This window comes from Leptonychotes weddellii, chromosome 1 (assembly GCF_054177405.1).
Source record: "Leptonychotes weddellii isolate Sample4059 chromosome 1, ASM5417740v2, whole genome shotgun sequence".
Lineage (NCBI taxonomy): Eukaryota > Metazoa > Chordata > Mammalia > Carnivora > Phocidae > Leptonychotes > Leptonychotes weddellii.
The window spans coordinates 1,789,083-1,857,822 of record NC_138369.1 but is presented as its reverse complement, the minus strand read 5'-3'; the positions used below and the strand labels follow the sequence as shown (position 1 = coordinate 1,857,822).

Genomic DNA, 68,740 nt, shown 5'->3' with positions numbered 1-68,740 from the left:
GGGGAGCCAGCGCTGAAGGTTCCGGGGGCACTGGACACCGAGGGCTGGGGGCGTCGCAGGGGTGCAGGAGTGCAGGCACGCAGGCCCTGACTCGTCTGGGGCTGCCTACGGGTCTGGGGGGCTCAGCGGGGTCTGGGCGCGGGGCTGCAGCGGGACGGGCCGGCGCGGCGGGTCCCGGGGCTCGGGGGAGGCCGGGGTGCACGCACCGTAGGGCTGCCCCTGCAGGTCGTACTGCTGCATGCGGTAGACGGTGAACTCGTGCGCCGCGTCGGCGGCGGGCAGCGGCGGCGCCACGAGCAGCAGCACCGCGGGCAGGAAGACGATGAAGCCGAGCGGCAGGCACGACGCCTTCAGCATGTTCTCCAGCACCTCGCCCGCTTCTTCCAGCATCCTGGCCGGCGGCGGGGCCGCGCGGGGCGGCGGCGGGGACGGGACAGCGGCGGCGGCTGCGGCTCCAGCGGACTCACCTCAGCATGGGTAGCTGCCGGGGTCCTGCGGGCGCCGCGCCGGGCAGCCCGCGCCTGCTCCGGGGTCCTACGGGCACCGCCACGGGCCGCCCCGCCCGCCGCGCTGCCTCCGGGGAGTTGTAGTCCTCCTGGCGCGCGCGGGGCCTCCTGGGAGTGGTAGGCCCGCTCTGTTACTTCCCAGTGGAGGACGCCGTGATGGACTGTGATGCTAGACCTAAGGATGAAGTTTCACGTAATATGCGAGTCAGAAAAATACGGAGACTTTAAAGCAACTATTTGCAGTGGAACTTTCTCAAACGCTGTCTTTGTGGCGGGGGGGGCGGGGGGAGGTGAGAGGCGGGGGCAGGACGTGACCTTGCCACCCGGAAGGAAGTTGGAATGAGAGCCGAGAGGGGCCCGCCTAGGGCGCGCAATCTCCTGGGAATTGTAGTCCTGTTACACAGGCACAAGGGCTCACGGGAGCTGTAGTCTTCCTGGTCGAAGTCAGAAAATCACTTAAAACTCCCAAGGAACGTGGATGCTAAACTCCATGAAGGCAAAGACTTGTCGGCTTCCTGCGTTGATGTATCCCCAGAACCCAGTGCCAGGCCTGGCACACAGTGGGTGGGTTATACCGTTTTGGGATGAATGAATGAAAGAAGAATAAAGAAATCATGATAGAAGTTTCCTAAAGGGATGGCGCAGTGGGTTATGGGACTTGTAGTCTGGCGTCTGGAGTCTGTGAAGGGGTTGGTGATAGGCTTATTTATACTTAAGGCTTATTCGTATTTGGAGCATACTCATAGTAAAAAATAAATTTCGTTGTTCATCGGAAATACAGATTTAACTGGGTGTCCCAAATTTGTATTTTCGAATCTGGCAACCCTGAGAACCCAGTGTGTCCCAGCCAGGGGTCCTAAGGAGCATCAGTAACGCAAACCCCCTCCTCCAGATGGGAAGACTGAGGCCATGGGGTGCAGAACACGAGAGCCCCAGTGAGCTGACGTCCAGGCTCCGATACGGCTGCCCCCCTTCTGTCCCAGGTGCAAGGTGGCGCTGACTCACAGCATTCGGGATTCAAGTCCCAGCGCCTCCCCTTTCCCGGCTGTGTGACCTTGGGCAGATTGCTCCACCTCTCAGAGCCTCAGTTTCCCCAGCTGCCCGACATGATGATAAATAATCTCATGACCTTTGCCCACCCCCCAGGGGTAAGAATTCAATAAGATGATCCCCGTGAACTGACTCAGAGAGAGCCAGGCACACATTCTGTGCTCCGAACGTGTTGGTATAATGAGAACGCACTTGGCTGCATCTGCTATCCCAGCTCCCCCGCCTCTCCGCAGGGCTAACATCTTACCGAAATGACCTCTGGCTGTCTGTCACCCCCACCAGAGTGGACCTTTATGGGGGCAGGAGGCAGGCTGTTTACGGGTGCAACCCCTGTACCCAGAAGAGAGCCTGACACACAGTGGTTAAGTGAATGAATGAGTGAGATGAATGACAAGTGAGCGCCCCAGCACCAGCCCACCCCTCCTAGTCCTGTCTCCTGCTTCCAGGGAGCTCCTGGGCCTGAGGAGTCAGGGATGGCCTGGCAGGGCAGGGAAAAAGGACCAGAACTCACTCTGGCCCCTGTGGTCTTCGCACCTGTTCCTTCCATCTGCCCCACCCCCACCCCGTTCTTCCAGGTCGGGCTATGAACGCACAAGATACACACACACACTCACCCAGAGACAGCCCAAGAAAGGGGCCTGAAACTGACTCAGATAACAAGGCTTGGACCCTAGAGCTGCTCATGCTGCCTCCTCCTCGGAGTCAGGGTTTTCCTGCCTGGAAAGTGGAGAGATTCAACGAATCCCTAACAAGCAGGGATCAATAAGCCACCTGCCTGCCACCGCCACTTTGAATCCCAGCTCTGCCCCTTCCTAGCTGTGTGACCTTGGGTCAGTTACCTAACCTCTCTGGTCCTCAGTTTCTCCATCTGTAAAACGGAGCTGACGGTGGTATCTTCCTCCTAGCGGATTTCGGAGGAATAAATGAGTTAATACAAAAGTGAAGAGAGCAGGGCCAGGCACAGAGTAATACATAAGGCTTTGTTGCTGTTGTTATCCATTTAAAAACGTACACATCATAGTTCCAGAGCCTCTAAGGGCCTCACCTTATCAACATGCCAGGAGGGCAGGGGCTATCGATATCCTCCTTTTACAGATGAGGAAGCCGAGGCCCGTGGTGTGAGGCAGAGCTGGGAAACGGTGGCAGGTTACAGACGCCCGAGCCATCCCACCAGCACAAGTCCAGATTCTTGGGGATAGTTGTGCCTCTGTCAGGGAGGAGGGCTGGGGTGGGGAAGAAGGAGAGGAAGAGGTTTCTGAGGCTCAGAGGAAGGCACGCTGTTGGGTCCAGTTCTCCCAGAGCTCTGGCCACAGTCGTGACCCAGACACTGCCGCAGTCTCTACCCTCACGGAGCTCCCAGTCCAGGGGCAGAGATGGAGGAGTGGCCAGAAGTGATGACAGCTGCAATCCATGCGGGATGCGCAGGCAGCTGTGGGAGCCGAGAAGAAGTCAGGGGAGACTTCCTGGAGGAGGTGATGCTAAAGCTGAGACCCGAAGGGAGGGCAGGCGGCAGGCAAGCGAGAACTGAGGGTAGGCACATGCCAGGCAGGCTGCTGTGGTGGGGACAACAAGGGAAGTGCAAAGGTCCCCAGCTGGGAGGGCAGCAAATAGTTCAGCTGACTCCAAACGGAGCGTGTGATGCCCCGCAGAGCAGAGGGGGCAGCCAGGCCAGCTCACACAGGCCCAGGGCACTGGCCGAGAGCTTCAGGGTAGCCCAGGCTCCGCTCACCCCAGATTCCACCAAGACCCTACCCTGCCTGCAGCTGTCACAGATGAACATGATGGCAGGAATCGGGAAAATATAAAAATATCCCAATTTATTGTGCACCTGGACACGTGTTTGGAACTCTATTCAAAGTTCTCGGATGATGGAACTGCCCTGCGTCTACACTATCCAAAACAGTAGTCACAGGCCCCATGTGCCTCTGGAGTATTTGAAATGAGGTTGGCATGACTGGACGTTATGGGCTGAATCGTGTCCCCTCAAAGTTCACATGTTGAAGTCCTCGGAAAGGGACCGGATTTGGAGACAGGGTCTTTACAGAGGTGATCAAGCTAAAAAGGAGGTAGTTAGGGTGGGCCTGACATCCTTCTAGAAAGGGGTCATTTGGGCACAGACGCCCAGGGAGAGCACCACGTGAAGGCGTGAAGAGATCAGGATGACTTCCAGGGGCCAAGGGGCGCCGATGATGCCGGCAGACGCCCAAATCCGGGAGAGAGCATGGAACAGGCTCATCCTCGGAGCCTCAGCGCACCAGCCCCGCGGGCACCTCGGCTTCAGACTTCTAGCCTCCAGAGCCACGGGAGGACACATTTCTGTAAGGCCACCCAGTCTGTGGCACTGAGACATGGCACCTCCAGCCGACCAACGCACCAGGAAGGCGAATGTTTAATATTTCATTTCATTTTCATTCATCGTAAATAGCCCACACGTGGCTGGTGGCTGGGGACCGGCCAGCACGGTGAACAGCTTCGGGTCGCCGCGCCCCTCATCGTGCAGGGAAGCCGAGGCTCAGAGCCGGGTGGTCCTGTGCCCAAGCAGCGGGCAGGGCGCTGCCCCCCAGCCCTGGGCAAGGCGGCGGCAGGAAGACTTGCAGGCACTGGCTTGCCTGGAAGGAGGGAGAGAGAGAGAACTTTCCCCCGGGAGAGGCGGCCGCGCGTTGAAGGTGCACCCCTGCGCTGTCCAGTACGGTCGCCACGGGGGCCACGGACTATCTGAACGCGAACGCACTCAAAGTTCACTTCGACAGTCGCGCTGGCCACTTGTCAAGGGCTCCACGGCCACTGGGGCTCCCGAAACGGACAGCACGCTCCTACCATCGCCAGAAGTTTGGTCGGACACGCCGGACGCCACGTGCCACAGCGAGCGCTGAGTGTGTGCCGACAGCCTCGTGCCACGGGTTCCGTCCCTGATCAGCCCATTTCACAGGAGGGAAGGACGAGGCAGTTAGTGCTAAATGGAACAGGAGAGGAGCGGTCAAGCTTCCCTGAGGCGGGGGAGGGCCAGGCGGCTGCGCCTCTGCGGGCCCCCCGATGGGGCCCCCGATAGGTGCAGAGGCCAGAGACGAGGAAGAGGCTGCTGGGGCCCAAGACGAGAGAAGGGGTAGGGAAAGGGGAAGTGAGGGAGAGGGGCGGGGGCCGACCCGGCAGCCCCCACCGGCTCTCACACGTGCATGCACGCACACACACACACACACACACACACGGGGCTGTCTGTGCACGCAGACACACCAGCACACGCTCTCGCACACCCTGCTCTGTGCCCACCTCCCTCTCTCCCTCTCTCTCCCTCTCTCTCTCTCTCTGTCTCTCTTGCATACACACTCGTGCACACTCTGCCGCTCCCCCTCACAGCCGTATCCCCAGTCCGCACAGACCCACGGCCCTCCCTGCTCGCACAGCCCCATGCCATCACGCCGGTGCCCACAGGTGAATAAGAGGGAGGCTGGGACAAATCATCATTGAACTTCCGTGTTGCCAGGCCATCAACCCCACTGCCGCTGGCCCCTCACAGCCTGGGAGCCCCCCCGAGGCCCGGGAGGGGCTGGGACTCCCCAGAATCACACGGGAGCTGGGGGCGTACATAGCAAACCCACTCACCCCCACTCCAGGACCCTCCCCGTTCCGGTGAGCAGCCGCCTCCTCCGAGGAGACCATGGGACACCTGCTTGGCGTCAGCGGGCCCAGGCGCTGTGAGGGGGACCGTGGGGCCTCGGGACACACTGCCCAGCTGGCTGCCCTGTTCCTGCCTCTCCGTCAGAGCCCCCACACTCCCGGCGTGCTCCCGGCCCCCCCGGACGTGGGCCCCTGCCGTGGCTCAGACGCTCCGCACGCTGGAGATGCTGGTCAGGGGCTCTCGCATCCGAAAGCTGAGCGACCGGGAGCCCCGAAAGCTGTCCCTGGGCCTCAGCGAGCTGTCCGTGGTGGAGGCTCCGGAGCGGGCCTCGCCGACCTGGGCCAGGCAGTCCCTGGGCCCCTGCAGGCCCAGCCTGAGACACGCGCAGCAGAGGAAGGTCAGCACAGCCTGGCACACCTCCCGGCTGCGGAAGGAGTAGATGAGGGGGTTCACGGCGGAGTTGAGCACGGCCAGCGCCAGGATCCAGTCCATGCCCCGCAGGTACTCCTGCGCCCAGTCCGTGGAGCTGAAGACGTCGGCCAGCAGCAGGCCGAAGAGCGGGCCCCAGCACACCACGAAGGCCACCAGGATCATGAGCACCGTCTTGAGCAGCCGGCGGGCCTTGCGGCGGGCGGGGGGCCGGGGGGCCTTCTGCCCGTTGGCCCGCACCACCCGGAAGATGGCCCCGTAGAGCGCCATGATGGCTGCCAGGATGCAGGCGAAGACCCCCACGCAGAAGAGGATGTAGGCCTTGGAGTAGAGCGGGAGCAGGCTGGAGCAGCGCTGGAAGGCGCACACGCAGTTCCAGCCGAGCAGGGGCAGCAGGCCCAGCAGGGCAGCCAGCAGCCAGCACAGCCCGATGAAGCCGTACACCCGGCCCCGCTTGCTGGCCCCGCTCTCGGCCACCGGCCGCACCATGGTGGCGAAGCGCTCGCCGGCGGTGAAGAGCAGGCTGAAGGTGGAGGCGGCCAGCGCCATGAAGAGCAGACCCTCGCGCAGGAACCAGTGGGCAGGCGCCAGGTGGAAGGTGCGGGCGCCCGACAGCAGGACGTTGGCCAGGTAGGCCACGCCGGTGAGCAGGTCGCTGAGCGTGATGTTGACCAGGCAGTAGTAGACCCAGCGCCGGGACCGCATGTGGGTCACGATGGCCACCAGCACCAGAAGGTTCTCCAGCACCACCAGGCAGCTCACGGCCACGAAGATGCCCCGCAGGACCCCCAGGCTCCCCTCCTCGGGCCCGCCCCGCCCGGCCAGCCGGCCCGAGTGGTTGTAGTGCAGGACGATGAGCCGACTGTGCCCACTGGCCACCAGCTGCTGGCAGGACTCGGGGGCCTCTGCCGGGGGCCCCGTGGTGTTCATGGCGGTCCCCTGGGGCAGACTGAGGCCCGGGGTGGCTCGCCCTGGGCAGGGTGGGGCCGCCGCCTGCCCGGCCTTGGTTTCCTGTTGTTTCAAATTTCCTGTTATGTTCAAGGTACCCCCAAGCTGGGGGTGAGGCCAGGGACAGGGAGGGGCACCCCAACGGTCGGCTCCCACCCAGGCTCCAGGAGGGTGCTGCGGTTGCTCCCGCCGCGAGACTCTGTCTCTGCCCCCCCTGTGGTCCTCAAAAGCCCAGGGAGGGGTGGGGGCCCCAGTGGGGAGGGGAAATGCCCCACCCCCCTCCCCTGGGCACGCGCCACCCTTCCCTGGGCTGGGCAACTCCCCTGCCCCCACAAGCTACCCTCTCCAGGACCCGGCTATTCTCCTGAACTGCTCCAAGCCTGCCCGGCACACAGTAGGTGCTTAATAAGTGTGTTAAGGCACATAGGTGAGCGCCCCCAGATACCTCATTGGGGGCAGAGATGCATCCCATTTTATTCCCAGGATGGACCTGCTGCATGCCCGTGCACAGAAGGGGAGACTGAGGCCTGGAGAGGCGGGACCAGCTGTCTCCAGCGGGAGGTAAACCCCCGCACACGGACCCATGTAGGTCTCGGCCAGGACCCTCCTTACTGGGGTTGCCTGGCCCACCCCTGAGCTGGCCCTGCTAGGAGCAGATCTGCTGGGGACGCACCCCCCCCAAGACAGCCCCTCACCTCTGGAGGGGGAAGGGCTCATAGGAAAAGTGGGAACTCACCCCCCCCATGCCTATCCTGAGATGCTGAGGACTGGGGCTTGGGTGCCGGGGCGGGAAGGGGGGAGAGTAGAGCCCGTCCTGGAGAGTCTGCTGGGGGAGGCACAGGGCTCCCATCAGGGGCTCTCATATCTCTGTCAGGGGCAGGGCAGTCAGGACACTGGGGCTGGGGGCAGCCCAGCTGCCTGTGGCCACCGAGCAGCACCCCTCCCTTTGTTCACTGGTCGGCCCTGGGGACAGTGCAGTTACAGGGAAGCCACAGATAGAGGTGCTGCCTGGGGAGGTGGTAGCTTCTTGTCCCTGGAGGTGACCAAGCGGAAGCAGGGGCCTGAAGAGGAGGCTGTGGGAACAAGGGCTGCCCAGGCAGTGGGGCTGTGAGGCTGGGGCAGGCAGACAAGCAGCCAAGTCTTGCTCAGGTACCACCATGCATAGCTGAGAACTGAACCTTGGTCTCAACTTCACAAGGAGCCACCCAACTCAGGCACATTCACAGAGAGACACACTGTGTGTTCTGAGGCTGAGCCTGGATCCTGAAATGGTAGTGATGCCAGGCTGAGCCCTGATCCCGGACTGAGGCTGAGCCCTGATCCCAGACTGAACCCTGATCCTGGACTGAGCCCTGGTCCCAGACTGAGCCCTGATTACTGGCTGAGCCCTGATCCCAGACTAAAGCCTAATCCCCGACTGAGCCCTGAGCCTAGACTGAGCCCTGAGCCTAGACTGAGCCCTGAGCCTGGACTGAACCCTGATCCTGGACTGAGCCCTGATCCTAGACTGAGCCCTGATTCGTGGCTAAACCCTGATCTAGGCTGAGTGTGTGACTATAGGCTGGCCACAACTCTGACTCCTTACCCTGACTGAGACCTGTCCCCGGACTGAACCCTGATCCCAAACTAAGCCCCAATTCTAATTGAGCCCCAACCCCCACTCCAGCTGCATCCCTGACTCTAGGCTCAGAGCAAATTCAGGACTAAAGTAAATGTAATGAGAGAACAGAGTGTGACTAGTAAGGCAAGCCATCCAACAACGACTTTCTGCCATGAATCACCTGCTGCCTGGTGGAAGGCCCTTTGTGCATGGTGCCTTATTTAATCTCGTGATTATCCCCATGCCACAAAAGAGCAATCCCCCCCTCTAGAAACCTGCCCAAAGACACAGCTCTGACCACACGCTAGTATGCATGCAAAAGATTATTCACTGTTGTTTGTGAATGCAAAATATCAGAAGCAGCCCAAATGTCTGCACACAGGGGAGAGGCTGACCAGCCACACCGCATCATAGAGTGGAGTACCACACAGCCGTGAACAAGAGTGGATTGGAGCCAGCTCCAGGTCATATTGTTAAGTAGGGGAAAAAATACGAAAAGGTATATGTAGTAGCCTACCTTCTGTGAAACAAAGAAGGGGGAATGAAACATATATATAGCTGCTTGTTTTTGCAAAAGAAACAGAGGAAAGATAAGCCAGGAACCAATGAGGTTGGTTCCCTATGGGGGGGCGGGTAGAGTTGGAATGGAAGGAGGAAGGCATGACGACCTCTGTTTGTGTAATTTTCAAACTCTGTTTATGCTTTCTATATTCTACAATAAAATTAAATCAACAAGGGTGCGGGGAAGTAAGCTTGAGAATGGATTATAAACCGAAAACAGAGGAACAGAACTATGTTTCAGATGAAAACAAGAACCACACAGAAACAGAGGAGAGAGCCCATGCAACTTACGGACACGCACTTATTCTAAAGACAAAAGGAACTACAAAAAAAAAAAATGAACTTTGTGTTGTAGATCTGTTTTCAGGAGTGGTAGAGGTATAGTGATTCTGAAACTCTCATGTGTATTATGGGACTGAGCAAAGTAGCAAGTGTACTGATGTTCTTAAGAACCAGGTCTCCAGGGGCGCCTGGGTGGCTCAGACGGTTAAGCGTCTGCCTTCGGCTCAGGTCATGATCCCAGGGTCCTGGAATTGAGTCCCGCATCGGGTTCCCTGCTAGGCGGGGAGCCTGCTTCTCCCTCTGCCTCTGCCTCTCTCTCTCTCTCTCTGACTTTCATGAATAAATAAATAAAACATTAAAAAAAAAACAAAACCGGGTCTCCACTGGGGAGGAAATACAATGTAAATACGGGATGGGAGGACACACTGCTCAACCCCACAGGGATGGAATAGGATCGAAAGTATCAGCGTGGACCCGTGATTTAAAGAAAAATCGATTTTGTCACTCTGTCCGCTGAGACAAGCCAGGAACAACAGACACATCTATCCAGCACCCAGATCTCGGCTTCTAAATACCACCTTCAGGGCTTCTGCGAGAGAAACGGTTGATTCCAGGGGTGGGGCAGGGGGAGTGCCTGGTGGGCCTGGAACATCCTGGTGTACCAGAAAGTCAGGAAGTGCCCCAAGAAGGATGGGGGGGCAGTCAGTGTTTGATGGGGACAGAGGTCAGGTTTACGAGATGGAAAGGGTCCTGGACGTGGGTGGTGGGGATGGTGCACGGCATTATGAATGTGTTTAACGCCCACCAAACTGGGCACTGAAAATACTGAAGATGGTGCATTTTATGTCAAGTGCATTTTACCACAATAAAACAAATTAGGAAAAAAAAATAATATTCTTTCTATATGACCCAGCAGTTCCACTCCGAGGCATCCCTCCAATAACATAACAGTCACCATTTTGTGGCTGGCACAGCAGTAACTGGCCCAGGCAAGAATCAGCATGGGGTGTTAAATTATCGGGCAGACGTTGGTCGGGGAGCAGGGTCTCTGCATAATCTCAAAGTGTCTTCCTACGGATTCCTTTATTTTTTATTTTTTATTTTTTTTAAGTAAGCTCCATGCCCAGCGTGGAGCCCAGCACAAGGCTTGAACTCACGAACCTGAGATCAAGACCTGAGCTGAGATCAAGAGTCAGTGGCTTAACCGACTGAGCCCCCCCGGCGCCCCCTACAGATGACTTTTTAGTTACAAAGAGGAAACTGTCTTACTGGACAAGTGTCGTGAAGATGGTGTTTACATCACCAGGGGAGTATGATAAATGGGCATCGTGCCTTCCTGATAGGATGCAGCTGTGGGGAGCTGGTCGCTGCTGGGACGTTCCCACCAGAAGTGTGTACCCTGCATCTGACTGAGGAATCAGCCCACAGATCCACCTTGAGGCACATCCCACAAGATAATTCCAAAGAGTCAAGGTCATGAAAGGTCATGAAAGACAAAGGAGCAAGCCCACGCTGTCTTGTCTGGGATGGAAGGAGACCCACAAGGCATGGAGTTAAGTGCGGGGGCTGATCCTGGATGGGACACGAGCGTGGAGGGAAAGGTGCTATAACGGACGGAATCAGGACGACTGATGGGATTTTCGCTTGGGCTGTACATGATATAATATTATTCTACCAATGTGAGATTTCCTGAATTTGACCATCGTCCTTTGCTTACATAACAGAAGGTGTTTGTTCATAGGAAATGTTCATAGGAGTGCTTTAGAGTCAAGGTTCATGATGCCTCCAACTCACTCTCAAATTATTTAGAAAAACGGAGGAAAAGGAGGAGAATCTTTTCTATAGACTATCTTATATACTTTTAGATTATGTTTATAGGCAGATACAAAGCAAAAAGATTAACCACAGGCGGATCTAGCTCTGGGATCTAGATTTTTTTTCTGCAAAGGGCCAAATAGGAAATATTTTGAGCTTTGCAGGCCAGACTGTCTCTGTCACAATTACTCAACTCTGCTGTTGTAGCCAAAGCTGCCAGGGACAGTATGTAAATGAGTTGGCGGCATGCCAATAAAACTTTATTTGCAAAAAACAGGCTTGGCACAGGTAGTTTGCTGGTCCTTGACCTAGATGAAGGGTATATGGGAGTTTGTTGTAATAGTTTTGCAACTTCTTTCCTAACTTTGTGGTCAGATTGTGGTCCTTAAATGTCACCTCCCATTAAAAAGAAGCAGGGCTACTTGGAGAAATGGCAAGGTCCAGGGCAAGTGCAGCGTGAGCCCAAAGCATCCCTCTGTGCCAGAACATGAACTCTTAAGGCCAGTGGGGGCGTGTCAGAAGGACTGAGGAGCCCACGTGCAGCGGTCTCCCCTGGCCGGAGACCCAGCCATGTGGGTACAACAAAAGAGTAACGCCCGCTCTCATAAAGCATACAATTCACCATCATAACCATTTTTAAATGCACAGCTCAGCGGTATGAAGCACACTCACACCGTCCTGCGACCACCCCCACTCTCTGTCTCCAGAACGTTCCATCTCCCCACACGGAGACTCTGTCCCCACGAAGCATGGACTCCCCACCCCCTGCCCCAGCCCCGGCTCCCACCCTCTCCTCTCTGTCTCTGTGGACGGGACTCCTCTGGGGACCTCCTGGGAGTGAGGTCCTGCGGGATGTGTCCTTCTGGGTCTGGCTCCTCTCACTGAGCCCAGTGTCCTTGGGGTCCTTCCACGTCGTGGCAGATGTCAGGGTCCCTTCCTTTCTAAGGCTGGATCGTATTCCAGTATGTGGATGGACTGCACTGGGTTTCTCCTTTATCCATGGATGGACACTTGGGTTGCTTCGACCTCTTGGCTATTGTGAATAATGCTGTTGTGAACATAGGTGTGCAAGTATCTCTTCAAGACCCTGCTTTCAATTCTTTTGAGTGTTTTTTTTTTTAATAGAATAATTCCAGGCAAAAAATGCAGAGAAAATGGAAGTATTAGGATATCACCATTTTTGCCGTCCCAAATGATGTATCTAAGGAACGCTCTGCAGTGGCCGCTAAGACCATCAGGAGAAAGGCTCATGGGCAAATTCATGATGGATGAATCAGACTGATACCCCCTAAATCCAGGGATCAATTTTAACATGGAAGAGAGAGTGAATGAACTTGATGTTCCATTATGTGTCTCCTGGAGAGGGTCAGAGATGCAGGGACAGGCGCAGAGAGAACCAAGCAGAGGTTCAGTGTCTTCCGGTCGAGGCTCACAGCACCCCCTAGGAGTCCACTCTCATTTCCAGATAGATGAGCTTGCAGGGGTTACAAGAAACAAGGCACATGGTCTTTGACACCAGGGATACCACTTGCCCTGTCTGGAGGCTAGGGTACTCTACAGGACAAATGACCTGGGTTCTTAGACAGATAAATGACCAAGAAAAAAAGGTTGGGGGATGCTTCCAGATGAAGAGAGTTACAGCAGCCAAATGCCACATGTGGCCTTGGTTTGTGAGCAAACATTTGTGACTTATGCCCATCAGTGATGAGACACGCTGTCCTCATGGACCCAGGGAGGGGTCAGTACTAACTGAGGAGGGCTGGGGTCTCTGTCCTGGCTTCAGGGCAGCTTCCCCTTTAGGCCCAGGGCCCACAACACTTTGTGGGGCCTGTGCAAATGTTTTTAATTTCTTTTTGAGATTAGAAGAATAAAATGAATACAGCAATCATGAATATGTAATGAGCCCAGCCTGGATTTCATTAGTCTTTCTACCAACACTGTTGTAAGAAAATAATCATTAAAGGTTGCTTACGCAGGACGAGGCCCACGAAGGCAGCATACGTTGAGCCCACAAACGTCCAGGTGTAGCCCTGACTCGCCTCCCTGTTTTTGTAGGTTTGATATTTTCCACAATAAAAAAAAAGCTTTCAAAAGAGTTGGGTGACTCCTCGGCCAGGTGACCAAGGTGCACAGTGGTGGCGGGCTGACGCACGTGCTCTTGATATGACGCGGCGGAAATGGTCCTTTGCCTCTGTGGTCCTCCGCCCTAAAGCCCGTAACCCGAGCCCAGTCATGAGGAAAATACCAGGCAAGCCCCCGCCAAGGGACTGTCCAGGAGATACGGTCAAGTCCTAACCCACTGGGACATGGGAATGTGATCTTCTTTGAAAACAGGGTACAGGGAATGTGATCTTCTTTGAAAACAGATGTAATCAACTTAAGACGAGGTCATTAGGGTGGGCCCCCATTCACTATGACCGGTGCCCCTATAAGGAAGGAGAATGTAGACACAGACACAGACACACACAAGAGAAAGGGCCATGTGAAGACGGAGGCAGAGACGGAGGGGCGCGGCCACAAGCCAAAGGGCGCCTGGAGCCCCTGGAGGCTGGGAGAGGCTGGAAGGATCCTGCCCTGGAGCCTCCAGAGGGAGCACCCTGCCACACCTTGACTCCTGCCCTCCAGAATGGGCAGAGGACATTTCTGCTATGTAAGTCACCCACTTTGTGGTACTTTGTTTTAGCAGCTGGAGGAAATGAATGCAATCCCTGACCAGCGGGCTTCAAAACTACCCAGGTCATCAAAAACAGGGGAAGTTGGCAGGTTCTGTCTATCTGCTAGATTGGATGCTCCCTGATTCGTGAATCTCTGGAAAAAAGCCAGTAAGTTCTTTAAAAATCACAAACGAGGAAAGTCTGAGAAACTGTCACAGCCCAGCGGCGTCTCAGGAGACATGACAGACTCAGGTCGCGAGGTGTCCTGGCTGGGGTCCCAGGACAGGAAAAGGACACTAGGGAAAAACAGGCAATCTGAATAAAGGGTGGACTTCAGTTCATAACGAGTCAATGTTGGTTCATTAATTATCAAAAAAAAGGTACCACATTAATGTAGGATGTTTACAATAGGGAAACTGGCTATGGTTTCATAAGACAGCTCTCTGTAGTATCTTCACAATTTTTCTGTAAATAGGACTATTCTGAAAAATAAAGTGTATCTTTTTAAAAGTTTAAAAAAAAAATAGAAAAGGGTTGACTGAATCAGTATCTTGGCTCTGCCATCCCGCAGGCTGGAGCCTCAGTCAAACGAGAGCATTTCTCTGTGTCAGTTTCCCCATCTGAAAACAGGGGTGGGCCGGCTTGTGACACGGCCCTGAGGACAGTGGGGGACAGCCCTCCCGGGTAAGTGGAGCCGTCCCCATCCGCATCTCCCCCTTCATCCGAGGTGGTGGTGGCTCCTGGAGTTTGGGGTGAGTAGCAACACAGGCTGGGCTCAAATGCCGCCCCCCTCCCCCAGGCCGGGGAGAGACGCGGACTCCACCGCTCGGCTCCAAGCGCATCAGCCCCACACAGCTCCCAGGACGTGCCCTGCCCGGGTGCACGCACAACACCAACTCCCCCCTCCTTCCCCCCGTGGCTACCCCACCTGGGACAGGCGCCCTGAGAAGGGGCCGCGCAGTGAGGCACAGGACGCCCCTAAGAAATCATAGGTCTCCAGACATGTCTTTAATGTCTTGCAAGGGGCCCCACAGAAGGGGAGGGAATAAATACAGAGAAGTTGTAAGATGCAGTGCGCCCGAGCCCCCAGACTGGGAAGTGGGGGGAACGCCTGTGGCCTCAGTTTCCCTCGTCTGTAAACAGGGCAGGACACACTTTGAGGCGCAGACTCTGGAAGGGACAGCGTTCTCCGGGTCTCTCTTCCCGCCCAGAACGGGAAGTCCCCGCGCCACGCAGACCTCAGGCTGGTGGATGCCGCCTCCTGTGAGGAGGGGAGCTCGGAGTGACGTGTCTATAAGTCAAGGAACCCCGCTAGGGGGCGCCAGAGTCCGGTCCCTCGGACTGAAGGCCCGCTCCCCCCCGACCAGGCTAGCGCATCACCTCCGTGGGGGTCCGCGGCCTCTTCCCTGGAGAGGACCTACCCAGGGGTGGGTCAAGTCCCCGATCCCCTGCTCCCCTCACTTTTTCCTCCACCCTGCCATCCCAAGTGGCCGTTGTGCTCCCTTTCCGAGGAGGTAAACGGAGTCAAAGGAGGGCAAACGCGGGGGCTGTCCTGGCGAGGGTCGGAGAAAGGAGGGGGCGGCGACCGCCTTCAACCCCTGACTCACTCGCGGCCCTTCCGCCACCTGGACCTGGGGCTGCGCGACAGGGGGCATCGGGCTCACTGAGCACCGGTCCGCCCGCAGGTCCCGCCTGCCACGCGCGGGTCTGAGCCCGGGGGCAGCAGCGCCTGGGTCACAGCAGGTTGATCTCGTCCAGGTAGCGGGCCAGCACCGAGTCCCGCACGTCCTTGAAGACCTTGCGGATGTTCTGCGTGTCCGTGGCACACGTGTAGTGGCTGAAGAGGCGCCGGGAGCGCGGACCCCTCCTGTCCCCGTCCGCGCTGTCCACGCAGCCGGCGTACATGCCGATGTACATGTCCAGGATGAACCTCTTGGCTGCCTCCGCGTCCTGCTTCGGGCCTGGGGGGGCGGGGAGGGGTGGGCAGTCAGGGCACGCGGTTCGTGCGGCAGGCGGGAGACGCTCCCTCCCGAGCCACGCAGGGGGATCTGGAGACCCCGGCCCAGACGTGGACTACATCAGGGCGGCAGGGGCCGCAGGGACCGGGCACCGCGTGCAGGCCTGCGCCATCTTCGGTCGGTCTAGAGGGTCACATGACCATCAGGTCCAGCCAATGGGAGCCTCAGGAATGGACTCTGATGAGTCACATGACCTGGAATGGACCAATAAGACTTGGCTCTGGGACTTTAGGCAGAAAGAAACCCTCTCACTTGGCTGGGCTTGCAACTGAGGGGATGGGTACCTGGGTGGCAGAGAAAGATCTCTCTGAGCAGTGCAGATGGGTAAACCGAGGCCAAGAGACGGGGAGGGTTGGCCACCCTGGGGAGGCAGCTGACATGCTCAGCCTCTCTATTTCTGCGTCTGTCCGCGTCTCTCTGTCTTAAGCACAATGCGAGCTAAGGCTCTTGGAGCCCAAGACCTGGCTCTGCTACTTACTAGTAGGGTTGCCTTATAGGGTAGTCCATGCAACTGCCGTGAGCCTCAGTTCCCTCATTTGTAAAATGGGGATCCTAACAGTCCCAAGCCTCCCAGAGTTGTGAGGATTCAGTGCAATCATGTAGAGGGCTCTGTACTCAATAGTCAGAATGTTATCATCATTCTTCCAGGAAGGCAGGGTACCCAGGGGGTAAGGCTGGTGGCTCCTGATCCAGACAGCCTGGGTTCAAATCCTGCCTCTGCCACTCACTGGCTGTGTGGCTTTTGGGGAGTGTTTGCACCTCCCTGTGCCTCGGTTTCCCCATCTCTGTGGTGGTAAGAAGAAAGAATTCCACTGCACAGGGAGCTTCCAACGGTGTTCGATGTGTGAGCTATTGTTATAATCACAGATGTTATTAAGTACAAAAGAGGGAAGGACTGAGCGCCAGAAGTTGGCAAAGAGTACTCCAGCCTCTGGCTGGGAGAAAAAGATGAGTCATGAAGGTTCCCTTTGATGTGAAGGAAAACAATCCTTCAAAACTGTCCACTTTATCCCCATCCCCAAATTCTCCACGCCATGTTCCCATTCCCAAGGCTGCTCAGCTGGGGAGGGAGTAAGGGCTGTCCACTATGCTGGAATAAGTTGACATCTGTCTCCCAGGCCCCCACGTCTTCTGGATCTGATTGGTTGAGAGGGGCTCACATGGGCTCTGAGCCCTAACAAGGCCAAGGGTCACACCCATGGTGATGTCAGCAAGCTTAAGAGCTGCATCTGCTTGTGTTTTGGGGTGAATAGCATCCCCCCAAGTCCTTGTCCACCCAGAACCTCAGAATATGACTTTATTTGGAAATAGGGTCTTCAGATGTAATTAGTTAGCCTGAAATGGGGTCATACTGGATTGGGGTGGGCCCAGTAGCCAATGACTGGAGTCCTTATAAGAAGAGGAAAGGCACACACACACACACACAGAAGGCCATATGACAACTGAGGAGCTCAGAGTGATGTGTCTGTAAGTCAAGGAACCCCAAGGATTGCAGGCAACACCAGAAGCTAGTGGAGATGCTTGGGACAGATGTCCCCTCAGAGCCTCCAGAAGGAACCAATCCTGCTGACATCTTGATTTCACACCTCTGGCCTCCTTAACTGAGGGGAATACATTTCGGTGGTTTTCTGCCCCCTAGTTTGTGGCCCCAGGAAATGAAGCCAACTTGTCTCCAGCACGGCTGCCATTACTCCCCTCCCTGTAGGTGGGTGCCATTTGGCCGTCAAGAGGGGAGTCTGTTTGCCTCCTTTTGAGTCTGAGCTGGCCTGAGTGATTTGCTTGACCAATAGAGTGAGGCATCTCTAACCATCTGGGACTTCTGAGGCTCCCCCGACCCAAACCGGGGCTGAAGTCTGGCTACCCTGAAACAGCCATGCTGTGAGGAAGCCCAAGCCTCATGAAGGGGCCCTGGATTAGGAGACACCAGATGGGGCCAGGGAGGGGTGCGGGGTGTGGGGCAGAAAGCAGCAGAGGGAAGGAGGGGGAGGCAGGGAGGGAGAGGGGCGCAGAGCGATCAGACACACGGTGTTAGAAGTTGGAGGGGTATCTCGATCCCGGCCACCTCAGCTGATGCCATACGCATCGAAGATGAACTCACCCACCTCAACCTTTCCCAAGTTCCTGCCCCACAAAAATGTGAGCAAAGTCAAAGGGCTGCTCTAAGCCCCTAACCTTGGGGGCAGTTTGTGGCTCAGCTGGGATATTTCCACCAGCCCCTTCACAGTGGCCCTCCAGGGAGAGTGCAAGCCCATAAGCCTGTTCCTGGGACCCACTCAAACCCCACCTCCCCGCTCTGTAGGATATGCTAAACGGTGCCATGGCCAACTCCCCCATCCTCCTCTCCAGAAGGCCAGGCCCTTTGCCCCTCGGGCTGCGCTGAGGGCTCACTCCCAAACCTGCTCCTTAGTCCTGATTCATGCGTGCTTGCCGAGACACGACCGTGGCTACCGGCACCGCATGTAAGAGGGTTGCTGTATTTGTGAAAACCGAGCCATGTGCCTTGGAAGGACTTGTCCAAAGGTCAGGCACTGGTTTCCTTTTGAATCTGCTATCTTAGATATAGATAAGATGACTATGAAAGATCGAAAAAGAAGTCTCAAAAATCGAGGCAGATTCTGGAAATAATTGTTGACGCCTTCCAGGTGTGGCTTATGACAATGAACTCTACAGCAGACCCACACGCAAGAGAGCTACAACACCTGCCTCCTTAGAGCCCCCTGCTTGAAGCCACGGCATCAAGAGAGATGGCGGCTGTCACTTTGTCCCCATTCTGCAGAGGGGGACACTGAGACTCACGGCTTGGGTCTAGAACTCAGGTCTGTCTGATCCCATTTGAAACTCCACTGACTCCGGCTGAGGTAGTCTGGACCAGCATTTCTCTTGGGAGCTGCTTTCGGGAGGTGAAAGGTTATAGAGAGTTCTAGGACCACTCACCCTGAAAACTGGGGAAGTAGGTAGCCAGGTGGGAGGTGGGGATCTTCTCCTCAAGGATGTCAGTTTTGTTGAGGAAGAGGATGACAGATGTGCTTTTGAACCAGGGCAGTTCCAGGATGGTGCCAAACAGGGCCAGGCTCTCCTTCATTCGGTTCTGGGTTGGGAGGAACAGGCAGGTTATTGCTCCAATGGCTGACTTGGCCCAGACAGGAGCCCCCCCTTCCATGTGGGGATGGGGTTGTCAACCTAACGTCCAGGAGCCTGGGGCTCCCCAGCTCCTGGCTGGGTCAGAGGGGGTGTGCCCATGCTTTTGTGTGGCCTCTACTGGTTTGACTAGTGTCCCCCACAAGTTCATGTCCCTCTGGAACTTCAGAATGGGACCTTATTTGGAAATAGGGTCTTCGAAGATGTAACTAGTTAAGAAGAGGTCATAGTACTGGGTGATAGACACTGGGGAGGGTATGTGCTCTGGTAAGCGCTGTGAATTGTGCAAGACTCTTGAATCTCAGATCTGTACCTCTGAAACAAATAATGCAATATATGTTAAGAAAAAAAAAGAAGAAGGTAGCAGGAGGGGAAGAATGAAGCAGGGGAAATCAGAGGGGTAGACGAACCATGAGAGACGATGGACTCTGAAAAACAAACTGAGGGTTCTAGAGGGGAGGGGGGTGGGAGGATGGGTTAGCCTGGTAATGGGTATTGAGGAGGGCACGTTCTGCATGGAGCACTGGGTGTTATGCACAAACAATGAATCATGGAACACCACATCTAAAACTAATGATGTAATGTATGGGGATAATAAAAGAATTAAAAAATTTTAAAAAAAACTTTAAAAGCCTTTATTTAAATAAAACTATTATGAATAGAAAAAAAAAAGAGGTCATAGTAGATTTCCACCTCTAATGGCAGAGGTCCTTATAAAGAGGGGACGTTTGGACACAGATGCAGGGGGATAAGACCATGTGACCACAGAGGCAGAGATAGGGTGACGTGGCCCAAGGATGGCCAGCGACTCCCAGAAGCAGGGAGAGCTAGGGACAGAGTCTCCCTCACAGGCTCAGGAGGAACGAGCCTGGCCGACATGCTGATCCGGGGTGTGCGGCCTCCAGCACTGGGAGAGGAGATGTCTGCGTATCTCTAGCTCCCAGAACTTCACACTTTATTATGGCAGCCCCAGCAAACTAGGACATGGCGGGTGGCTGCATTCGAGCAAGATCTGTGGCAGAATGACCTCAAATTCAATCTGTTTCATTTGGCCAGAGAGTCAAAATTTTAGCATCTGACCCTTGGGTCTCCAGACTGTGTGTGTGAAACTTTAACCCCTAAAAGCACAAACGTCTGAAACAAGCCAGGTCCTAATTAGGAGAAGAGTTCAAAAAAGAGCGATGCCCAGCCTTTCTGAATAAAAGCAGGACACCGACCCTGGGGCATGCCCTGTTTTCCCAGGCCAGCTGCATTGTGCTTCCTGGGGGCCACATCTTGGGGCTCGAGCATCCCTTTGAGAGAGAGAAAGTCCGGGGTGCTTGTGGATCTGTGTCTTGGACTCAATGCTCTGACCACGGAAGAGTGGAGGGTGGAGCTCAGAGCCACGCCAGATGCACACAGACCCACTCAAGAGTGGCAGGGGCGTTTTCTGCTCAGCTGTGCATCCCGGGGCCAGCAGGAGGCGGCACCTGAGGTGGCCCTCACCTCCTGGTTGTTCTCCTCCAGACACTGGTCGTATTCGCTCAGCGAAGCTAGGTAGATGAGGGCAATCACGTTCTCGAAGCAGTGGATCCACTTCTTGCGTTCTGACTTCTGGCCCCCGACATCCACGATCCTGCCGGGAATCACCCCCTGTCAGGCCTGATCAGAAACCCCTGCCATGGCACCCCAGACCCCAGGCACGTCCAAGGCATGTCCAGATCAATATTTAATAGCAGCAGGAATTGGTGGCAGCCTCTGGCCTCTGCTGTGTTACTGCATTTCAGCCCCGTGAAGCAGGTGTTACTGTTAACTTATTTACACATGGAGAAACTGAGGCACAGGAGGGGAGACTTTGCTGAGCTTCTGCATCGGGCTGCCTGATTTCCACCCCAGGGGAGAGGACAGCAGGTCAGACACATCTGGGGTCTGCTCTGGTTCTGGCGGGTGACCTGGGGCAAACTGCCGAACATGTCCAGAACTCAGTTTCCCCAACCGTGACGTGCGCATTGTTCTGACGGGCCAACACCATCCTCTCTGTGTGTGGCCCAGGGTGAGGGCCCAGCCTCCACCTCCACACACGGCAACAAAAGCCTGAGCCTTCCTCTTCTCTCCTCTAAGAAATGTGGGTCACTGATAACAAGGCTTGCGTCATTTCCCCAGTGATGGGACTGTTACCCAGGCGGCCAACAGGAAATGCCAGAAGCCCCAGAGCAAGAAGGGACTTGCCCCTTTGTATGGTCTGGCAACTAAGGCTGGTGCCTGTGGCTCCCGATCCCTGAGACCAACCCCTCTTGTGCCTCTTCAGATTCCCTGAAACCCCAGAGCAGAACGGGAGGTGCAGGGGTTGAGAGCGGGGCTCTGGAGACTAGACAGATGTGGGGGATGCTACTTGCCAGCCTCCAGTCTCATAGTCTCAGCTTCCTCTGAGCCCTCACTCCATGGATTAGCTCTGTCCCTGGCCTAAGAACACACTCAAGGCTTCCCACCTGAAAATCAGCACCTCAGTCCAGCCTCACCTGTGAGCTTCCCCAACCTCTATCTTCATTCCTAAACTTTGACCAATTCATCCACCCACATACTCACCCATCCATCCACCCATTTATCCATCTATCTGCCCATCCGTCCATCCACCCATCCACCCACCCACTTACAATCCACCCATCCACCCATCCACCCACCCATCCACCCATCCACCCATCCATCCACCCACCCATGTATCCATCCATCACCCACATATCCATCCATCCGTCCTGTTCGTCCATCCACCCGCCTATCCATCCATCTCTACCCACATACTCATCCATCCATCCACCCGTCTATCCATCTATCTACCCACCCACCTACCCATGCATGCATCCATTATCCATCCATTCACCTGCCCATCCACCCACCCTCCACACATCTACACCTACATACACTCACCCATCCATCCACTCGTCCATCCTTCCATCTTTCCAATCATCCTCCCACATTCACCAACTTCTACTCTGATCTTGAGCTGATCATCACGAGCAAAGCAGGAGAATCAAACTCATTCCCTGGTCTTGTGGGGCTCTCCATTAGGGGAGGAGACCGATGGCAAACAGAAAGTTATGAACCATCCTCGTAAGGACTATGAAAAGGCCAGAAGGGCATGTTCAGGGGGTCAATCTAGGGAAGCATGGGACTCAATATGGGTGAAGTGAACACAACCCCTGTGTCCAGTCCTCACCCTGCACCCTCCAGAGTTCCCTGCCATGAACCTACAGACAGGGAGCTTGCTGAGGTCACAGATAACCCTCTCACCACAATCCCAGAAATCACTGCTCTCAGTGTACTCTTCCTGATCTCGCCTTAGTCTTTGACACTGGTCATCATTCTGCCTGGATGGCCCCATGCTGCGCTGGCCACTCCCACCTGTGCCTTGCAGCTCAGGCCTGTGTACGTCCAGCCACCTCCCAGATGCCCCAGATCCCTCAGACTCTAGTGCCCTGAACGACTTCGTTGTCTAATTGAATACCCCATGCTGCTGCCACCACATATTGACCCCATCACCTTGATTCTCGGATTTTTACACTCATCTAGTCCTGCCCATTTTACATCCGAAACGATTTTTGCACCATCCCTTCATTTCCATCCCCATGACCACTGCCCTGGCCCTTACCAACCCTTCCTGCCTGGATCATGGCTCCTGCCTCCTCCTGAGTCTCCTAACCTCCAGCCTCAGCCCCTCAAGGGGATCACCTCTGAGTTTCCCCAGCCCTGAATCAATCCCTCTGGAATATCACTGACCACACAGTCTCTGTCTCCTCCTACCTAGCAGCCCTTCAAGACTTATCCCAGTGAACTCCTACTCATCCTTCAATGTCCTAATACCAATGTCCTCTCCTTAGGAAGACCTGCCCTCCTAGAGCTCTGGTCGCCCCACTCTGGGCTCTTCCAGGTCTCAGACCTGACTGCAAGGGGGCTGAAGGTGTCTAGATCCAGCTCTGCCCCCTTCAGCCTGGAAGCCCCTTGAGGACTGGGACTGGGAAACTCCTACTCATCCTTCAGGGCCCCAGTTCCTTTGCCTGCCTATAGGAAGCTTCCCCCGACTCTGGGCTGTGAGCTCACCGCAGGTTGGTCTTCTGCACGGAGAAGCAGTACTCATTGATGCCGGTGGTAGGCATGCGGCTTCGGAGCACATCCTGTGCTGTGGGGATGTAGCCCTCCTCGGTGATGCGCTCCAGGTGGGACAGGTAGCTGTGGAGTGAGGAGCCCTGAGGCCCAGTCTTGCAGACTTAGTTTGTTTCTCAGACCCCCCACCCAAAGCCCAGTGAGGCCCCTGCTCGGGGAGGGGCCAGGATCTCTGGGTCTGCAGGTAGCCCAGAAGCATCACCCTGACGCTGTGGGAACATTGGGAAGAAGCCGTCTCACCCTCAGAGCAGCAGGACCTCAAGGACAGTGTGAACTCAAGAACAGTCTCACTGTGTGGGGGGGTCACCTTCGGGGAGCTGTCACCCAGTGGCACTGTCCCAAGAAAAGCCCCAGCTGTCACATCACCCTAGATGCCCAGCATGGTACTCAGGACAGTGTCACTGTGTGATGATGAGCAGCGTCACCCCAGGAATGATGTCACTGCAGATCAGTGCCCCCCCCAGGAATGACATCACTTTGGAGCAAGACCATCCATAGCCAGCCCACCCCACCGCATGTCCCACATCAGGAGCCCACCAGCCTGGGCCCTGTCTGTCCAAGAGCAATCCCTAGGAGGAGTTCATCAGTGGCTGCCTCTCAGCTGTGCCCTGCACCCCACACCTGCCGCCTGTGGGCCCCCGACTCACTACACGGCCGAGTCGAGCAGGTGGAACTCTCGGCGGCGCTCATAGCAGGCCCGGATGCCGGCGTCCCTCCACAGCCACTGCATGGCCACGGCGTAGCGCTTCTCGAAAGTGGTCACTTTGTATGGGTCCTGGCTCATGACCAGACTGGCATAGTGCTGGGGAGGGATGCACGGGGCACGTCAGGGGTGGCACCACCCTACACACATGCCTGCAAGCCACCTCCTCTCTCTGCTACAGAGCCCCCTGCACACTGCTGTCCCGCTCCACCCCTCTGCTCTGCTCCTTCCTTCCCACACGAGTTTGTCCCCAGATGGAGGGCAGAGGGGCCGCAGAGAACACAGGTGGACGTCAGTTCTGGTTCCTGGACACCTATGAGTCAAGTCTCTACAGGTGCCCCCACCACAGACTAGATAACGCAATGAAGCCCCGTGGCCAGGTCTCTCGGGGAGGTAGAGGCACGTGGAGCCTGAGCCGCCTGCCCAGTGGCTCCACGTTCTCCTCTTCTTCCTCACAGCAACCTCCTCTCCATCTCTCCTCCTTTCTTTCCAGCAAGAAGGCATCAGTGCTGATCAGACTCCTGCGCTGGTGTGGGCACACATGTGGGTATGTGAGGGGGGGGGCTTGCATATGCCTGTGAATCCGCGTGTGTGTGGGTGTGCATCTGGGCACATGCATGTGAGCTTGTGTGGATCTGTGTGTTCCTGAGAGTGGGAATGTGACTAAGATGGCCACGATCTCTAATTAACCCTGTACTGAGGTCCTTGCCAGTGCCATACGACGGGGAAAAGAAAGGAAAGGTGTCAGGTTTGGAAAGGAGCATGTTATGCTGTGGTTATTCACAGGTAACATGATTATATGTAGAAAATCCAAAACAGCCTAGAGATGAGCTATCAGAATAAACCGGTTAACTTAGCAAGGTCCCTGAATGCAAGATCAATAAACAAAACTTAAATGGGTGGCTATATATTGACCACGAATCAGTGGAAATTTTTAAAAATTTAAATCCTCAAAAACTAATGATGTAACGTATGGTGATTAACATAACATAACAAAATAAATAAATAAAATAATAAAATTTAAATCCGATTTACAGTGGCACTGAAAGATATCAAATACCTAGGAATAAATCTAACAACAGATGTGAAAGCTCCCTACACTGAAATGTAGAAAACACCACCAAGAAAAATTTAAAAGATCTAAATAATCGGAGGGCTATGCCATGTCCGTGGATTGAAAAACTCAGCATTTTTTTTAAGCTGCCAATTCTCCCCAAATTAATCTACAGATTCCATGCAATTCTACCAAAATCCCAGAAAGGTGTGAAGGGGTGTGTGTGTGTGAGCAAAAACTGACAAGATAATTCTAAACTTTATGTAGAAAAGCAAAAGGACCCAAAGTAGCCAAGACAATTCTGGAGAAGAATAAAGTGGCAGGATTTACACTAACAGGCTCGAAGCCTAGATATTAGGAAGCTACAATCCTTAACATGAAGTGATATTCATTCAAAGGTAGATAAATTGACCAATGGAACAGAAGATCATTAGCAGGTCCAGGCACATTTGAACACTTGATTTATCACCAAGATGAGACTGTGGTACAGTGGGAAAAGCATAAGAGGCACTAGCATGATTGAGTATCTGTCCTGGGGGGAGCAGGGGGCGGGGGTGGTGGGATGGAAGGAAAGAAACATAATCCCTGCCTCACACCCTACACAAAAATCAATTCCAAATGGAATGTAAATATAAATATGAAACAATAAAGCTCCCTTTAAATGACAGCAATAGAGAGTCTCATCATGACCTTGGGGGGAAAAACATCTCAATCTGGCTCCAACCTCCCCCTCCAACAACACACTATTAACCAGAAGATTGACACACTGGACTTCATTGAAATTAAGAGCTATTCATCCAGACACCATGAAAACAGTGAAAATGCAAGGAATGGATGGGGAGAAAGTATTTGCAAAATACATAACAAAGTGCTCATATCCAGAACATACAAAGAATCTGCTACAAATCAGTAAGAAAAAAACTGACAATACTTTTTTTTTTTTAATGGGCAAAACTAAAAACAAAAACAAAAATGGGCAAAAGTTTTGAACAGGTGCTTCACAAAATGGAATACCCAAGTGTCCAACACGTATATGAAAAGCTGTGCAGCCTCCTTATTAACCAGGGAAATGCGAATCAGAACCACAATGAAATAAGACCAAGAACCCACCAAAATGGCTAAAACGAGGGGACAGCATCAGGTGTTGGCTAGGATTTGGGGCAAGCAGAACTCTTCACATGCTGCTGCTTGGGGACAGTTTGGTGCTTCCTCTTTACCTAATCCACTTTATGATCCACATCGACTTCTATGCAGATACCCAACGGAAATGCACAGTTTTGCATAAAATATATATGGTAGAAAGGAACAAATCACAACTATGCCCCCAACGATGGAAGAATTCCAGATGCACTGTGCAGTGCCAAAAGCCAGACATGGCAGAACATTCCGTCTAATTCCATGTAGGAGAAGTTCAAAAATAGGCAATATGCTGATGGGAGACGGGATAGTGGTTAGCCCGGGGGGGGGGGGCGGGTAGCGATGTCGGGAAGGGGCCTTTGGGGACACGTTCTGCTTCTTGTCCCGGGCAATGGTTACACAAGTGTCTTTGCTTTGTGATCATTCACTGAGCTCGCCAGCTGGCTTCTTTGGCACGTGTGTTACATCGCAATAAAAAACGTTATTCTGTAAAGCAAAGCAGCATAACCAAAGGTGGTGGTGTGGTTGGTGGGTGCTTATCTTTGGTCTTCCACTTGTGGACTGTGAAAATTGAGCCAAGTGTCTCCCCCTTCCTTGAGCCTCCTGTTTCTCACCTAGGAGATGGGGACGATGGCACGCAGCTGGGAGGGGTTTCGTCCCATCTACTGATGCTTACTGTGCCCTACTACACTCCAGGCACCGTTTTGAGAGCTTTCAGCACTTTTAATAGATCACATTCTTCTATCAGCCCTGTGAGGAAGGTTCTAACAGCCCCAGTTGCTCTTCTGAGGTCCTTGGACCAGCTCAGATTCAAAATCACAAGCTTTCTGATTTGAGAAAGGTGATGTCACCTCACACCTGTTGGAATGCCTATTATAAATACCAAACAAAGGACAGGTGCTGGCAGGGATGTGGCAAAGCTGGAACCCTTGTGCCCTGTTGGGGGAAATGCAAACTGGTGCAGCCGCTGTGGGAAACAGCATGGAGGTTCCTCTAAAAAATTAAAATAGAACTACCGTGTGATCCCACAATTCCACTTCTGAGTGTCTAACCAAAAGAATTGAAATCATGATCTTGAAAAGATATTAGCTTCCCGTGTTTTCTGTAGCACGATTCACAACGGCCAAGGTGTAGAAACAACCTAAATGCCCATCAACAGATGAATGGATAAAGAAAAAATGATGCGTGCATGTGCACGCATCCTCACGCTGGAATATTACATAGCCTTAAAAAAGAAAGGGATTCTGCAATAGATAACAACACTAATGAACCTGGGGGACATCGTGTTAAGGGAAATAAGCCAGTCACAGAAGGACAAACACTGCAGGGACATGGTCCCACCCTGAGGTCCAGAGGGTCCCACCCAGCTTGAAGCCCAGCAGGAGAGGCCCCAGGATGCTCACACTGCTCTCAGGCCTGCTGAAAGGGATCTGCAGCCGGTCCATAGCCTCAATCATGGCCCACATGGAGACGAAGATGTTCTGGTAGACGAGGGGCCGGAAGCCCTTGCGGTCCTCCTCCGAGTAGCCCGCCCCGTGGATGATGCGCATCTGCTTGATGAACGTGCTCTTGCCGCTCTCACCAGGCCCTGGGGAGGCACACGAGCAGCTCAGCCCTGGGGCTCCCGCCACCCACCACCCAAGCCTCCAGGGCTCAAATCCCGGCTCAGCCAGGGCCGCACTCTGTGACCCTGGGCGAGCGCCTTCACCTTCCGGGCCTCAGTTTCCCCAGTTGTAAGACAGGGTTCGCAACAGACCCTGCCCGCTAGCTCCCAGGAAAGGAGCTCACTGTAAGGGGCTCCCGGGGGGGATCAGCAAACTATGGCCTGACGGCCGATCCAGCTGGCTGCCAATTTCTGCGTGGCCAGCAAGTTTTTACAGTTCGTATGGTAGCTTTTGCATCTCTGATACTTTTTACAGTTGTAGTTTTTACATTTCTAAATGACGGAAAGGAATTAAGAAAAAAAAATACTTTCGTCACACGTGGAAATGATATGAGATTCGTGCATCAGTGCCCATAAATAAAGTTTTATTGGCACACAGTCACGCCCGTGTGTGTACAAATGGTCTATGGCTGTTTCCTCACCACAACAGCAGAGCTGAGCAGGTGGACAGAGACCGCCTAGCCCCCAGCACTGAAAATACTCACCATCTGCTTGTACAGGAAAAGCTCGTGGACCCCTGGCCTGCAGCATGCCTGGACACAGTAAGAGCTACACTGGCGTTCACTATGCTCAGTAACAGCAGCATTGACTCTAGTTAGAACTGCTGTTATTATTATTTGCTATGATAATTTCGGGTAGAGAAACTTTTATGAAGGAAATACAATAGAATAAATAGTGTTTAGCTGACTATAGCTGAATGCCAGGGAAGGCTTTTCAGTGAAGGTGACTTGTGGAGTTGAGATCTGAAGTCTAGGAAGGTTGCTCTTGTGCCAAGATGTGGAGGAAGGGCACATCATGCAGAGGGCACAGCCCGTGCAAAGGTCCTGGGGCAGAACCAGGCCTGGTGTGTTGGAGAACAGCGAAGATGCCATGTGGCTGGAGCAGAGTGGGTGAGGGAGAGAGAGGGAGGAGGGGAGGGCAGGGTGGGGATGGGGCAGGTGGTGCAGGGCCTCAGGGACCACGGAGAGGACTTGGACTTGGACTTGGACTTTGATTGACCCCAGGAAGGTGGGAGCCCTGGAGGGCGGTGGGGAGTGGTACTCCTGTCCCAGGTCCTCACAGGCATCCTCTGGCGGGGGGTGCAGTGAAGACAGGCTGTGGCGGGCAAGGGCAGGAGCAGGGGTTCCGGGGTGGAGGTCTAGCTAAGTGATGATGGGGGCTGCACCCAGGTGGAGAGAAGGGAACGTTTGAGAGATGTTTGGAAGATAGACTCAACAAGACCTTGCTGAGGGACCAGAGGGGTCCTTGCAGGGCCAGCTACACAATTTGCGGGGCCAAGGGCAAGATGAGGCCCTTTTGAGCCCAGGGCGCTGTGGGCCTGCCCCGGCCTCACACCCAGGAAGCTGGCCCTGGGCTTGTGACAGTAACACTTGGATCTTCAACAGCCCGGGGCTGGAAGCTCAGGGACCAAGGCTCAACGCCCCACTGTCTGAGCTCTGGACTCTCCCTCTCTGTGTGCCTCTGTTTCCCCTTTTGTCACGTGAGTGTGACAGCCAGGCAGGAGGTGTGGGACCAGGAGGCCCCTCCAACACCTTCCTGCCCTGCCCAACTCCAGGGGGACACTGGCAGGGGGTCCTTCCAGGGACAGGGTGGCAGACTGGAAGGAGGAACAGGAAGCAGCAGAAAAGGAAGGGGTGGTCTGGTTGGAGCCCAGAAAGAGGAAATGGGGCAGAGGGAGCAGAGGTTGGGGGGAGGGTGGGAAGCAGAGAGAAGAGGAGGTGCCGTCTTGCATCACCGCCCCCCAGAAGCTCCCTGTCCCCACGTATCTGAGGGCAACAAGGGCAGGCCGGGGTGACACCAGGTATTCGTTAAGTCCACTGGACTCGAGGTCCAAGAGAAAGAGGTGTTTTTCTCTTGTCCTGAGGGACATTGGCAGGGAAAGGGGAGAGTGGCCAGGCTGTGAGTCAGGTGTGCGGGCCAGGCTGGTGGAAGGTTCTGCACGGCGCTCATCACCTGCTCTTGATCCTCGTCCTGGGAGGGTCCCTGCTTTGTGGTGGGACTCAAACCCATGAAGTATTTAGGGGTAAAAAGCTGTCAGGCCTGCAACTTACTTGCAAACAGTTCAGGGGGATAAAAAATGAGTATGTAGTGTATTAAATACACGAGTATATAGTAAAACAAATTATAGATATAAGTATTCGTTATATAAATTACGAATATACACACATATCTGGATACATAGAGTGTGTACACAGAGAGAGAGGGAGAGAGAGAGATGGAGGACAGAGGGAAAATGGTAAAATGTCAACATTTGCAGAAGAATCGGGCGCCACTTTTCCGCGAGGTCTGAAAGTATCTCAAACTGAAAAGTGAGGATGCTGAAGGGGACGCCCGAACAGAAAAAGGGCCCCAGCGGAAAACCAGTCACATTCCGAGTCGGGCATGAATTTCCCAGCCGTGACAAACGTGCTGTACTCTCCGACATGTGAACTCGAGTGGAAGCCGTTTAGGAGTCAACAGGAACCCTCTGTACTACATTTGCCATTTTCCAGTACATCTAAAATTATTCCAAAATAAAAAGTTTCCCCCAAACACCCAAACACCCCACGCCACGGGTCCACAGGCTGAAACTCTCCAACGCGGAGCCGTATGTGTCTGAGATTACGGAACTTCTTGGGTTCTAGGAAGGGATGCATCCAGCTCACCAAATGTCCCTGCGGGGGGAATGTCCGAGAGAATATCACAGCCGGAGTCAAGCCGAGGAGCCCGGGGCGGGGGGCGGGGGGTGGGGGAGAACACCCAGCCCCCGGAGCACCCGCAACACAGCATGCAGCGGCGGCCGTGAGCCCGGCCCGAGGGACGGCTCTTGGCTCACTCTTCGTGTGGGGAAACTGAGTCCCAGATAGGCTGATGGGATTGCCGTGGGCCATGCAGCTGATAAGTGGCCGAGCTGGGACGTAAACCTCGTAAACCTCGTTCCGTCTGAGTCCTGGGTTTTAAGTAGGATACCAGAAAGATCCCCATAAAGATAATCACAGCGAGCGTGATTTAGCTCTTGGCGTCTGCCCAGCCCTGGGCCAAAACAGTCCGTGCCTGTCCTCAGTCGATCCTCACAAAGATTCCCACTGGCTTACCATCTGCAGATGACACCCAAGGATCAGAGAGGTGAGGTGATTTTCCCAGGGTCACACAGCCAGAGGAGAAGCAGAGCAGTAAACCCAAGCCCTTACGGTCCTGAGCCAACAAAATGGGATACGGCCAGCCAGCCGGGGCAGGCATCACCCGAGTATCAGACGACGTCACCCGAGTATCAGACGACGTCATCCGAGTATCAGATGACGTCATCCGGCCGCAGACACTCAGAAGCTGGACAGCTCCTGCGGGGGGGGGGCGTACTGAGGCCAGTGCAGGGGACCGCGCCCTTTGCCCTCTCAGACCTTGGTCTCCCCCAGGAGTGTGGAGGGCAAGCACAGGTCTCACAAAGCAGCAGCTAACTTGCTTTTCTTCTCTTCTCTTCTGTTTCATTAAAGGGAAAAAAAAAAATCCTGGTCACCGCCCACAAGATGGATCGTGTGACTCACGGATGGGTCACAGGCTGAAGTCTGAGCACTCCAGCGGGTGGAGCCCCCTCTTTGCAGCCCAGGGCTATCCTGAAGCCAGGAAGGACTCTGGAACTTCTCCAGGCCCAGGCTCCCGGTCGGCTTCGGGACCCCCCACCTCACCCCGTGGGGCTGCGGGCCACAGGGAGAGCTCTGCCCACCTGGCGGGTCAGAGGGAAGTGACTGCTTCCTTCTGGGGATGGGTGAGGAAGCGGAATCTTGCAGACACCAGGAGGGGCTGTGCCAACCCCGGGCATCACGAGACACCGTGAGCCTCCTTCCCTAGTGGGTGGCCGCTCCAGGAAACGGGGCCTCGGGGTCACAGGGAGCCAGGCCTGGGCAGCTGGAGGGCAGGCAGCTTGACATCTATGTCCAGCTCAGGCTCAGACAGGCTGCCGACCCCAGCCCAATCCTGTCACCTCCCTGGGCCTCAGTTTCCCCATCTATCATTGGGGAATCGGGGCTTTTCTCTCCAGGGGCACATTCACAGGGAGGTCAAATGCATGGGCTTTGGAACCAGAATTCTAGGTTCTGATCCTGGCTGTGTGACCTTGGGCAAATTGCTTCACCTCTCTGGGCCTCGGTTTCCCCATCTTATCTACCTCAGGCGCTGCGGACAGAGCTGGCGCCTTTAATGGCTTCATTCTGATGCCCCACATTCCCCAACAGCCAGTCGCTTCCTGTCCAGGACAGATCCCTGGCCCCTCAGCCCACTTCCTCAAAAAGATCAGCCACCTCCAGGAAAAAATAACTTTTGGATTCAATTCCTGTTTTCAAGAAGGAAGGGGTGGTGTGAAGGCTGCCCTCGGAGCTGGGGGTGGGGGGGGTGGTCAAGACCACAGTCCATAGCGCGGTCCACAGGGCCACCATCAGCATGTGGGACATGGACAACCTCCCCTCCCCCCACCTGACACCAGCAGAAGGGGCTTCCTGATGCGGGGCTGGCCCGGCGTGGTCAGAGCCGTGTAGGGGCAAGGGACCGCCCAGCTCTGGTGCAGCTCCAGGGAAAATCGCCCCTGAAACAGGACTCACCATCCCCTTATTCATTTATAAAGTTTGCTCTGGGCATCCGCTCTCTGTCGGGGTCACCATGCTCCCGGGCCGGATGCTGGGGACCCTGGGAATGAACGAAAGAGACATGGTCCCCACCTTTGTGCTGTTTGCTGTGTCACTGGAGAGACAGACAATGAAGAACAGTGAACAAGTCTAAGAGAATGTCAGTGGGTGAGTGCTCGGAAGAAAGATCAAGTGGATCAAGTGGAGGAAAGAGAAGGGTGGATGACCTTTGTAGTCAGCGAGTCCTGGAAGACTTCTCCGAGGAGGAGACACATGGGCCATGCTGCCTGGAGTGAGAGCACCAGCTGTGCGGAGGCGTGGGTGATGCTGACAGGTCCTAGCAGGAGAACAGCATGTGCAAAGGCCCTGAGGTTCGGGTATATGAACTTGAGGTGTCCAAGGAAAGATCACCGAAACTGATAAACCCGAGCCTGATGGACGGAGGAAAAGCAAGCAGATGGAACCAAAGAGAGGACACCACCCCAAATGCTCTGGGCCTGAAAAGGATGATGAGGGGCCTGTGGTAGACAACTGGATGCCCATCCCTTTGACAGCTTCGAAGAAACGGGCAAGTGCTTTGACAGGCACCGACAACCAAAAACAGCCTAGCTAGCCCTAATAATATTATTATTAAAAAGTAATCAATCACACATCATCTATCATACCTATTATTGCTGTAATAACCTACCTGGTCTGAAGAAATCAGAGATAGCTATTAAAGTAATTAAATTCTTAATTAAAAGCTTCCAGGCTCAGACAGCCTCATTGGTGATTTTACCAAAGTGGTGGGTTTTTTTGTTTTTTGGGTTTTTTTTATTTGACAGAGAAAGACACAGCGAGAGAGGGAACACAAGCAGTGGGAGTGGGAGAGGGAGAAGCAGGCTTCCCGCCGAGCAAGGAGCCCGATGCGGGGCTCGATCCCAGGACCCTGGGATCATGACCTGAGCCAAAGGCAGACGCCTCACCGCCTGAGCCACCCAGGCGCCCCAGATTTTACCAAAGTTTAAGGAAAACAAAATAGTCCATGAAAAAAAGCAAAGAAGCCAAGTGGCCACCAAAGGATTATGGGAGGAAGGAGTAGGAGCTGGGGTCTGAGAGGCCACGGGGCCAGAGCCTGGACCCGACAGGCCATCCCCGTGCCAGCTTCCTTGGAAAACTAAATGCGGGGGGGGGTGTGTCTTTTACCGGAACTGCGTGTAAGACTAGAGTGAGAAGGGCCCTGATTCAGGCGCGGTCCCAGGGGCCCCATGCTTTCACTCCTCGGGGTCCTTGGGGTCCTTGCCCACCGAGCCAGGGAAGAGTGAGGCCAGCGCACAGATGGCCAGCCTCCTGGCCCAGGGCCGGCCGGGCGGCAGCTGTGACTCGGGGACACCTGACACCTTCCCCACACCCCGCCCCCCACCCAGCTGGGGCTCAGGTTGTCCCGTGCAGGGCAAGGTCCGTGGGGAAAGGACATGCGAGCGGGACAAGACTTGGAGCTTCCCAGGGCCGCAATCTCAGAGCCTTACAACCCGCCGAGCCCGTCACTCCTCCCTCCCACCCTGTTTTCTTTTCCTCCTTGCTCTTCTTGCCGCCGGAAATTATTTTATCTGCTCGTTGGTTTACGGGCTAACGTCTGTCTCCCTCATGGCAAGATGAGGTCCACGGAGGCCGGGACATTGCCCATGTCCGTAGCTGCTGCACCCCAGGAGGTATTCACTGTTTCTTGATTGAATGAATGAATGAATGAATGAGTCAACCGCCCGTCACTCAGGCAGGGCCGACTGACAATGCTCTGCCCAGGGGACTCCGCGGATGGTCAAGTCCTCCGTGGGGCGGGCCGCGTGGCCGGGGAGAGGGCGGGAGGGCCTGTGTGGATGGCCAGCCGGCGAGGCCTGGGCAGGCTGCAGACCTGAGCTCCTGACTCTGCAGCCGGATCCGGTAGGGCGTGCTGGGCCTGCCACCCCCGGGCCGCCTCCGCTCCGGCACTCGCCCTGCCAGGCGCCCGGAGCCGGGTGTCTCTGTGCCTCGGTCTCCGCGCCCAGAAATGGGCTCCCAGACTCTGCCAGCCTGGTGGGGGCCCCGTCCCGGTCCCCGTCCCGGTCCCTGCCGGCCCCGCCGGCCCCACTCACCCAGCAGCAGCAGCTTCAGCTCCCCGCGGTCCCGTTTCTTCTGCTCCAGGAGGATCCTGTTGATCTCCTGGTCGATGCGGGCCGCTGCCTTCTCGTCCTCGGTCAGGCACCAGGGACAGCAGCTCCAGGTCAGCGAGTGGGCCATGGTGGGGACCTCAGCGGGCACGAGGCGGCATGGCCCCGGCCCCGGGGAGGGCACCCCGCCCGGCCGGCCCGGGGAGGGCTCCTGGCCGCCGCCGCTGCTCTCTTCTGGGGGGGTCACCCCCAGGGACCCCTGACTTCCCGGCCTCGGGCACCGGGCGCCCAGCTCAGCGAGGCCTGAGTGCCCAGCACAGGCGGGCGGGGGCAGGAGGAGGAGCCCAAGAAGGTGTGGAGGTTCAGGGCTCCCCGACCATCTCCAGACCTGCCCGCCCAGCCCTGCCAAACTGGTTGAGGGTGGGTGCCCCTGGGGAGGGCGGGCTGCCCTCAAGGAAAGGCCCTGGCCACAGTCAGCCTACCACAGCGTCTGCTGGGCCCTCCTTCCTCATTCTGGAGAAGGGGGTGGACTCCATCCTCCCTGGGCCTCTGACACCGCCTCCGGGCTGGCCCCGGGCCCACCCCTTCTTCCCCTCCACGGAGCCAATTAGGAGACATCATCAGAGGGCCAATAACAATCTTTTTCAAAAAACAGTGAAGGCCAGGGCTCCCACGTATGAGAGTTCCTGTTACCCCGCATGTGCAGATGAGCAAACTGAGGCACAGAGCCAGGAAGTGACGTGCCAGGACAGCCCCGACAGCGGCAGCAGAAGGACCAGACGGGGCTGGGAGTCCGCGGGGCCCCGGGCTCCAAGCGCTGACCAGGCAGCCCTGGGGAGGGGCTGTTCCTTCTTCCTGCAAATATTTACTGAGCGCCTACTGTGTGCCAGGCAAAGGACAAAAGGACAAAATCCCCGGCCTCCCTGCCTAACATCTCAGATAAAGACACGGACGAAGAAACACAGTTTTTAAACATATTCCAGTCTGTTGGGTGGTGATACATTTATTCTGAACAAAAAACAAAGCAGAGCAGGGGGCAGGGGATGTTGGGGTGCTGGGGCTTTAAATAGGGGGTCAAGGAAGGTCACACTGACCGGCATCAGAAGAAGGAGCTGAAAAGGCAGCCTGGGCGTAGGGGGACCTTGGGAGTTGAAGCCGTTCAGGGAGAGTTCAGGGACTCTCCGGGCGAGGCCACGGGGCCACCTGACCCTACCCCCTGAGCCCCCAGGACCCTAGAAGCAGGATGGTGACAAAGCAAGGGGAATGTCACGGCCGCTTCCTGGACGGACGCTCGCAGCAAAAGGGGAGGTCTTGGGTTGTCTCCAATCCCATAGATCTTTGCCCTGTTTGGGTGCAGAACCCCCTTTAAGAGGTTCTAGAAAGCTCTAGAAAGTTCTGGAAAACCCCTCCCCCTGGAGGTACGCATAATTCGGGAGCCTCTGGCCACCTCTCAGATGGTGGTAGCAAGGCTCAGAGAGGGTGAGAGAAGAGCCTGGATCACACAGCAGCAACCGTCGGCCCTCCCCCACGCACGGCCGGCGAGACTGTGCAGTTTTCTTTGCTGTTGATTCATAACGAATGGCAGATGGGAAGTTCGATAGGGCCCCCCCACCCCGCGTTGGGTCACTGGGGCTGGTAGGCGCTGCCCTGCTCACCCGCCCTCCCGCCCACAACCGGATGGCTGTGAGGAGAGGTGCTCCCCAAGGCTGGAGGCCTGAGCGACTTCCCACTCTTGGGGCCGATGAAGAAAAGCAGAAGTAGGTCTGAGCCAGACAGAGCTGGGAGGGCCGCAGAACAGAAAGAACCAGCTTGGCAAAACCAGGAGGCCGGGCTGAGTCACAGACGCACAGGACACGGAGGGGCCCCCCCTGCCAAGTGTTTCCCCCAGGGGACACCAGGCCGCCACAGGCCACAACAGGACCAGGGTGTGGGGGCCTTGGCTTACCATCTTCCGTGGCTGCCAGGGGCCTCAGAGAAAATGAACCAGCTCCTCCATCCCCACCCCTCTAGTGGCCCAGCCTCTGAGAATCTCTCCAGCTTCAAAATAAATCTCCTTTCTGGTCCCTTGACAGGTGAGCTGCTTCCTTTCTCCATGCCAGCCGCCGTGTGGGACATCTGTCATGTTTCAGTTCATTCGGGAATACCAGGGTGAGCTTGGGTGCATATTTTTAAGACACACACACACACACAACACATAAAACATGAATATACAACGTAATAAATTCTTGTGAAACCAACAACCACGTGATCGGCACCCAGGCGAAGACGAAGGATGTCGTCAGCCCCAGGAGGGTGCCCAGATGTTCCTTCCTTCTGCCCAGCGGCCCATACGGCTCCGACTTCCACGGTATCCTGTGTCCAGGGAGCACTTTTTGGTAATAAGATTTATCTTGTCCTTCATTTCTAAAATTTACATGGCGCTGTATTCACTTTCTTGGGTGTGAGGTTCTACGAGTTTCGACAGAGGTACAGACGTGGGAATTACCACCCGCACAGTGGCCAGGATGTGGCTCCATCCCCTGAAAATCTCCCTTCAGGTACCCGCCCCCCCGGGTCCTCAGACCCTCACCCGGCTCCAGTCCCTGGAAACCGCTGATCTTCATTGCCATGATTTTTAAAATATTTCTCAGGATGTCTTATCAAAGCAAGCCTACTCTTATGTAGCTTGTCAGGTTGGCTTCTCCCCCTTAGCGTTTGAGATTCACGTCTTCAAGCAGGGGTCCCAGGCCTCCTTCCGACCGCTGAGCGGCTGTGGGACACCACCCAGCAAGGTTCATCCACAGAACACGGGGCGCTGTTTCCCATGCAGGGTGATCGTGAAGATCGGCTGCTACAAATACACGTGTTCATTTCTCCAGGATAAATCCCTCGAGGTGGGATTTGCAGGGCCAGGGTCTGCAAGGCACCGTGAACGGCTTCCCAAAACCGCCACACCATTGTGCATGGGCAGCCACGATGGATGACACACCATTGTTGCTCGGCGTCCTCTTCAACACGTGGTGGTGTCCGTATTTTTCATTCTAGCTATTCTAAGATGTGCGTGATGGTGTCTCCTTAGGGAGTTAATCCGCGTCCCCCCGATGAACTAACGGTGTCTAGGCGCCCTCCGTGTATCCTCCTCGGGGAAGGATCTAGTCACGTAATTTGCTATTTCTTTTACTGCGTCGTTGTCTTACGACTGCGTTTGGGAAATTTTTGTACGATCCTGATACAAGTCCCTTATTGGGTATGTGGTTTGCAAATATTTACTCCTAGTCCGTAGGTTGGCTTTTCATCCCCTTAACTATGTCTTTCATGGAGCAAAAGTTTTAAATTTCAATGCTGTTCAATGCCCATTTTTTAAACTCTGTGGATCATGCCTTCGGTGTTTTATCTGAGGATTTTTTGCCAAATCCAGGGCCGTGAAGATGTTCTCTGTTCTTTTCTTCTGGGAGTTTTACCGTTTTGCACATTACATTTATTTTTTTTCTTAATTTAAAAAAAATTTTTATTTATTTATTTGAGAGAGAGAGATAGCGAGAGAGAGCAGAGCAGGGAGGAGAGGGAGAAGCAGGCTCCCCTCCAAGAAAGGAGACTGATGTGGGACTCGATCCCAGGACCCTGGGATCATGACCTGAGCCAAAGTCAGATGCTAAACGACTGAGGCACCCAGGCGCCCCTACACGTTACATTTAGATCTACGATCCTCGTGTTCATTTTTGTGTAGGTTGAGGTTCTTCCTCTTCTTCTCCCTCCTCCTCTTCCTTCTCCTTCTCCCCTTCCTCCTTTTCTTTCTCCTCCTCCTGCATGTGGACGTTCAGTTGTTCCAGCACCATTTGTTAAGAAGACTGTCATCTCCTTTCAGGCCCTCCACATCTTGCCTTGTGTATCTCGTGCATCCCCACCTGAATCATCTTGTCCTCTGGTGAGTTGATTCTCTTAGGTAAAGTCCCTCTTTGCTTCTTCGCTTTTCTTTACTAATTCACAACCGAATTAAGCAAACCTAAACATCGTGTTTCATTTCTGCCAGTTTTGAACTTTATCTGAGTAGAATTGCACAAGATGAACTCCGGAGAGTCTAGTTTCTACCCCTGACTCCGCGTCGCATGTGGTCGTTAAGTCCTCAGTCCTCACGGCCGAGTATCCCCCCATCTCTTCATCCATTCTTTTGTTTTTCTGATCAGCGTTTGATACTTGTGATGTTTAATTGACATGACTTTGTATCGGTTTCAGGTGTACAGCATACAGACCCAATATTTGTGTTATATTGTGAAATGATCACCACAGTGGGGTCCAGTTAACGTCTGGACCCACATGTAGTCACATTCTGTTTTCCTGGGATGAAAAAGCCTAAGATCTACACTCAGCAGCTTTCAGATATGTTGAGTACGATCCCCATGCTTCGCTATCCTCCTGTCGTACTGTTGATGGGCGTCTGGTTAAATTTCAGCTCAGGGCTGCACTGAGCAAACTGGCTATGGGCACTCGGCACACGCCGTCTGGTGACCGTCTGTCTGACTTTCTGTGGATAAATACCTGTGTGTGGCAGTGCTAGGTTATGAGGTATTTCCCAGATACTATGTTTTGCCAAAGTGCATGCACCAATTTACACTCCCACGAGCTCTGGTGAGTTTTTGTGGGATGCATTCATTCCTTCCCTCCCTGTCTCCTTTATTCATAGACGACATGCTCCTTTCTGCTTCTCCGGTACTAAAAATGTCCCTTCTGCTTCGGGCGCCTGGGTGGCTCGGTTGGGCATCCGGCTCTTGGTTTCGGCTCAGGTCATGATCTCAGGGTCCTGGGACCGAGCCCCATGTGAGACTCTGTACTCATCAGGGAGTCTGCTTGGGATTCTCTCTCCCTCTCCTTCTGCCCCCCCCAACTCGTGCACACACGCTCTCTCTCTAAAATAAATAAATCTTTTAAAAATGTCTTTTCTGCTTAATGAAGAATAGGATATTTACATCATTTCCAAGTACCTCCCACTCCTCAGATGCCGGGAGTCCATGGCTGTCCCTCCCTGGACCCTGCCCTTGGCCACACCTAAGGTCATGCCCACCCCCAGGAGTGGCCCAAAGGCAATGCTGGGATCCCAAGTTTTTAACTGATGAATCATTTATTTGGATAAGACAAGAAAGTCTTCATCCAGCGATTCCCACTGCCAGTTTTATATTCAAAAGAACGGAAAGCGGAACTCAGGTACTTAATATCTGTGTTCATAGCAGCATCCTTCACAGCAACCAAAAGGTGGACAGGTCAACAGGGCAGGCTTCGTGGGTGTGCAAACCTGGCCCTGCAGGTTTTCCGACTTGAAATTCTCCTACTGTTCTCCTACCGCGCTGTCATTTAGCCCCTGCCTGAGCCTAGCTGGACAGGCTGCGGCTGGCGCCCAAGTCCCGCAACCGCTGGCCTACCGTCAGGGCAGGGAACTGGCCACTCGGTGCCCTGGTTTCTCTATCAGAGCGGGATGAGAGGTCCTCCCCCGGAGAAAATGCGCTTTAGGGCTGCAGGGGGGCGGGGAGGCCAGAGAGCTGGCGAGCGGCACCTGCCGGCCGCGGGGGGCATGACGTCCAGGTGCGCCAGCAGTCTAGCGGGGCCTGCTCCTCCCCGCCGCCCACTTCCCGGATCCTGCCCCGCCTCTGCCTCCACCTGGTCAGCCCCCATCACGCCCGCCAGGACCAACGCAGTCCCCTGCACCCTGGTCCCCAGTCCCGCCCTCACCCCCAAGTCCACCCTCCCCTCAGCGGCCACCAGAGGGCGCCCGTGAGCACCCGAGTCAGGTCCCGCCCTGTTCAGCCCACAGCCCTCCAGGACTTCCACCTCCCTGGGGCCCAAGTCCTCCCCACGCGGTCCCCTAGGCCCTGCACGACCTGCTCCTGTCCCCTCCGCCGGCCCTCCCCTCCTCCTTCTCTACCCCTCACTCACTCTGCTCCAGCCACACAGGCCCCCTGGCTGTTCCTCCAACATGTACGCCCAGTGCTGCCCCAGGACCTTTGCATAGGCTGTGCCCACTACCGGCAATGCCCTCTCCTCGTGTCACTATTGTTACCCATCCTGCCCTCCCGCTCTATTTTTCTTCATAGATTAAGTCCTGGTGGCGAGGCTACCTCCTTCGCCATACCGCAGTGCCTGGGACAGTGCCTGGCACCATGGGCCTTCAAGGAGTATCTGACAGGCAGACAAGGGAATAAAACCAGAGGAGGATGTGCAGAAATTGAAACCCTTGTGCACAGCTGGTCTGAGTGTGAAACAGGGCAGACACTGGCAAAGGGGTTGGTGGTTCTTCCGAAAGTTAAATCGAGAACGACCATATGATCCGGCAATCCCACTTCTGTGTCTGTACCCAATAGAACTGGAAGCAGGGTCTTGAACAGGTATTTGCACACCCATGTTCACTTCAGCACGATTCACAATAACCAATAGGTGGAAACAACCCAAGTGTCCACTGATGGAGGGACAGTAAAGCAAAAAGTGGTTCATCCATAAAATGATTATTCAGCCTGAAGAAGAAAGAAAGGGACTCTGACCCCTGCCATGACGTGGAAGGACCCCGAGGACACCAGGCTCAGCGAGAGAGCCAGACCCAGAAGGACACATCCTGCAGGACCCCACTCCCAGGAGGTCCCCAGAGGAGTCCCGTCCACACAGACAGAGAGGAGAGGGTGGGAGCCGGGGCTGGGGCAGGGGGTGGGGAGTCCGTGCTTCACGGGGACAGAGTCTCCGTGTGGGGAGATGGAAAGTTCTGGAGACGGAGGGTGGGGTGGCTGCAGGACGGTGTGAGTGTGCTTCATGCCACTGAGCTGTGCACTTAGAAGATGGTAAATTTTATGTTATGTGTACTTACCACTTTTTAAGAAGGAAAAAAGCCCGAGAGAAGACTGCAGAGACAGGCCCAACCTCCTCAGTTTACAGAAATAAATACAGAATGTCCAGAACCTGGGCTCCTCAGTCCCCGACCCCCAATCGGGAGGCACTTCTCTTGCCGGACGGTCCAGCCCGGCAGTACAGACAAATGAACTTGAAGTCAGGGCCAAGTCGGGGAACCTCAGAGCAGGGGCCCTGGTGCCAAGGCCAGAGGCACGTCCCGGGGCAGCCGTGGCCCCCGCTCCCGTGAGCTCACACACCAGCCAGCCACACGAGGACCAGGCAAGACCCTGCAGAGCTCGGGCACCCCTGCATTGCCCACCACCCACCCGCTCTGGCCAGCAATTGGAAATAAGCCAGAGGGGGCCACAGCATTTAGGAACAAAATTTATTCCAATTTAAAACAGAATTCATTTCAGGAGAAAGATATGAAAAGACAATTTCCATCAGCTATCTCTGGATTAAGGGGTCAGGGCCCCGACACGTTGAGCGAAGCCCGCCGTCCCCCCACCCCTGCCCCAACACGGCAGTCTTGGCCCCGGGAGGTTGGCACAGAGCTAACGGGCCTGTCCCCCAGCACGCACAACAATACATGCATTTCAAATGACAAAAGGTTTAAAAACAGTATTTTATATAATATTCTTCTTTAAAATAGGTTAAGGTTGAAACCGTCTGAAATCAGGACTGTGTAATATACAAGTATGACCGGAGAAGGTCCACTGGCAGCCGGCAAGCCTCCCGCACCACCGCTCGGGGGCGCAGGCCCTGGGGCGTCTGGGGGGGACCTGACACAGTGGGAGGAGGATGGAGCGCCCAGGGTGGAAAACGAGAAAAACAAACCTCACACCATGGGCGAGGGAGGGGCCCGGACCACCAGGCCCCACTGGCACAGAGCGGTCTCCGACCCTCTAGGGCACACAGCCGTGTCCCCGCCCTCCGGTCCCGGGCCCTCAGGGTTCCGGAAGCGCCGGGCGGGGCTGCCATGGCGTGCCAGCCAGGCTTCGGCTCTGGGGTGCTTGGCACACTGCTCCCTCTGGGAAGAATTAATACTTCGGGTGCCCAGGCCCACATGCTCAGGTCACCCCCCCCCCCGCGAGGCCCAATCCAGTTCCCTTGCGATCTGGGCCCGAGAGAGGCGCTGAGACATGGCGATGCGCACCCCGCGAGGACCCCGAGTGCCCTGGGCAGGCCCCCCGCCAGCAGCACCATCTGCTCTGGCACTGAGGGTGCAGGCTGGGGGCCTTGGCACACCCCTCCCGTGCAGACACGTGGCACTGCGAGGGTCCGTCCTGCCCCCGAGAGGGCTGGCCACTAGGAATGTCGCCGCCCCACCCCGAAGGGGCCCCCCAGTCGCCACAAGGCCCCTCCTAGCTCCCTCCTCCGACACCGGCAGGCTGGCCCCTGCGTCAGGCGAGCGGAGGGAGCGGGGCCAGGGGCAGCGGACGCCAGCCTCGGGGCTGCTGTCCGAGGCGTTTCTACTCTTCGTTGGCGGCCCAGACCAGCAGCGGCCACACAGACCGCGACCGGGCCGTGTCCAGATGCAGCGGGTGGGTCCAAGGCCTGGCAGTTCATTCCCGCTACATTGTGCAAATCAAAACAAAACCCACAGAAAAACACTGTAGTGCTCAGTCCACATCAGATGAAAACACACCCCCGCTTGTTCCCACCCTCCGAGCCCCTCGGGAGAAGGCGGCCCGTGGCTCTGGCTCAGTGCGTGGCCGTGGCCGTGGCCAGGCCTGGAAGCCACCCGGGGCCGCGGCGCCAGCGGCCACTGGCCCTCCACAGCTCGGGGCAAAGTGCTCATCGTGCTGCGTGCTCGCCTCCCGGGGCAGGGGGCTCGGGAGCAGAAGTGGGAGATGTGGGAGAAGGGCTTGCGCCGGAGCCCGCGCCTGGGAACCGCCACGGGCGACTCCCTTCTCTGCCTCTCGGGGACAGACCTGAGAATATTCTGAAGAAGTCCCCACCCTACCCTCACTGTTTCCAAGCTGGTTTCGAAACAGAACTAATCAAAAGCGACTCCCAATCCAGGAGGGCCCTCTCCCGGCTCCCTGGGCACAGCGGGGCGCCCTCGGCCCCTCGGGGGTGTCTGGACAGCAGCCTGTGGGCCCCGGGAGCCGGCTCACTGCCTTCCTTTCCTCACCCGGAAAAAAAAAAAAAAGGTTAGGCACTTCCCAGGGCGGGCAGCGGGGGGCGCCACCCACCCCCACTTCTTGGAGTCCAGGACGTCAATAACTTAGGGAGCGAGAGAGAGAGATAGAGAGAGAGAGAGAGAAGTCACAGTCCGGGGCCTCGCGGTGAGGGCCAGGAGCAAGGGGGGCGGGCCGGCGGGTGGCTCTGTCCCCGCTGGGTGCCAGGGGGCCGCCGGCCTGCAGTGGGGGCGCGTGCGCTCGCGTGTCTCGTCTCCGCTGGTCTCGTCTCCTTCTTTTCCTTTTTTTCTTTTTTTTTTTTAATAGAAAAAAGCGAGCCACGAGTCAAGGCCAGGAAAAGGCTGCCGCGCCCCGGACACAGATGAGGAGGTGCACGGGGTGTATAGAAAGAAACACGTACGTCCCCTGATAGCTGTGAAATAAAAACCCTTTGTTAAAAATAGGAAAACAAAACCAACTCGTCTGTGGGCAGAGCCGGGCGGGCTCGGCGCCCGACGGCTGTCCCTGTCCCCTCGGGGCAGCGGCGGCGGCCGGGTCAGACCAGGTTGTACTCCTTCAGGTTGAGCTGCAGGATGGTGTCCTTGACAGCCGCGAACACGAAGCGGATGTTCTCTGTGTCAGTGGCACACGTGAAGTGTGAGTAGATGATCTTGTCGCTGTCGGGGTTCAGGTCCACAAACATCTTCAGGATGAACTCCCGGGCGGCCTGCGCATCCCGCTGCGGCCCTGGGGAGGCGGAGACAGAGGCAGGTGAGCGAGGCCAGCCCGCACCCGCCGGGCACGGGCTGACACCCACGGTGCGCCCTGACACCCGCCGGGCGTGGACAGTCACCCGCCGGGCGCGGACCGGCCTCATGAGGCACCTGCAGGTCGCGGACAGACACTGATCATGTGCAGACCGGCCGTGGGCAGACACCCACTGGGCGCGGACCGGGCACTGGCCAAGCAGAGGCAGCTCCTCCGGCCGCCCCCAGCCTCCACCTGGGGCCCTGGCACCCGTGCGGCCCCTCGGCCTCTCAGCCAACTGCTGCCCACATCCGGCACCCCCTCCACCTCCAAACTGCGCCCAGCTTCCCGCCCAGCCCCATTTCACCGCACTGCGCTCCCACTTCCCTGACACCGACATCCAAACACAGGCAGGGGCCCACACGCGTGTCCACACGGCCCCACGCGCCCCTGCACACACGTGCACACTTGCATGGCTACCGTCCAGCTGTGCGCGCACGGCGATCGGGCCACAGCCACGTCCCCGCGGCTCTGGGCCAGCCGGGACCGAGCTGCTGGGGAGGGGTGGCCAGGCCCAGAGTGCCCTGGAGTCCCGTGTCCTGGCGGCAGCTGCGGCTGACGCTCACAGAGCAGCGGTGCCGAAAAGACAGCTGGGGACGGTCTGCGCTCAGTTTTGCCTCCTGTTAGAGCTCAGGCTAACCCGGGGAGGGGAAGAGGGTCCTGGGTCACCCCCTCATTCCCAGGGCCTCGCTCCTCCCCACTCAGGCTCCGGGCAAGCAGGGGCCTGGGAGCAGAGTGTCCCCGTGCGTCCCTCCTGTGGCTGTGCACAGACTGTGGGAGATCCCCTCTCCAAGAGGACGCCCCCCTGGGGACACAAGATCCTTCTGCTCACTGAGGCTTGGGTGGGGGGAGCACGGAAGCTCCCCAGCTCGCACGGACCGTGCCACCAGCCTTGGTCAGGGCCCGCACCCCCAAATCACAGAGACACCGAGGCCCAGAGCGTGAATGGGCCATGCCGGATGTGCCTGGCCCTCCCCGCCAGGATCACGGGGCCCAGAGAGGCAGGGAGCCCAGTCCCTCCCTGCTCTGGGTGCTCCCCCACTCCACCGCAGCTCCCGGCTCACCGTCGAACTCGGGGAAGTAGTCCACCAGGTGGGAGTGCAGGATCTTATCCTCCAGCAGGTCCTTCTTGTTGAGGAAGAGGATGACCGAGGAGTTCTGGAACCAGGGGTAGGTGATGATGGTCCGGAAGAGGGCTTTGCTCTCCTCCATGCGGTTCTGTGGGAAGGAAGACATGAGGATGGACGCTGCCCCCCACCCCCAGGGCCACAGGGCAGGGAGAGCGCAGAGAGGGGTCCCTCACCTCATTGTCCGATTCCACCAGCACTTGGTCATATTCACTCAGGGCCACAAGGAACATGATGGACGTCACATTCTCAAAGCAGTGGATCCACTTTCTCCGCTCTGACCTCTGGCCTCCCACGTCCACCATCCTGCAGGAGACAGGAGCCCCACAGGGGCTCAGCACCACAGTCGGCTGTCAAGCCCCTTCCACCAGCACGGCCGGCGTCTGCTAGAGCCCGGAGGGCCCCCGGGACAGCCCCTGCCCCCCACATCTGCCAGGGCCAGGAGAATACGCTGCGCCTGAACACCTGCACCTGATGGAGCAGTCGCAGGACTAGGGAGCCTGGGAACCCAGGTGCTCCCGGGGAGGAGGGGGGGCGGGACGGGCCGACCCCTGGACCTGAGGTCCCACATCTGAGACCCACCCCCTCACTTGGGCAACGTGCACACACGCCCACCACAGCACTGTCTGTGGGACACGGGAGAACGAGATAAACCGAGGACAGCCACGCGACGGACCCGCCTCGGCATCGCGAGGGGGTGGCTCACAGAGCGACACGCTTCCCCTGTTGCCAGGAGCAACGGCAGGTGGCAGTTTCCCGTCCAGCACGAGAAGCACGTGCAACCTAACAGTCCGAACAACAGGCTCCCGGGCAGAAGGGAGCAGCCAGGGGAAACGAGCAGCAGGGACGCCCCGTCACACTGGACTCACACGACAGGCGTTTGCCGCTGGCTACCGATGAACTCCCTCAGTTTCCTCTGATGAGGAAAAACCACAGCAGGCAAGCAGAGTGGCCCTCAGGCAGGGGTCCCCGCAGCTGGGCCCTGCCCGGGGGGGCGGGGGCCGCGGGGAGGGGCTGCCGCCGGAGCTGTCCCGGGCACGGCCGGCAGAGCCGGGCCGCCCAGCGGAGCTTGCACCGAGGAGACTCCAGCAAGCACAGGAGGTGGTGACGGGCCCGGGGCCCCGGGCGAGGCCACCAGGCCTGCAGCAGCAGCTGTGGCCAGTCTGGGGAATGCGCCGGGCCAGACAGGCTCCGGGGCCACGGCCTTTCCGGAGCAGGAGGCTCCCCAGTAAGGTCCCCTGTTCGGGACCAGGCTCATCTCCTCACACACTGGGGCCGTCGGGCCATTACTCAATGCTGTCCCCGCTCCGGTCAGGGGCCAGGCCACAAGCTCAGGGCCAGGGCCCCCAGGCTGCCCCCACGCGTGCCCAGCTAATTAAGGGGTGGGCCGGCAGAGGACCGGCAGCGGCAGAGGGTGGGGGCCCATGACAGAGCAGAGCGCAGAGCGGGGAGGGGGCACCAGGGAGATGCCGGCCGGCCCAAGCTCGGGGAGGGGAGGGAGGGGGCCGGCCATCCCGGGCAGAGGATCCAGCAGGCACAGGCCGTGCCGCGGTCAGGGTGAGGCCAGGAGGACGCCCCGTGACGGGGGCTGGGGGCAGCACTCGTCCCAAGCCCCAGCCCGTGGTCCGCAGGCTCAGCTCTGAATTCAGAGGTTACAGCCCATCAAGGATCCAACGTAAACAAGAAAGAAAACTCAAACCTTGACCCCTCACCAGGAAAGGAAAACGTGCATCAGACCCGTGCAGGCTGGATGCCTACAGCTTCCAAGACTCTGGGGAACCACACAGGGCTTCCGACAGAGGCCCGGCGGGTGAGAGAGGGTGCAGAGGGCAGGGAGGGGTGAGGGCAGGCGGCCACCCCTGGCTGAGCTCTGGGGGTCCCTGTGGCGGGGCGGGTCTCGGGCCAAAGGGCACCTGGTAGCACACCCAAAAGGCTCCTCGGGTGCTCCCCAGAGCTGGCGCTTCGAGGCCACAGGACAGTGGCAGGTGCCACGGCTGACCACCTCCTTGGGACCCCGCCCCAGGAGCGTCAACTCCTCCCCAGCGTGAGCTTGCGCTGGGGGAGCAGAGGGCGCCCAGACGGGGCGCTGCGGGCAGTGGGGGGCTCACAGCTGGCAGACGGGACCCGCCCCAGCGTGGGCCTCAGGGCGCTGGGCTAAAACAGTGTCCCCCAAAACCTGGGGACGGGACTGACTTGGGAGCAAAGTCCCTGCAGATGTCATCAGTTAAAATGACATCACATTAGAGTGGGGTGGCCCTATCCAATCACCAGTGTTTTTACAGGAAGGGGGATGTCCGGACACAGACACACAAGGACAGGCCACGTGACCACGGAGGCAGGGATGGGGCGAGGGACGCCGAGGATGGCCGACGACCCCCAGGAGCCGGGAGACACGGGGAACAGACTCCCCCTCACGGCCTCAGAAGGAACCGGCCCTGCCCACACCCCGCTCCTCGGCTTCTGGCCTCCTGAGCTGGGACGGCAAACACGCCTGTGGGTTTCAAACCACCCGTCTGCGGTCATCGGCTGCGGCAGCCCCAGGGGACACACACTTGCCCTTGCTGCTCAGCAGCTCCGGACCCACCATGGCCTCGCTGAGTGGCGGGGCCTGTGTCCTCAAGGACGGCATCTAGGCTACTCCGGCCGCGCCACCTGCCAGGACTGGGCCCCATCCTGCCCACATGCCAGGAGCTACCGTGGGCCCAAGAGCCGGAGTCCGGGAACCACCTGTCGCCTGGCTCTGCATGGGTCCCCAGGGCCGCCAGGACCTCTCCACCGCCCCACAGCGTACCCGGCTCTTGCCGCAACTCCAGACCACCTGCCCACTGACATGCGCCGGCGTCCTCCCTCGTCCACGGTCCCGGCACAGAGGCCCCCGGAAAGCCCTCCCCTCCAGGCCAGCTCCGGCCAGCTCCGTCACAGCCCATACCACTCCCGGGACACGGCTCGCTCTGAGAGCCGGTGACTGTTATTTATGAGCCCGTCTCCCATCCCGGGCTGGAAGCCGCCGGAGAGCAAAGACTGGGGCCCGGTGAACCCGTCGCTGTCCCCGCAGCAGGTGCCTGGGGGCTGGGATGCGAACAGCCCCCACTGCAGCTCACAGAGCCCGACGCAGCCCCAGCACACGGCCGCCCCAGGGTGCCAGGGCAGAGGTACCTGAAGATGATGTTCTCCAGGTCGAAAGGGTACTCGATGATGCCTGTGGTGGGCACACGGACCCGCAGCACGTCCTGCTGGGTGGGCAGGTAGCCTGAGGTGGCGATGCGGTCCACGTCGGCCAGGTAGCTACAGCACAGCAGGGACAGGGCTGCTCAGGCCAACGGGCGGGGGGGACAGCCCAGGCACCACGGTCCCCCCAAGCAGCCGGAAGGGGCCCGGCACAGTGCCTCTCCAGCAGGGACGCAACAGCCCCGAGCACTTGGGACAAGGCAGACCTGGGGTCGGGCAGAGGCGTCCCCGGCCTGCCCTGGCTCTTACGGGACAGGCGGCCGCAGGACAGAAGTCAGGCTGGCTCTGGGGGTCTCTCTCACCGGGCTGTCTGAGGACGGCCGCCGCGGCGGGAGGAAGGGGGCTGGCTGGGCGGCCAGGCTGGAAGCGGACTTCTCACAATGAACTTCCCTGCCTCAGCACAGGGGCGGACTCAGGGGAGACACTACAAGATGCTCCGAAGCGACCGTCTCACGGCAGCCCGGCCCGCCCGCATGCCCGACAGGTCCCCTGCGGCCTGGCTGGGTCCGCGGGGCGGGCGCCCTACTCACTACTTGGCGGAGTCCGAGAGCTGGTATTCCCGCCTGCGGTCGTAGCACTCCTGGATGCCAGGGTCATCCCACAGGGTCTTGATGGCGTGCACATAGCGGTGCTCAAAGGTCGTCACCTTCTCCACATCTACCTCGCGGATCAGGAGCGCGTTGGCCTGTGGGGCGGCAGGGAGAGCCGTGGGCTCGCCGGCGCCCGGGCCCTGCGGGGCGCCTGCCCGAGGGGGGACCTCTGCCCCAGCGAAGCGCGCGCACACGTCAGAGAGGAGCGAGAGTGAGCCGCGGTGGGGGGTCCCCAAAGCAGAGCTCGAGGGCAAGGCAGCTCCTGGGGCCGGGCCTGCACAGCTGGGGTGCGCCCCAGTGCTGGGGTGCGGCTCCGGAAGCAGCCACACGCACAAACAAGCAGACTCCAAAAAGTGACCGAGGGCCGGACCCAAAAGAACAGAGCAATGAACACACACGCCGTCAGCAGCTCCCCTGTCCCCGTCTCACAGACTGCCTCAGAAGTCTGTCTGGCCTGCACCCCCTTCCTGGCACACAGCCCCTCAAACCCCAGCAATCTCTGAGGGGACAGTGGGCTGGGGGCGGGGCACCGGCCAGAGGAACCACTCGGGGCACGTGACTCAGGAGACCCCACTTCTCCACGTGCCTGTCATCCTCAGGGTGGTCCAGCCACACAACCGGCCACCAGCAGAGGGTCTGGGAAGGACACACCTGGGCAGAAGCCAAAATGGGGAACAAGGGAGCCCTAGCCATGCTCTGAAAGCCAGTGGGCTCCTCCTGGGCTGGAGAGCTGCCCCACACTGCCCACCCCCCAGCTGTGGCCCCCAGCCCTCAGCTGCCCCAAAGTCTGCACCTACGGAAGCAGACACCTGCCCCGGAAAACCCCCGACTGTCAATGTGTGATGGTCAGGGATCACGGATCACTTCTATAAAAGCCCAGAGAACAGTGTTTTCAGCTTTGTGGCCCCCATCTCTGCCACTGCAGCAGAAGCCATCAAGGATGACACATAAACAAGGAGGCATCACATGAACCAATAAAACTATTTACAAAAACACAACACGGTAGGCCACTGCTGTTCTAGATGCTGATGGACATCTACGGTCCGAACACCGGACCAGCTGGACTGTATGGTCTGGATGCTGGAGAGGGCCTCAGCTGAGCAGATCATACAAACCCAGACCCAGAGGACAAGAGGCTCCAGCAGGCCTCCCAACCCCACACCAGGCCCTGTTGGGGGTCCCCGATCATCTATGAACCCGGGATAGAGGGAGGAAGGTGCCAACTGGAGATATATCAACAACCTGGTTGACTGACCTTCTTAAGCCTCAAAGCAATGGATTCATTTAAACCACTACTGCATAAATATGGACTCCCGTGCCTCATGTCAGCCCGAGGCAAACTTCTGGGGTTGAATGAGAAACCCCCAAAAACAGATCTACAAAAGCAAAGCCAAGGGAGGCCACCAGTGAGAGCCCACTGGTGCATGACTGGGGGGAGTGCTGTGGCGAGAGTGGGCCAGCAGCTCCTACCAAGGCAGACCTCGAGCTGCCCTGTGAACCCCCGTGTCCCGGGAGCATGGCCCGGGGAAGTGACAACAGGTGTGCACACAGAAACCTGCATGTGAATGTCACCCCAGCAAGGAGACAAGCTGGAAAAACCCAAGCGTGCATCAGCAGGTGAGCAGATACACACTGCGTGTCCCCCCGCACACGGGAGCGTCACTCGGCCATCAGGTGGTGAACAGACACGTGAAAACGGCCGCCAGCAGGAGCGAGGTGCCCACACGCGCAGCCCCGGGGACGGACCCCAAGCCCACGACGCTCAGGGAGGGAACCAGACACAGAAGGCCACATGGGGCGTGAGTCCACGTGGGTGACACGTCCAGAACAGGCTCATCCGCGGACGGGACGGGGGCTCGTGGGGGCCGGGGGAGGGGAGACTGACTGCTGATGGGGACGGGGTTGTTTTTCAAGTGATGGAATGTTCCCAAACTAGACAGTGGTGGTGGTTGCTCAGCTGTGTGTGTTAGAAAGCTGTGAATTACACACTTTAAGGGGAGACATGCCCAGTGAGTGACTTTGGTCTCGATAAGCCACCACTCAAGAAAAAGGAAGGGAAGTGCCCCACCCCCCGGGATCACCCACACCGGCAGACACAGTGTGTGAGGGGCCGGGAGCTGCAGCTCACACTGCCCACCCCCGGGCCAGCTTCCCCGCTGTCGGATGGGGGCGCTGAGGGCTACCCGACAGGAGGGCTGAGGCTTGGCCAGGACGCGCCTGGTGCAGGTGCTCTGAGAAGGCAGGTCCTGGCAGGGAGGGAAGCCAGGCGCCGTGCTGTGTCCCGGGCGGCCCCTATCCGACGGCACCCCAGGCCTCACCTTGTTCTGCTCGTACTTGTACAGGATCTTTAGGGTCTCCATGGCGCGGATCATGGCCTGCATGGCAGTGAAGATGTTCTGGTACACGAGCTTGGTGAAGCCCCGCTTGTCCTCCTCTGAGTAGCCCGCCCCGTGGATGATCCGCATCTGCTTGATGAACGTGCTCTTGCCGCTCTCGCCCGTGCCTGCAAAAGCAGGGCGCATGAGAACAAGTCCGGAGCCAAGGCCTGCAGCCCCACCCCGCAGAGAAGGGTCGCTGGGGGGTCAGAGCTCAAGAACTCAGCCCTCTGAGGGGCTGTGGGACACGCTTGGCCAGCAGGCGGCCACTCTGCAAGGGGCTTCCCCCGTTGCAGCTTGGTCACGCCCCAAGCATACGACCCTTCTACACAATGGGAAAGCGAGGCTCAGCAATGGGGGGGCATCTGGCACCGAGGTACCAAGCAGGCTGGTACCCCAAGCATCCTGCCTAGTCAGACAGCAGGTGACCGGCCTCCGCACGCACTCCGTACCCCGGAGGCCGCAGTGAGGCACAGAGCCGTGGGTCTCCGCCAGGCGTCGCTGCCTCCTTGACCAGTCAGGCTGACCAGCTGTTGCCCCCCTGGGCCATACTCGGCCCCCCACACACGACGCCAGCCCCTTAGGACCTGCCCACGCCCACCGGGGACAGCAAGTCCAACTGGACAATGTCCCTGTGGACCCCCAACCATGTTCCTCTTCCAGGAGCCCCGCCAGAATCAACCTTACTTGGGGGCAAGAGTTTAGTATCTGCCCGGAAGCCAGGGCAGCCTAAGGACGGAATCTACCCCCACAATGGTCCTCAAAAGCTCCTTCCCAGTTAGCGATGAACTCATAAACCCACCCAGCATCACGCCGCCTGCTGAGCACTCCGAGCTCCCCCAGAGTGACCACAGCACCTGGACGAGTCCAGGCCCCGTAGCCCGCACCCACGCAGAGGGCCCCCCACCAGCTCCCCACTGGCCCGGGCGTCCGCTCTCTTCACCCCAGCCCACTGCCCTGGCCCACACAACATCAGACCACCCTGTCTCCCTTCCCCTCTGCAGGCGTGAGGGGATGCGGGACTCACCAGGCAGCACGCTGACCCCTCAGCCTCAAGGGATCGGAAGGATCCGCAAGTCAGCGGGAAGGCCATCCGGAAAGGGGCCACCTGGCCGCTGAGCCCTCATGCCAGCCCCGCTCCAGCACCATGCAGCCCAGGGTCCCCTCCTGCGTCGGCCTCTCCCCACCCCGTCCGGGGGCCAAGCGGCAAGCCTGTCTCCTCAGCTGGCTCACCCCACACTCAGGCACAGCAGCTGTGGGTTCTTCAGACCCCCAGACCTCGGCCGCACCCCCTTCAATGCGTGCAGACGGACCCCCGTGCGGCGAGCGCGGGCCGACTCAGCGACCACCCGCAGAGCAGGACAGACGGTGGGGGGTCACTTCCAAGACTAGGTCACAAGAGGCGCAGCAGCCTGCTCCACACCGTCCGGCACCACTGGCGGAGGGGGTCAGGGGGTGGCCACCAGGCTGCGAGGACGCTAGACCCGCACTGGGGAGAGGCGCCGAGCCAGCCGCCAGCTGACGCGCGCTCTGCAGCCTCACGAGGGACCCGGAGCCTGGACCGCCCGGACTCCTGGCCCTCGGAGACTGTCTGCCGGCTGAGGCTAAGCTGGGGGGTCATGTGATTACACAGCGAGAGAGAACGCCACCGTCTAAGCGCACGCCGCCTCCAACAGCTGCCCATACCCTCACTCACAGGCTGAAGCCCCAGAGCCTCCCTCCGGGGGCTCAGAAGCCCCCAGACTCGCCCACCTGCCGCTCTAGGCCCACTTCCACCCCTCTGCCTCCGAGTCGGCCCGCGTCTGCCCACGTCCACGCACTGGCCTGAGCGGGGACCCTGTGTGGAAGCCGCCAGCTCACACACCTGTGACGCGCCCCCCGGGCGGGCAGCCCTCCCTGCCCCCGGAACCTTCCCCCCAGCCGAGGGGGAAGCCTCTCTGCCGGCGTCTGCTGCCGGCCTCCTCCATGGACCGGGGCCTCCGCGACAGACTGGTTCTGTGGGCCCCACGTGTCCACGCTGTCCTGCAGCCTGGAGGCCCTCGGCCCGCATCCAAGCAACTGACTACACTCAGGGACGCCCGAGCCACCATCCCCGACATCGCAAAGCAGGGGTTTTGGCTGCAATGCCCATGCCGTTCTGGTGCTTTTACTACCTCGGATCCTTCCCGGAATAAATAAAATGACTCTGGGTCCATCATCAAGGAAGGTAATGACCTTCACGCCATCCCCCGTCCGTCCTACTTCAAACAACTCACCTCTGCTATAAAAGTGACCCGAGGCCACCTGCTCACTCCAACCAACACCTCCCCACCGAGAGTTCCAGGGGCAGGAGGGAGTGGAAGGAGTGTGCCCATGACCCCACGTATCCCCAGAGGGATCCACACTGCTCCCTCACCACACGCTGCAGGGAGGGGACACACATGCCAGGAATGCGATTTCTAATGTGGTTTTCTCTTGACCCGCGTCTGTCCCCCTCGGCGCGGCTGACACCAGGCACAGTCATTCTTTGGGGGAGGGGGGGACGTCCCGGGCACTGCGGGGGGTGAGCAGCGTCCCCGGCCCCACCCCAAGATGCCAGGAGCACCCCCAGTGTGACAACCCCAGACATCCCCAGACACCGTCCACGGTCCTCTGGGAGGCAGAATGGCCCTGAGTGAGAACCCCTGGTTTTGACAAAACGCTATTATAAGAAATAAAGTGCCCTGCCAGTCTGTTTGGAAGGGTCCCTCCCAGGCAACAGCCGAACAGCGCACACACGAAAGCCAAACCCCGAGACACAGCCCTACAGGTCAGCCCGAGGGGGAGACGGGGCAGACCGCACACTGAGGCCCCCCGACGCCGCCCCGATGCGGTGCCCGCGTGGGAAAGGCAGGCCACACTCTCGCCCAGGGTGTGGGGAGGACCCAGTGAGGAGAGTCTGCGCATGCCCGGGGAGAAAGGGCCCCGCCTCACGCCACTTTGTACAAAGGAACTCGGGGGCACCTGGGGGGTGCAGTCGGTTAAGCTCGACTCTTGCTTTTGGCTCAGGTCGTGATCTCAGGGTCGAGGGATCGAGCCCCGCGTTGGACTCTGTGCTCAGCGTGGAGTCTGCTTGGGATTCTCTGTCTCTCCCTCCGTCTGCCCCTCCGCCTCATGTGCGTGAGCGTGCGTGCACACTCTCAAATAAATCTTAAAAAATAAAATTAAAAATGAAGGCAAAAGAGAGAACCAGCCCCCACTGGAGTGCTCCAGAGACAGTGCAGACACGCTGAGGGGTCACTCACACACACACGCTCGCACGCGGACACATGCTCATACGTGTGCGCACCCCCCCACACACAGGCAACTATGTCGACCAGCATGACACCCTGCTGTGAGCCCCAGGAGGGGACGGGCGATGTGGGGGGCATGTCTGTGAAGGGGCCCTCGATGCCGGGCCAGAAAGCAGCCTCACATTTAGCAGGAAGCCGGGCCAAGGGAGAACAGCGGCGGCCAGGGCACTGCCCGAAAACTGAAGCCTGAAATGCGGGATCAGCCCCTGGAGGTGTCAGGGGGTCCTGGACAAGGGGCGTGGCTGAGGTCACACGGGTCCCTACCAAGCCCTGCTGGCTAGTCTGCCAAAGCCCCCCGGTGGCAGAGTAGCCACAGCCGAGACCACGGCCATGGTCAACCTCCAGAAGAACCAAAACGCACAGAAACAAGGCACGACGCCGTGAGGTGCTGGACGTGCTAACTGACCTAACTGAGGCAATCATTTCACGGCACGTCCATGTACCGAATCATCAGGTCGTACCCCGTACGCTCACGGGATGTTAATGTCAATCAAATGTCAATAAAGCCGAGAGGAAGAAGGAAGCCAGAGGGAACACCAGGCACGCTGGGCAATGGGGCGATCAGTGACCCTGCCCGAGGCAGCACCTTGCCAGGAAGGACAGAGAAAGGAGGGTGTGGAGGGGGCGGGTGCAGGGAGGTGACGCCCTGGGAGGAAAGCAGCGCGGGTCTCGTGTCGCGTAAGCCCCGGGCCGCCGTCCAGTGAGTAGGGAGCCCGCGAGGCCAGGCGCAGCGGCAGCGGGCAGGCGCCAGCAGGGCCACTGCCCATGAGGCACTGGGCCACCGCAGTGTCCGGGAGGGAGGGACGGAGGCTCAGTGCAAGGCTGAGCTGGCCAGAGCAACCCAGGTTAGCTTTCCAGATGCCCTGTTTCCTGGGCCAACTGAGCCACGGCCACATCTGTCCCCTGGGAGCTGGGACTCGGGCCTCTGACAGGATCCCTGGCCCCGGGAACCGCCATGCACCTGACCCAATGTCCACCTGCCCAGAAGCGTCTCGGGGGCAAGGACTGCCTGGACCTCACGGCTGGGCCCCTCTGCAACCAGCCGCTGACCTGGCCCCTGTGCCCTGGCCGATGCCCCAGTGCCCGGTCAGCCCAGCATGCCCGCCTCCCATGGGGCTCTCCTGCCGACCCGCGCGGGGCCTTGGCCCTCAGTCTCCAGCCTCCGACACAACCTGAGGTTGTGACTCAACCTCAGTCGCGCTCCCCCTCAAAGAGATCTGGTCACACGTGCCCTTCTGGCTCAAAAGCAGGGAGAAAAGCAAGGCCCCACCTCAAGCCCAAGCGTGTGACACTCCCAAGGCTGAGCCTCGCTCTATGCACACGAGCCGACAGCACCCCACCTTGCCCCCAGCCGCGCCGGGGCAGCTGCCCTGGACCCACGAGCTCCCAAGTCGCTCGCTGCAGTGAACACCAACGTCCACTCCAGCACCCACGCGTGGCTTTCAGAGCAGCGTTCCCGGAGCCCCTGAGAAGTGGCATCGGCCCAGATGTCCTTCAGGTCCAGGCAGATGGCCACAACAACGGCCCAGCCGTGCTGCGGAGCGCTACTCGGCACCGAGAAGGATCCCCCGTGGACACAGGGACAGCCGGATGGGGCCCGGGGGACTCTGCCACGCGGGAGGACGCGCTTCTTGTCACGCACGGCGTGGCGCCGCTGACATGATCGCGTGGAGGATACGCTGCTGGGTGCCGGGGCGGGGGGGCGTGGAGAGAAGGGTGACAGGAGGGTCCCTGCGGTGGGGGACGCAAGCACCGGGACAGGCGATGAAATCGCGGCACCTCCCCAGAAGGAACCGTGCAGCTCCAGGCCCCGGCTGTGGGCTCCCTGGCCGGCCTGCCGCTGGTCGTTTCCAAGGGACGTCCACGGGGCCCTGTGCCGCCATGAAACGTAAGCTACCCCAGCACGCCTTCCCAGCACAAGGCGCTTCCCGCACAGACACCCAATTTCAGGGCTTCCAAGAAGTGCCCCCAGCACCCTGATGCCCCACCCGTTCTTTCTCCAGACGCCGCCACTCCAGTCACCCCTCTGTGAGGTCTGCTCTTCCCCATGTGTCTGCACGCTGGGCTGGGGCTCTGCTCACAGCCCCCTGCCCCTGGCCCCTAGCACAGGCCGGCTCACGGAAGGTATGGCACGAGCGTTTTATGAATGAACAGAATGAGCCGGGCCCCAATCCAACATACTGGCTCCGTCGAGCATCCCCCCTGGGTCCTCCGCATCCCTGTGCTGGGCAGGGGACTCGATGGGTCGTTACTCCAAGAACGGGGGGCCCTTGGTACAGCCCAGCCTGGCACCTGCCCCGCAGGGTCAGATGGAGCACGGCATGGGCTGGGAGCCTGTGGACGCCCTCTGGGCGTGCTCTGACACGTCACCCTCTGGAGGGCCAAGTCTGACCTATGCCCAGCAGAGACTAGCTGAAGAAGAGGGAGAGTGGGAAGAGAACCCGCTGTCCCCCCTCCTCGGGGGCTGAGATCTAGCGGGGGGGCCGGGGAGAAGGGAGTCTGAGCCCCAGACCCAGGAGGGCAGGGAAGGGACTCCAGACTCCCAAGGGCTGAGGCCGCCAGGGCAGGAAGGATGGGGCTGGTCTCATCTCCCTGAGACTCAAGGTAGGCCACTGAATCCCGGACCCCAGGGGCAGGCAGCCAGGCGGCCCATGACTGTGGGGTGCGGCCAGGAGCCGCCAGGACCGCGGGAGACCGATAAGAGCACCCTCCCAGGGGACCTGGGGCTCCCGGAAACCCAACAGGGACCTCGAGCTGTGTGGACAGGTCTGAGATCACAGATGGGACACTGTCCTCTACCCAGGGGGACAGAGAAAATGGAAAACCCTAGAGCAGCTGAGGATGGTGGTTACACGCCCCTACTCACTCACTCAGTGGGTGACACAACGTCAGGGCACCGCCTCAGGGGAGGTGCGGGAACTGAGACACAGAGAGGGTCGGTGGCTTCGCCGAGGTCACAGAGCCAGCGACCTCAAAAGACGGGGGCCACCTGGGCTCGGTGCTTGGGTGCAGCGTCGGCGGCAGGGCCTCCGGAGAGAGCAAAGGCGCCGGGGGAACCTGCCCTGAGAAGGCAGGGCAGGTGGCCACCCTGGCCGAGTCGGCCGGGGCCTCTGCGGTGGCACACACTAGCCGCCCCTCGGCTGGGCCACGACGCCTACTGTACCCCGAGGCCCAAAGGTGGGGCTGGCCGTCCCTGCTGATTTCGATGAGTGTCCTCCATTCAACACGTGTCTTCTGAGCCCCCACTTTTGTCCCCAGTGTGCTGAGTCTTACTGTAGCCCTTCCTGGGGCACCCCGACAGTCAGGACACTGTGAGCCCCCGGTCCTGCCCAGCACCCCCATCCACCCCAGCTGGAGGGTGAGGACAGAGCTCCTTCACAGAGGCGCAGATGAGGGGACAGATGGCAGAGACGGAGAGAATCTCCGGAGCCCCACCTGCCTCCCACCGACACCCTTGCCCCAAAGGCCTCGGGGAGCGGCCTGACCGCGGCCCCCAGGCAAGCCGGCCAGGAGCAGCTCCTGCTGGGCCCCGCCAGAGGGGTTTATGCGGTGCGCACCGCACCACCCCGCTGCGAGCAATCAGAAACGGTAACGAGGAAAGGCATCGAGGCTCCCTCCTGTCTGAGGACCAAGCTCAAGACAGGAGGCCCTGCTCAGGAGCAGAGGGGACCGCCGACCAGGGTGGACAGTGTGGTCGGATGCAGAGAATCCTGGTGGCACCCCCCACCCCGTCTGACCCTCACAACCATCCTAGAAGGTCACTGTGATTATCTCCACGTCACGGAGTCAGACAGGAACAGACGCCCCACTCCAGCACTTTCCAGCTCGGTCCTGGTGGGGACATGCACCTCCCAGGGCTGTCGCAGCGGCTTTCGCAAGGGACCGTCACCAGCAGTGACAGGACAAAACAGCTCCCTCTGCCTGCAGAGTGCCCGCCGTGCCGCCGGCCTCCGCCGCATCATCCCACCGAACCCTCTGACCGTGCCTCGGGCCCGGGGCGCCAGCCCACGGGACGGACAAGGAAGCGAGGACGGGAGACACGGCCTCGCCCCAGGGCGAGTGCCCCAACTGCTCCGAGGGGAGCCCTCAAAGCCAGCCCCCCACGCCCACTTGCAGGACGGTCTCACGAGGAAGGCCACTATGAGCTCTGGCCCCTGGAGTCCCTGTCTGCTCACACGCCAGGTGGCAACAGGCGTGGCCAAGCAGGGAGTCGTGTCCAGACGGGCTGTGAGCACCCGAAGCTGGGGGGGTGGGGGAGCCAAGTCACTCCCACCCCACTTCCCGGGGGATCTGAATTCGATTAAAGCAACATTTCTGAGGCCAACGGCTCTGCCCTCTGCGCCTGGGTGGCAGCGACCCGAAGGTGGGGGCAGTGGCGGGAACGAGCAGGAGCCTGCACGGCAGGTGAGTGGCCGCAACGTGGGGCCACGACGACAACCGGCCAGATGCCCTCCAGAGGACAGATACGGTGGCCCCGGGGTGACAGAGGCCCAGAAGCACGCAACTATAAACACCTGTGAGTGGTCGCACAAACTCCCCAAACCAGCAAGCCTGAGGCCCGGACCCCGGGTCTGTGAGCAGCCCGAGTCCCGCCCCCAGACCAGCCTGCATGCAGCGCCTCCGGGGCCCTGGCACGCTGCTCACCTCCCCAGCTGGCAGGGCCCTCAGTTAACAGGCCACCACGGCAGGCCAGGCACCAGGGATGGGACCGCTCCTCCCGACGGCTGCCCGACTGCTGTCCAGCTCCGGCCACCCCGCCCACCCTGGGCTGAACTTTGCACCCAGCGCCATCTGGGACAGAGAGGGACAAACACACCCCCCCAGCCCTCCTCCCCGAGGTCTCCTGGAAGCTCCTGTCTGGCTTCGCTGCACACTGCTCCAAACACCCCGGGGCCACCAGCAGCGATGCCGGTGGCCGCGCTCCCGGGGCTGCACGGAGCAGGGCTCCAGCGCAAAAATACGAAAGTGAAACCTTCTGTGGTTAAATACCTAATACGGAACACTTCCTCATGTCCCACCGCAGAGACCGGCCCACCAGCGGTCCGGGGCACGCAGGGCGGGAGCAGAGCCGGGGAGCACTGTGATCATCTGTGCCAATGTGAGTTCAGAGTCTGGCCCTGGCCCCAGTGACCCCCAGTGACCCCCGTGACCCCAGCGGCCCCAGCGGCGGGACACACATGGCGGCTGGTGGCCGAGCTCAGAGGGCCCCACGCTAGCTGACCTCTATCAGGCCCCATGGCAAGGCGGGGAGAGAGCTGTGAGCAGGCGCTGGCGTCGTCCGGGTACACGCAGGGAAACTGAGGGAGAGGGCGGTCTCAGAGCAATCCCGCAGCACTTCCAGGCACTGCGCCCAAAGAAAGCGGACCGTTCGGGCAAAGAAACTTAATTTAAATTTAAGGGGCATAAGGCACATGCTGGGGTGGGTCACGGTCCTAACGCAGCCCAGGGGCCATCCAGGGGTGCACGAGAGGCTCCCCGAGGGTGCTCCCCGCTCTCCCAGGCGGCAGGGGATGCAGCCTGACCACTCTGCCTGGAGCCAGTGACCACACTCCACTCCGCGCCTCAAAGCACTGGGAGGCGCGCCCTTCCCACCAGAGCCACCACACCCCATGCCAGATTCCGGGCCTTTTCACTGCCCTTTGGGGGCCGGCAGAGCCGACAGGAAGCCTGTGGAACTGACCGCCCTGCTTTATTTAGAAATCCCAGAGCCGCACCGGCTCAGCCGGGCCAGCATGCTGCACCTCCAGTAACCAACGTTCCCGTGGAAGACCTCAATTTTCAAACAGGAAACCTGCCCTAAGGAACAGACAAGGGGCCTCCTCAGTGGTTTTCTACCAAGTGACAGAAACACGACAGCAAAGGACTTGCCCAGGAGAGGTCACGGGAGGCAGAAACCAGCCGGGCCGGCCTGGGACCCCCACCCCAAGAGCTCCTAACTGGTTTGCAGCATCCCCCCCCGACCTCAGGGTTCTGTTCCCTAAAATGGGAGAATGATAGTGAGTTCTCAGGACTGCGCACTCGCTGCACAGCCCTGCCCCCCACTCCCGTTCCCGACCAGACTAAACGCTAACAAGAACTCGGCCTTGAGCAACAGCACCTCGTGGAGCTGAATGCCTGCCTTCTACACGTTCAGACGCACAGTGCGCGCTGCATGCACACGCGCACAGAAGTACCCACTTCGTAAGCACCCACGAAACACCCGCTGACCATACCCCAGTTCTACAAGGCGCATTTGATACCATGCACTACCACAGGGCACTGGGGGGAGGGGGGCCCGGCAGGCAGTATCTGGGGGCGTCTGTGGCTGTCATGACGGGGGGTGCTCCTGGCATCCAGTGCGTCGGGCCAGGGATGCTGCTCAGCCCCACCCCAGCATTGACAGCTGTCTTCCTCCCGCCACAGACCTCCACTTTGGACGTGCAAGCTCACTTCTTCCTCATTTTCCCACCTGCTCCCCGATACCTAGAACTTAACAACGCCCTGAAACGGGTGCATGATTTCCCATAGTGCAGGCTGACAGGGGGAGGGCTGGGTGCCTCTCTAGGGTCACAGGGCGGCGGCAGTGTGGGACCGTAGACAGTTACTCCTGCTGCCGACACCCCAGCCCACAGACAGGCACGAGACACTTTGGGCAGGTGGCCATGCTGGGTCTCCCAATCCAGGGAGACTGCAGATACACACCAAGGCTGCAGAAGCGTGAGCTCCTGACCTGCCTCCCTGAACCCCAGCTCAATCCAAACCTGGGGTGCTCAGGACAGGTGGCAGGGACATCTGGAGGGTCATGCAGCCCGCAGGCAAAGGATCAGGCAATATCGTTAACACGCCAGTAACTTCCTAAAGTCCCCGTCCCATAATCAAGTCTGTGTCACACTGCAAAACCAGCCAGTGCCACGCTGTCCCCCCAGAAGCCCCCCAGACCCACTGCAAGTCTCCTCCAAACTTGAAGGTTACTCTCTGCCTTTTCTGCAAAGTTGGCCTATCGTATAGTCTTTAAGTAAACTGAAACATGTCTGTAAAAAAAAAAAAATAGGGAAGGTACTTCATCAAATGGAGGGCCCAGCAGGGCCACTGCAGGCAAGAGAAGCAATGCATTCCCGCCAAGACCTGCGGCCTCCCACAGGGCCACCAACACGGCTCATTCACCTGCAGACTCCGCTCCTCTGAGCCCTCCACCACCCTTCCGGCGCACCCCACCCCTCGCCGACCCGCTTGTGACAGCGCCCCCTCCCACCTGGAGCCCATCCAAGCTACCTCTGAGAGCGGGTAAGCATTTCCAACCTTCCCTGCAGTCCGGGAATGAAGCAGAGCTCAGGAGAAGGGCAGGGCAAGGGTTTCTGTTTTGTAAACGACCTTCCTGTCTTTGGCGGTAGAGTCCTTCAACAACCCTCCTCTGGGTGACAGCACTTTGCCAACAGCTGGGCCGACGTGCTCCCTACAACAGGTGTGCCCTGGGGAGATGGAGACCGGGACCCTGGAGACTGGGACAGGAATTTTCTCCAGGAGGGAGAGGACCTGGGAGAGCGGCTCCCACCAAGACGAAAGGAAAGGGTTTGGGGAAGGGTGGTGAGCTGGCCAGCTCTGAGGATCCGCAAAGGCTCCTGCGGGGCCCCCGCCCTGGCCTCCGCCTAAAACAGGCGCCCCAAGGGAAGGAAAGGCTGTCTTCTCCCGCAAGGGGTGTACCCCATTCAGGAGGGAAACAGTTTTCCCACAGAGGGAATGGGGTGCTAGAGGGGGACAGACCCTGCACGCAGGAACAGGGCTCCACCTGCTGGGAAGAACCAAGACAAGATCCTGGGAGGTGAGGGGCACAGCTTGTGGACTGCAGCCCAGAGGTCTGGCCCTGAACAGATGCTGGGGCAGCGAGGGGGGTACATCCAGTAGAGCAGGGACAAAGGGCCAGCCCTGTGTGCGCAAGGGGATCGCTAGCTGAGAAGTGGCACAGGGTCGGCCCTCGAGGGTTCTGGGGCGCCCCCCGACCCCGGACAGTAGAGGCAGGGCCTGCCCCTGAAGGAGCCGGGGGCCTGGTCTGGACAAGGGAGGCAGGGCTGACCCCACAAGGACCTGGACACCTGAGGTGCACAGCAGAAGCAGGGGCTGGCCCTGGGGGACTCCGGAAGCCCCACATGGGCAGCGCAGGCACGGCTGACCCTGGAGGAACCTAGGGCCGGATCCGGACCTCACAGGCAGGGCTGACACCCCCCCGACACACACCCAGGGGCTGGGACCGGCGGTGGACAGCACAGGCGGGGGCCGGCCCCGCAGGAGCCTGGGGCGTGCTGCGGACTGCACGGGCAGGGATGGGCACGGGGCACGGGCCGCGGGCAGCACGGCAGGCTCGGCCCCACCCGGCCCGCGCCGACACCCGCTGCTGGCCCGCGGGACCCCGGCAGGCCCGGCCCCACTCACCGAGCAGCAGCAGCTTCAGCTCGCGCCGGGCGTCGCGCTTGTCCCGCCGCAGCTGCTTCTCGATCTCGGCGTTGATCCGCTTGGACTCCTTCACCTCATCGCTGAGGCAGCACGCCATCATGGACTCCAGAGTCATCGTCCCGGCCCCGGCCGCCCGCCGGCCGCCCCCGCCGCCGCCGCCCCCCGGCCCGGCCCTGGCCCGGAGCCGCCCCGGCCGCGCCCGCCTGGCCCTCGGCGTTCGGCCCCCGGGCCGGCCGGTCCACCTCGGCCGCCCGCGAGCGCCGGTCCCCGCTTGGCCGCGCACTCCCGCCCAGCTGCCCCGCGCCCGCGCCGCCGCCGCCGCCGCCGCCGCCAACCGCAGCCGCCGCGACCAAGCGACAGCGGTGCACAACCTAACCCGCGCCCGGACAGCGCCGACGGGCGGGCGGCGCGGCCAATGGGAGGGGGCGGCGGCCCGCGCGCCCGCTGCGGGGGCGGGACTAGCGGCGGCGCTGGGCGGGGCGACGCGCGGGCGGGGCGGGGCGCGGCGCGGCGGGCGCGCCCGCGGGTTAGGTTGCGCCGACGTGGGAAGGGGGACGCGCAGCCGGGAGCCGGGCGGGGCCGCCCGGGATTGTGGGAATGTGGCGGACTCGGCAGGCCGGCTCGTCTGCGCTCGTCTGCGCTCGGCTGCGCTCGGCCCCGCTCGGGTCGCTCGGCCCCGGGCCGAGAGGTGTGGACCCCGCCGCTGCAGCGGCCGGACTGAGGGACCTCGGCCCCCCGCGAGACGCTGGGGCATCAGCCCTCACGGTCTCCCGGGAGGCGCCCTGGCATGGCCACGCCGGAAACGAACCTTCCTGTCCTCCGTTAAGCACTCAGGGAACGCCTCGTGTATACCGGGCCGGCGTCCAGCACTAACGCGGCGCCCGCTCTATGCCAAGCGGGAGACAAACGTTAACGGAACGCCCACTGTAAACCAGGCGCGAGCCAGGCAGTAGCGCGGCGCCCGCTACGTACGTGCCGGCCACGTACGAGGCGTCCGTGCGGGGCCTGCTCTCTGCCGGGATACAGCGGGATGTGCGCCAGGGTATGTGCTCCGTGTGCGTGCGGGTCACGCATTAATGCAGCGCCTGCTGTGTATCAGATGTGGCCCAGGCATTGGAGCAGCACCTACTTTCCAACTGGGCATGGACCAAGCATTAATGTAATGCCTGCTGTATACCAGACAGGGCAAAAGCATTACGGGGTGCCTACTGTCAACCATGCGTGGACCAGGCATTGGTGCAGTGCCTGCTGTATTCCAGACAGGGAACAAGCATTAATGAGGCGCCTACTTTATACCAAGCGCTGCTTGAAGCCCTTTAAACCGACCCTACTGCCCGGTTGATTTTACTGGAACGTAGCCAAGCCCTTGCATTTACATATGGAGCCGGGCTGCTTTCAGCCTGCACCCGACCAGTCCTGTGGTTTCGACAGCCCTAAACTATTTACCATCTGGCCTCATACAGAAAGAGACCTAGAACAAGGCTCAAACACGGAGAAGGTCCTCAGTCAAGGTGTTTTGAATGATGGAAAAAGAATAAAAGAGCCTGAAGTGTTCCCAGCGCAGCAAACCCATTTTACAGACAGGGAAGCTGAGGCTCCACTAGGCACGGTTCCCTGCTATGGCACCTCTCCCAGCCCTGACCCGGTGAGACCGCCCCCACCTCCTCTCCCCACCTGGCACTGCCCAGACCCCATCACACACCTTCCGAGCTGCACCTTGACACGCTGTTCTTGCCTATCTTGAGATATGAGGTGAGGGGAGGGTCAAAGTCTCCATTTATTAATTGAGTGGGTGTGTGGGGAGATTCGTTCCCTGAAGCTCTCCTCTCTGGGGCTTCCAGCTGCACCTTGCTGGACACACAGCCAGGGCGGGGGAGGGGGTCCATGGGGCTACCCCCCACAAATAGAAGCTCCATGTGTTGTGGGCCGCCCCAGTGACCAGCAGACTGTGAGCTCCAGGAGGGCAAGTCTCGGTCACCAGGGGGTCCTCTCCCCCTCTGCAGCAACACGCCCATGCGCCAGGTGCCAGGTGGATGGGGACAAGCAGAATCCCTCACCCATTGTGCAGTCCCATGTGTGCAGGGAACCTTGTCCACCTCATTCTCTGTGGCGTCCCCGGCACTAACAGCACCTGGCAAATAGTGGGTGCTCCATGAATGTTCCTGAAACCAGCGAGGGAGCCCAGCTGTCTTGCATGCTTGTCCTCCTTCTCTGGAGAAGAAGAAATCACTGTACTTTCTTCCCTTCTGTGCTCCTGCTCCTTGCTGCTGTCAGCCTCCTCCTGGCGCAGGGCCTGAGGGGAGCCTGCTTCTCCCTCTGCCCGCCACTCCCCATGCTTGTGCCCTCTGTCTCTCTCTAGCGAGTAAATAAAGAAATAAAAATAAAATCTTAAAATTAAAAAAAATAAAATAAAATTCTGGAAAATGCCAACTACGGAAATCCATAGTGACTAAAAGCAGGTTTCTGGTTGCCTAGGGACAGGGGTGGGGACAGGCAGGGGCACAAGGAAACTTTCTGGGGTGATGCAGGTGTTTGTCACCATTTTGATTGTGCTAGTGGTTGCGCTGGGGTCGACACAGGACAAAACTCCACTAATTGAGGATTTTAAACACGGGCAATTCATTGCATGTCAGCTAAGCCTTCATAAAGCTGCAAAAACAAGAAATGTTCGAAGAGGTGGTACTTGTAAAGTACGCAGTGGGTGCTTAATAAATGCTTACATGTTCACAAGGACCCCAGGCAGGAGCAGGCAGGGTTGGGGCTGCAGTTGCGGGCAGGGAGAGTCGGTGTGCTCCTTCAGCCGCACCACCCCCTCCCGCCTCAGCTCTGCCCTGGACACCTGGAGGAGGAAGTGGGGGTAGCGGCAGGGACCAGATCTGCGGGGGGGGGGGGGGGGGTTGCCTCCCCCTTCTCATCCATTTGCTGCATGCCTACCATTGGCCAGGAGCTGGGCAGGCACCAGGAAGGCCCTGATGGATAAGATAAGGAAACTGAGGTCCACGGAGAGATGTTGAACCGGGCCCCGGGGCCCAGCCAGTTGCTAAACGCTGACTTTGGCTTCCCCACCCAGAGGCCCAGGGAGACAAAGTCCGCGGCTGCCGCATCTTGATGGCCGGGAGGCCCTGCCTTCCTGGCTCCCTGGGGCCTCCTGGCCTCCTCTGTCCTTGGAAGTTGGCCTCCCATGCCTTGAGGAGTTTGATTTTATGAGGGGTCCAGAGGCTGGGGAGCAGACCGTCTCCCGGCACAGAGCAAAGGTGAGGGGGCCCAGGCTGGGGCAGGCAGGTTGCAGGGGCCCCCAGGGTCAGAGTGCCAGCCCCGGGATTGGGCGGCAGGTTTCACAGCACCCAAGTGCCTAACCTTCTCCGGGGCTCGATGCTGATTTTCTATTAAAGAAATCACCCGGATCACGTGGACACTTCGTGTCAGAGGAGACTGGGGGAGCCTGGCATCCTTGTCCTGCCGTGCCCCTGGCATTGTCCCCAGCCTGCAATCATGGAGACTATTGGTTTGTGTACTTTTTTTTTTTTTTCAAAGATAGTGCCGTCCACAAAGACTGGGTCTGTGCTGTGTTTCCAGAACCCAACTCTAGGCCTGGTCCACAGGAGGCACCCAGGAACACCTGCACAGCTCCATAAATACGAGTTTGTACTCTTTACCAAAGAAAGACATACAGAGGGCCCAGGAGCACTTAGGGAAAAGCAAATTAAAACCACAGTGAGGGCGCCTGGGTGGCTCAGTTGGTTAAGCGACTGCCTTCGGCTCAGGTCATGATCCTAGAGTCCCTGGATCGAGTCCCGCATCAGGCTCCCTGCTCGGCAGGGAGTCTGCTTCTCCCTCTGACCCGCCCCCTCTCATGTACTCGCTCTCTCTCAAATAAATAAATAAAAATCTTTAGAAAAATAAAAAAATAAAACCACAGTGAGCTGCCACGTACCAGAATGTCTAAGATGAAAAAGTCTGACCATCCTACGTGCTGACAAGAATAGGGGGCAACTGGAACTCTCATCTGCAGCTGGTGGGAATGCAAAGTGGTAGACCCACTGCGGAAAACGACGTGGGGGGATCTAAAAAGGTGAACCATTTACCTACCGAGGGATCTAACCATTTCATTCCTAGGTTTGTTTTGTTTTGTTTTGTTTTTTTAAAGATTTATTTATTTATTTGAGAGAGCGAGAATGAGAGAGACAGAGAGAGAGTACACGAGAGGGGGGAGGGTTAGAGGGAGAAGCAGGCTCCTCGCCGAGCAGGGAGCCCGATGCGGGACTCGATCCCGGGACTCCAGGATCATGACCTGAGCCGAAGGCAGTCGCTTAACCAACTGAGCCACCCAGGCGCCCTCATTCCTCGGTTTTTAACAGACAGAAATAAAAAACATTTGTCCATATAAACATTTGCACAAGGATCCTCAGGGCTGTCCCACTTTAAGTAGTCAGTGGGTGAGAGTCAGACTGTCTTCATCCCTGCAGGCTGTGTGACACTTAGGAAATGGCTGTCCTTCTCTGAGCCTCTGTTTCTTCTTCTGTTAACATGGGGGCGATGATAAGAATTTCCACATACCGATAAGCACGTGAAAAGATGCTCTGAGGGGTGCCTGGGTGGCTCAGGCGGTGAAGCGTCTGCCTTCGGCTCAGGTCATGACCCCAGGGTCCTGGGATCGAGCCCCGCATCGGGCTCCCTGCTCCGCGGGAAGCCTGCTTCTCCCTCTCCCACTCCCGCTGCTTGTGTTCCCTCTCTCGCTATATCTCTCTCTGTCTCAGATAAATAAAAAAAATCTTTTAAAAAAAAAAAAAAAGAAAAGATGCTCTGCCCACGGCAGACACCCAATAAATGCTGGTTTGTGTGATTCAAAAAAAAAAAAAGATACCCAATATCATTAGTTATCAGGGAAATGCAAATCAGAACTACACTGAGATACCGTTCCACGCCCACGAGGAGAGCTATAATAAAAAAGACAGACAGCACCAAGTGCTGATGAAGACGTGGAGAAACTGAGTCCTTGTGCACCTGATGGTGGGGATGGAAAATGGTGAAGTCGCTGGGGAAACAATTTGGTCTTTCTTCAGAAAGGTAAACGTGCAATTACCATCCCACCAGCAACTCCAGTCCTAGGCGTCTATCCAAGAGAACCGAAAACAGTCGTACAAACAAAATTGTGTACACGCATGTTCGCAGCAACATGGTTCATAACAGCCAAAAGGTGGGAACACCCCAAGTGTCCATCAAAGGATGAGCGTATAAATACTATGAGTCCCCCATGCATGGGAGCATCCCTCGGCCGCGGGCGGGAGCGAGGCGCCCACACACACGGCCCCGGGGACGGACCCCAAGCCCACGACGCTCAGGGAGGGAACCAGACACAGAAGGCCCCACTTGGTGTGAGTCCACATGTGTGACACGTCCAGAACAGGCTCATCCACGGACGGGAAGGGGGCTCGTGGGGGCCAGGGGCTGGGGAGGGAATGGCTGATGGGGACGGGGCTTCTTTTTCAGGTGATGGAATGTTCTGGAATTAGTAGTAATGATTGCACAACACAGTAAATATACCAAAACCCACTGAATCGTACTATTTAAAATGGTGAATTTTGGGATGCCTGGGTGGCTCAGTCAGTTAAGTGTCTGCCTTCGGCTCAGGTCATGATCCCAGGGTCCTGGGGTCAAGCCCCACGTCGGGCTCCTTGCTCAGCGGGGAGCCTGCTTCTCCCTCTGCCTGTTGTTCTCCCTGCTTGTTGCCTCTCTCTGACAAATAAATAAATAAAATCTTTAAAAATAAAATAAAATGGTGAATTTTATGGTAGGTAAACTATAGCTTAATATATATATATATATAAATCAATGATGAAAAGAAAACTTCCCACATAGCTTCACACACAGAAG

At 58.3% G+C, this 68,740-nt stretch overlaps 4 protein-coding genes and 1 long non-coding RNA gene across 5 annotated transcripts in view; 1 reads left to right on the top strand and 4 right to left on the bottom strand.

Annotated features, from left to right (window-relative positions):
* Positions 1 to 476, bottom strand: part of NCLN (nicalin) — a 13,008-nt gene extending 12,532 nt beyond the window's left edge. The window contains exon 1 of the mRNA XM_081800965.1: positions 207 to 476. Coding sequence (XP_081657091.1) covers positions 207 to 390 — 184 coding nt within the window. The 5' untranslated portion in view covers positions 391 to 476. The remainder of the gene's footprint in view (positions 1 to 206) is intronic.
* Positions 477 to 3,347: 2,871 nt separating this feature from the next.
* S1PR4 (sphingosine-1-phosphate receptor 4) lies at positions 3,348 to 6,581 on the bottom strand. The gene has a single exon (XM_006744799.3). It carries the CDS (start codon positions 6,529 to 6,531, stop codon positions 5,374 to 5,376), a length of 1,158 nt encoding a protein of 385 aa, XP_006744862.2. The 5' UTR covers positions 6,532 to 6,581; the 3' UTR covers positions 3,348 to 5,373.
* Positions 6,582 to 14,456: 7,875 nt separating this feature from the next.
* On the bottom strand, positions 14,457 to 34,548 carry GNA15 (G protein subunit alpha 15). The gene is made up of 7 exons (XM_006744798.3): positions 34,018 to 34,548; positions 27,052 to 27,236; positions 23,402 to 23,556; positions 22,692 to 22,820; positions 20,103 to 20,232; positions 18,414 to 18,567; positions 14,457 to 15,422 (listed from the first exon to the last, which is right to left on the bottom strand). The coding sequence occupies exons 1-7, from the start codon at positions 34,160 to 34,162 to the stop codon at positions 15,196 to 15,198; spliced, it is 1,125 nt and encodes a 374-aa protein (XP_006744861.1). The 5' UTR covers positions 34,163 to 34,548; the 3' UTR covers positions 14,457 to 15,195.
* On the top strand, positions 33,442 to 36,230 carry LOC145723632 (uncharacterized). Its single transcript, XR_014148878.1, has 3 exons — positions 33,442 to 33,597; positions 34,067 to 34,145; positions 36,105 to 36,230. It is a non-coding gene; the product is annotated as an uncharacterized LOC145723632 (long non-coding RNA).
* Positions 36,231 to 41,249: 5,019 nt separating this feature from the next.
* GNA11 (G protein subunit alpha 11) lies at positions 41,250 to 63,115 on the bottom strand. The gene is made up of 7 exons (XM_006744797.3): positions 62,846 to 63,115; positions 51,072 to 51,256; positions 48,694 to 48,848; positions 48,092 to 48,220; positions 45,112 to 45,241; positions 44,873 to 45,026; positions 41,250 to 43,748 (listed from the first exon to the last, which is right to left on the bottom strand). The coding sequence occupies exons 1-7, from the start codon at positions 62,979 to 62,981 to the stop codon at positions 43,558 to 43,560; spliced, it is 1,080 nt and encodes a 359-aa protein (XP_006744860.1). The 5' UTR covers positions 62,982 to 63,115; the 3' UTR covers positions 41,250 to 43,557.
* Positions 63,116 to 68,740: the final 5,625 nt, after the last annotated feature.

What these genes read in the sequence shown, in the direction of transcription:
- S1PR4 (XM_006744799.3), bottom strand. Translation starts at nt 6,531, where the DNA reads ATGAACACCACGGGGCCCCCGGCAGAGGCCCCCGAGTCCTGCCAGCAG.
- GNA15 (XM_006744798.3), bottom strand. Translation starts at nt 34,162, where the DNA reads ATGGCCCACTCGCTGACCTGGAGCTGCTGTCCCTGGTGCCTGACCGAG. An exon ending in GCTGAAGCTGCTGCTGCTGG is followed by an intron (nt 27,237 to 34,017) that starts GTGAGTGGGGCC and finishes GTGCCTCCCCAG; the next exon opens with GGCCTGGTGAGAGCGGCAAG. An exon ending in TGGAGGAGAACAACCAGGAG is followed by an intron (nt 18,568 to 20,102) that starts GTGAGGGCCACC and finishes CTCCCAACCCAG; the next exon opens with AACCGAATGAAGGAGAGCCT.
- GNA11 (XM_006744797.3), bottom strand. Translation starts at nt 62,981, where the DNA reads ATGACTCTGGAGTCCATGATGGCGTGCTGCCTCAGCGATGAGGTGAAG. An exon ending in GCTGAAGCTGCTGCTGCTCG is followed by an intron (nt 51,257 to 62,845) that starts GTGAGTGGGGCC and finishes CTGCTTTTGCAG; the next exon opens with GCACGGGCGAGAGCGGCAAG. An exon ending in TGGTGGAATCGGACAATGAG is followed by an intron (nt 45,027 to 45,111) that starts GTGAGGGACCCC and finishes TCCTTCCCACAG; the next exon opens with AACCGCATGGAGGAGAGCAA.